The sequence below is a fragment of the Pseudopodoces humilis genome, chromosome 3 (genome assembly GCF_049639895.1).
Source record: "Pseudopodoces humilis isolate 2021_Gansu_Grassland_sample_001 chromosome 3, ASM4963989v1, whole genome shotgun sequence".
Taxonomy (NCBI): Eukaryota; Metazoa; Chordata; class Aves; order Passeriformes; family Paridae; genus Pseudopodoces; species Pseudopodoces humilis.
In genome coordinates this window covers 3484789-3552390 of record NC_142202.1, presented here as the reverse complement: position 1 = coordinate 3552390, position 67602 = coordinate 3484789, and the positions used below count along the sequence as shown (strand labels likewise).

General features: G+C 40.9%; 2 protein-coding genes across 5 annotated transcripts; one reads left to right on the top strand and one right to left on the bottom strand.

The window, feature by feature from the left end:
- Positions 1-18082: 18082 nt before the first annotated feature.
- On the bottom strand, positions 18083-30710 carry LOC148184557 (uncharacterized). 3 transcript variants are annotated; one of them, XR_015772195.1, is made up of 7 exons: positions 30605-30710; positions 29965-30194; positions 28534-28657; positions 27589-27795; positions 25428-25569; positions 21597-21808; positions 18083-20836 (listed from the first exon to the last, which is right to left on the bottom strand). XR_015772195.1 is itself a non-coding variant. In XM_088053292.1 (6 exons), the coding sequence occupies exons 1-4, from the start codon at positions 30213-30215 to the stop codon at positions 25540-25542; spliced, it is 357 nt and encodes a 118-aa protein (XP_087909418.1). In that variant the 5' UTR covers positions 30216-30392; the 3' UTR covers positions 18083-20836; positions 21597-21808; positions 25428-25539. The 3 variants fall into 3 exon arrangements, 1 of the variants encoding a protein (XP_087909418.1); XR_015772196.1 differs by having other exon boundaries at positions 21646-21808; XM_088053292.1 differs by lacking the exons at positions 27589-27795; positions 30605-30710 and having other exon boundaries at positions 29922-30023; positions 30115-30392.
- A 321-nt stretch (positions 30711-31031) lies between these two features.
- XPO1 (exportin 1) lies at positions 31032-66218 on the top strand. Of its 2 annotated transcripts, none has more exons than XM_014254671.2 (26): positions 31032-31165; positions 31710-31765; positions 35403-35534; positions 39152-39253; positions 43099-43171; positions 50507-50568; positions 50645-50689; positions 50773-50954; positions 51434-51482; positions 51576-51695; positions 51796-51924; positions 52512-52670; positions 55038-55235; positions 55798-55936; positions 57274-57455; positions 58267-58423; positions 58530-58693; positions 59296-59430; positions 60315-60498; positions 61539-61645; positions 61997-62191; positions 62648-62816; positions 63892-64026; positions 64144-64303; positions 64382-64478; positions 65164-66218. In XM_014254671.2, exons 3-26 carry the CDS (start codon positions 35409-35411, stop codon positions 65308-65310), a joined length of 3216 nt encoding a protein of 1071 aa, XP_014110146.1. In that variant the 5' UTR covers positions 31032-31165; positions 31710-31765; positions 35403-35408; the 3' UTR covers positions 65311-66218. The 2 variants fall into 2 exon arrangements, with proteins under 2 accessions (XP_014110146.1, XP_014110145.1); XM_014254670.2 differs by having other exon boundaries at positions 31040-31150.
- The last annotated feature ends 1384 nt before the right edge of the window (positions 66219-67602 follow it).

Below are 67602 nucleotides of genomic sequence, written 5' to 3'. Positions count from 1 at the left end.
TCACTGGAATTCAGCTGCTTTTTTCTCTCAACAGGGGTTGTTTTCCATGCAGCAGAAAAGAGACCTGGATGTGGGAAAACATTCCAAATACTAAACACTTCTGAAAACTCTCTGAGGCGTCTTTCTGTGCCTAAATTTCATGCTCAAAATGTGACCACTGAATGCCACTTTTAATTGGGCCTTTGACAAAATCAAACAGGAGGAAGAAAGAGGTTTTTTTTAAGAAGTGATATGAAAAGTTATTTATTGCAAAGTGATAATGAAAGTTGGTTTGTTGGGGTTTTTTTTGTTGGAGAAAATAAGGATGCTCAGCACCTCAATGCCTTACAGCATAAGGACCCAACCTCCAAGTAATCAAAGATGTGCACACACAGAGCACTAGAGGAATTTCTTGTGTGAATATCTACCTTAAACTGACGTTTAAGTGATATTACAAATGATAAATACTAAAAATCTTAAATCCAGTTCTGGCCACATCAAAAGCAGTGAAGTTGAAAATAACAGACTGACTCCAAGTGTATTCTCAAGAGCAGTGCCCTGTATATAATGATCAAAATATGCAACACTGGGTGTGACTGCTCACATTTCTTTTGTTTTAATTTGTCCTTGACTGCTCAGGGAAAAACCCACTCCAATATTCTGTGTCATTACTCATCTCAGAAGGGATTATCTGTTACAACAAGAAAACTCCAGCCATGCAAAAAACAGTACTAGTAAAGCAAGCTGGAGGGAACCTACTGCTCATGCTATAAAATGTGTATATAAAATTATAAACTACACATGCTCCAGTTCTCAGTGTGAAAATTAATCAAGTTTACAGGCTCAGAATCACAGAGAAAGTGAAGCACTAAGCAGGTAACACAGTCATATCTATGGATAATGAACACATCAGGCCATCAGTATTTTCCCCTCCACTGAACTTTATTCTCTTGAATCCTTTTCTCTGTTGTTTGATAAGAGCTAAAATAAAGGATTTAAAATTGATGTGCACAAAAGTTCCCCCATTCTCTCACCACAAACTTGTGTATAAATGAACAACTAACAACACACCCCATTTATTTTGTCAAAAATGACAGCACTTGAGGACTGGGAGTTAAGGTCTGTATGAACCAATGTGGTGATTGGTGACATCTGAAAATAATTTTTCCTTACCCTTGTTGAGATGCAACCAATTGTGTCACAACTATGCAGCAGCCCCAGTCAAGCAGAAGACCAAAATGAAGGAATTGCAGGGTAATGTGAACAAGTAGCAACATTTACAACTGGCTGGCATAACCTTAGAACAGATAATTTCCCAGAGGAGGAAGATCCAAGGGGCTGATTTCAGTTCTGTTCCACAAGAACTACCTGGAATCACACCATTGCCTCAAAACCCACTTTTACCTACTAGGTCACAACATGATTTTGATGTTTCAGCACCAGACAACCCCTTAACCTAGTTTGAAAGTGCCCAGTGGAACACATGTTCCAGCTCTACAGGGAGGAGAAGGGAGAGAGAAATCACAATCCTGTTTACCTGAGAATGGATGTGGGCACAGGAAGAAGGAGGCAAGAGGGAAAAACAAAGCCCAGCATCCCACATGCTCCAAGAGCATTCCTGGGAGCACAGTTCCACCCACGTGCCATCCTTACTGCTGCAGAAAAGGTGCTTCTCTAAATGTCTTGTGAAGCAGGAGAGGAGCCAGAAGATCCCCAGGACTCTGGATTCCTCTCCGCTTCCCAGCCATATCCCAGCGCCAACCCCATGCGCTGCATCTGAGCAGGGAATGCAACATTATCACCCCCATCATTCAGCAAAACCCAAACTTCTCACAGGATTTGGAGCTTCGAGGCCTAAAGAGAAGATGCTCAAAACTTTACTGTGCTCTGCTTCTTTCTGTGCTGAGCAACAGGTCCCAACCTTCCAGTGACTTTCCCTGAAGGGTGAATTCAGCAGCACAAAAACTTTTTTAAGGTTTAACACTTTCAGATCCCACACCAAATGTAAGCGTATTTTAACTCAATTTGTCAGCACTTTCCCCAGCACGTTTGAACAAGAAGATTGCCTCATGCTAAAAACCAAAAAAATCTTTTTTTTCCTAATTATTATTATTCCCAGTAGAATCCATAACGTGCCAAGCACTTTCCAAACACCCTGTTCTTGCCTTAAGAAGTTCACAGTGCCTGCAATAAAGGCCGTGGGATAAGGCACACCCAATATCACTGGCCTCAACCAGAAACACACACAAGAACTCTGGATCTCGTGGAATTCTTTCCTGCTACATGGAGCAGAGGGATTCTCATCTCTCTTAGATACCCAAATTAGATTTGGACAGTTCTGTTGTGACTAACTTCTACAAAGATGATCACTCTTCACAAGTTTCAGTCATGCTGAGTCAGGCCCATCACCTCCAGTAACTCCACTAAAATGTTCTTCACCGTGTTCTGTTGTACAGACAAAGAAATTTAAGGAGACAAAACAGGTTAATTAAAAATGCAACACTGTGCAACAGTGTGCAACACTCACGTAAATAATTTCAAGTTGAAGCTAATATAGTTTTGATCCCCCCTCACTTCAAGTATTGTTTATGTTTGGGTTGCACCTGAGGTCAAATGCCTGTCATTTACCTAAGGTTCAAACCCAAATGCTTTCTTTAAACCAGCTTGAAACTATTACTTGAAATTTGTAAAATAAACCAATCTTCCCTAGAAAGAATAAAAAAAGTTATGATTCAGTCACCACCCTGACCTCTCCAATAGCACAGGTGAGTTTATGCAGTGGATTGACACTGAGCTGCAGAGTCACAACTCCATCATTATTCATGGCAATTCATAAAGAAAAAAAGAAAAAAATTTCATGAGAGAAATGTTCTTGCTGCACTTTGGAAATGATGTGAAATGTTACATGTTTATCCAAACAAAATAAAGCCTCTGAACCTTTAGAAAAAGGTTTCTTTCTAGAGAAATATTAATAATGCTGAAACAGAGGCTCAGAAAGGTCCATGCAAATAATCCTTTTGAGATGTTTTCCCAGTTACCAACAGTTCACAAACATGTGAATCAAACATGAGGCAAGAACCTGGCATAAACCTCTCCTGTGTGGGTAATAAAATATGAAATAGTGCCTCAGTTCTAATCAGATTATCACATGAAAGGGAAAACTTTTAAAGGCAAATTACACTAATGAAATTTGTATTCCTCTTTCAGAATTATATTAGGATTTCATCCCAGGAGATCTGTGACAATCCCAGAAGCTCAAGACTTCTAAATAGCAAACACCAACAGTTTTGTGGTAAAACAGTGACGGTTTCTTCACCTGTTTGGATGAAAGAGCTGAATCACAACATGACATCAGAAATTGTCAGGTGATTTTAGGCTAAAAATAACAATTGTTTCAAGGAAATTCCTTGTTTAAGAGGAAAAATGCATCAGATGACAAGAGCAGGGTAGAGCCAGGACTTTGGTGCCTGCTAGCACAGGGAACACAGCTGTAACTACAGGGAAAGTCACCTTGGAGTGTAATGCAATTCCCAGACCATTCTAGCTCCAGAAGAAATCCATTTACAGCTAAGAACTATATAAATATCACATGCAAGAGAATGCCAGGACAGCAATGTGAGAGGGTGGAGAAGGAAAATGGACTATTAAGAGAAGGGAAATAAGGAAATAAAGCTCAGGGATTCTTTGGTTGGATGAGAAGGAAGTTGTAAATAACGCCTGATGTGGGGCACTGTGCTCCGAGGGCCAGGGAAGAGATTGCAGCATTGCCTGGAATAAAATAATGATAATAATAAAAAAAAAAAATCTTGCTTTTGATACTTCAGGATTCCAAATGGAAACTGGGTCTAATAGAAGGTCTCATAAATTTAGTCTTAAATAAAGGACTCAGCAGCAAAAATGATAAATGGTGGTATAAATGAGAACAGAAGGTTTTCTTCAGTAACTAAATATTTAGCTGGATAATCCCCAAGGATTCCTCCAATCCCTGATAAATTCTTGCCTGGTCCAAGTCAGAGCACCCTTTGAGCCTCATTTGTACCCTTCTGAGAAGAGCTCAAGGTCCCAGGGACCTTCATCTGTGCTCTGTTCCAAAGGAGCCTCACCCAGCCTTCATGAAACGGGAGAAAACAAGCACAGGGAAGAGAAGAGAACACTGGATATTCTGAGAGAACACCACAACAGCTCCTGCACTGCCTCACTCTGTCCTAATTACCGAAAACTTTTGCCTCCTGCCAGAAGTGGCTGCAGATGGAGCTGTCAGCTGGGAGCTGCAGCAAGCCTCAAACCTGCAGGATGCCAAAAACATCTCCAGAGCCAGGGGAGAGCAGGAATTGTCACATGGAGGGGCAGCTCTTAACAGGGCTCATCTCATGAGCCACTTCTCTGTGCAGGCATTTTTGGTTATTTGGTGTAGAGACCTAAAATTAATTCATTTTGGTAGTTTTAAAACTTATCAAGTTGGAGGAAAATTCCTGCAACATCCTTTCATAATGTACCAATTTTCATACAATTCCCAGGCCCTCCAAGCACTTACTGGACTGGAGCTTTTTTAATAAGACTGGAACTTTGTTACAGGAAACTCCTGTAACAAAATTCTGTATGAGAATTGAAAGGAAGATGGTATTTTTTAAAAAATAAATCTGATCACACTGACTTTAGCCAGTGGAACTCCCACAAGCACAAAGTGTTCTCTATCAGAATATTTTATGGCTCTGGTTCAGGTGCCCATCTTCTTGACACTTCTATTTAGGTTAGTTCCTCCTCTTCATTTAAATGAAATCACACATCTGGCACTTTTTAGCCTTTAACAGACCTTCCCTCTTAACCCAGGTTCTTAACCTGGTTCTACAGTTTCCTTTGCAGCCACCACTTCTTTTTTCCCATTATCATTCTAATATAGCTCTACATAATTTTAGTAAGGAAAAAAATTCCCTACATGTCAAGTTTCAGAAATAATTATAGTATTAGAGCTACAAGCAATTGTAGCTGCAAATTATTAGAAATTGGGATCTACAAAAAAAAAAATCAGCAAATTCTCAACATGCTATTTGTGATCACAAAGAGCACCAAACTGTTCTTTGTAAAAAAAAAAAAAAAAATCTTATCTACTGAACACACTTGTGTCAGAACAATTCCAGACATGTGACATTGTGCAAAGAAAAAAACCCACGAATGATATCTACCAAGGCTGAGCTCTGTTTTCTAATTAGGCAAAACAAAAGATCTTAAATTTCTTATTAGGGGGAAAAAGGTCAATTTTACTCAAAGAATGCACTTCTACACACACAATTTTATCAGAGCTATAGATACAGTATCTAGCAGCTACACCACAGAACCTTTAATTCCTTTGCTTGGTCCAGATCTTTTAGTGAAAAGAAATAGAAATTAATTTTCTGTGAGGAATAAATCCTGAACTACTCTTAATTCAGGGTGCACAGCAATGCCAGCACTCCATCCCAGTCAGGACACCTGACATGCAGATTAGTCCCAACAGGAATGTTTTATTGATTATAGCCTGTCATATGACAGTCCTTCTGCTATTTATGTACAACTAGCATCAAGTTTCATCCTGGGCCACTGCCACTTTGGATTTAATTTTACTTGGATCAAACTACATACGCACAAATGGGTCTCCTACAGTTGCACTGCTTGCTGTGGGAGCTGCTTTCCCTTGAAATTGCTGGGATATATTTTCAATAAGGACCTAAAAATGTTGCAATTCATAATTTGGGCCTTCAACCCACTGCTTTCAAAATGCACACATCACTAATCTCAGGCTCAATAACATTTCAGGCCAGGACACAGACATCAACACAGATTAAGGCTTTCTTTAGCTTTTCACCCAAAAATGAAGTTAATAGACGACAATGGTCATTGGTAGCTATGCTACAGACAGCTCAGGAGAAAGGGAAGCTGACTCTGCCAGAACCAAGAGTAATCTCAATAAAAAATGACCTGGGTGGGTCAGGCAGCTCTCAGTTTAAATGCAGGGAACAGCCCCCCTGCCCAGGTCAGCATTTTCTCCCAGGATGTCAAGTCACTCAATGGCCAGAGCTGCAGAATATCAGCCCTGTGATGAAAAGAGTGGCAGCAAAGCCTCACATGCAGCACCTTGGATTTCTTCACAATTTGCAAAAGATTTTATAGTGTTCTTTAACAAAAAAAAAAAAAAAAAAAGCCAAACAACAACAAAATCAAAATTCCCATTAGTCCTGTGTGGCTATACTTTTATTCAGTCATTTCAGAGTTTGCTAGAAGGGACACATGATACAGTTAAACATCAAACTCCACAGTCATGTGGGGATCTAATACTAAAATTAACAGAAAAGTTCCAGCTGGCACCACCAGTTAAAAAGAAGACAGACCCCAGGCTTTGCTCCTTCACAGGCCCACCACAGGGCCATGCAAAGTTAACCAGGATCCTTTTAATCACTGTCTCTTCCATATAGGCTTTGTGTCAGGTTTATCAAAGCAGAACATGCCTGACCTTCCTCTTTTTCCTTCACTGCTCTGCAGCCACCCCAGTGTTAAGTTTGAGGATATTTAGAGCCCTGTGGTACACACTGTGACCCAACAAGCTCAGGGGACAATAAATCCAATTTCAATACAGCCATACACGGCTGTGCTACCAGGGGACTAATATTTTCTGTTCCTACAGGAAGCTCAAACTGTATGAACCAACTTTGAATTTCCTAGAACCATAGAATTGGCTCCAAGTACATATATTCCAGTTGTTTGTTTTAAACCCATCAAAGTCAAGATACTAATTTTGGAGTCAAATGGGAAAAAAAAATAATAGTTACCAGCTCCTAAAACGGTAAAAAGAAAAATTTGCACTTTCTCGGTGTGGGGGTCCAGTTTAAAAGACAAAGTTATCCATCCAAATCCATATAGCTTGTTGGTAGGTTTTTTTTTTTAACTTTGAAACAATCTGTTGCCTTCAGCAAGATTTCTTTTCCCATACCATTGGCTGACTACAGGGATAAATTCAATCCATTTTTTACAGTCTCTAGCTGAGCCTGATGGTAGATCCCTTCTGCTGTCCCAAGTAGGTCACAGAGCACTCCTAATCAGTACCAGTGTGTTATTCCTTTAATCTGTGGGCACTTACTGGCCAGGGATGAATTTTAAGCACAAGCCATAGCCAAAACATAGCGCTGTGAACTGCAGTGGGTTCTGTAAGTGCTGGAGCTGACCTCCTGCAGCCTCAAGGAATGCTGAACAAGCCCTGCAAGTCACTGCCATCCTGCCAGGCTCACACTGAACAGCTCCATGGGCACTGATATTAGCCAAGGCACTCTGGGAGCAGCCTGGGCTAATATTGGCTCTGCAGCCCCATTGAAAGAGTCATCACAAATAATCCCTGGCATCTCAAGGGGAGTCTGAACAGGAAAAGCAACACTCACCTGCTGCTTATTTCTTGTCTTAAAGGCATCTAGAACTGTTTAAGCTTTATGAAAAAGGAAGACTTTGCCTTCTCAGAGCCTACCCAAGGTATTCTAAAGAGCAACAGAAGATCATCCTCCTACGTGCCTTTATTAATGAACTACACATTCATGTCTCAGTGTCACCTCCAAGTGTTGTACGCTGCAAGTCTGACATATCTTCCTTTATTCATTTAATATCACACAAAAGTTGTGGTGGTGCAGGTGCAGCCAGAACTGAGAACTAGGTTTTAAAATGGAAGGATAATTTGGCTGTATAGCCCACAAAAGAGAAGGATGTCGAGAATAAGGAGATTCCTCTCCTTGCGTTTTAGCCATCTGCCTGTTGAGCAAAAGTTCTCTTTCCACATGAGGTAACTGGATAGATAACTCTAATTCCTGTTAGAGAACAGAATTTCCACACAGAAAGAAGCTTCCCAAGTGCAGAATTTGTGTGAGAACTTTTTCTGTCCTGCAAGTTTCTCAGAAAAGACACTTTCCTGAACATACTGAGATGTCACAATGAAGTGACAAATGTCATCGTTACCCCAGTCTTCATGGAAAAGTGCATGATTAGATATTTAACTAAATGAGGACACAGATCCAGCTCAGAACATTGCTTTTCTCTCTTTCACTGATATGGGAAGAGAGCTCCTGAAAAGCTGTTCATGTCCAGTCAAGTGATCAGGAACAAGGCTGGAATGTAGGTCTCAGCCCTTTCTCAATATGGTCACTTGGTGGTTTAACCCACGGACCTTATCACCATGGCATTTTATGGAGCAGATCATGAGGAAGACCTAAAGCTGAGAATTTCATGGATAGCACAGAGTTTTGGATCTGGATTCCTGTCTAGAGGTTCTCTTGCTCCCATTACCACAAAGCGGGGCAGCCACTTAAACCAGCCTGCCTGACTTCCTGTGTGAACAGAACGTTAGAAGCACTAAAAGCATCAAAGCAACATTTGAAATGCTGCAGTTATTGCATAAGATTGTCATTTCTGAGTCATTTGCTAGACTCTGTGTTAACACATGGCCTCTCACAGTGAAGGGATGTGAAAAACAGTAGCAAGCAGGTGCTAAATGCTCAGCAGCTTGCAAGATACTTGTGGGGTATATTACCAAAGCTTATCTATATAGTTTCATTTTCATGGCTGCTATCAGCTTGTTCTGACCAGCATTGTAAATCACATCTCTAGTGATAATTTAAACTCAAATTCTGAATTGTCTCTGTGCAGTGTCAGTTTAGTCATCAGTGAGTAATGCTCTTCCTAGGACTTACAACCATACAGATTGCCCTGTATTTTAAAGTCACCCTGAACTGACAACGTGCCTTGTCTAATAAACTTTGAATTGCTCCAACCCTTATCTTTTCTGATAAAAGTTTCTAGAGACATGCTGGTATTTCAAACACTATAAAATATATCTATATTTTTGTGTGTCTCTGAACAGAATGGCCAAACCACTTTCAGGTCCATGACAGCCCAGAGTACTGCTGCTTTAGGTATCACAGGGTTCCCAGGACCAGCAAGTTCCTGGCCACTTGCTTGTTTTATCAGACTTGAGGCATTACTGAAATATAAGCAGAACAGTCAGTTTACAGTAAGGAAAAACTCATCCTTCCCAAATAACCAGACCCAAAACATGCTGCATGACCCACAGCTCCATCTACAATTGCAACGTGCATTTTGCAAGGTCTTCTTTCTGTACTACATCTTCTTTTGGAGGTTCACATCGGTTAATGAAATCTCCTTGTAACTGCAGCACATTCATTCAGAAGGCATTGGGGAATTCTTACTTCACACTGGTTGAACAATTCACTGATTTGTTTACAGAAAACCTGTGCCAAATAGTTGGACTGTTGTCGTGAACCTTCACCCTGATCTTTTTTTATACCAGTTACTAGAATGTGATGTAAAATTAATTAAACACCATTGAATGAGTTCCTACAAAAAGTAAAAAGACAAATTCTACATTTCATCCAGCATATGAAGTTTAGACAAACAGCTCTTTCTTGTGGATGAAAGACAGTTTTACACTGGGATTTGCCACTGATTTCCACTGCATATCCCTCTGAAACACAAACAGCTACTAGCAAATATTATTGCCCAGCTGCATTTCTGGGCTCTGATGCAATACACACAGAGGGAATAAAGACAGGTCAGTTCTTATCCAGTCCCATTCTATTTTTGTCCATCACTCTTTTCATACTGAGTCATGCTTGCTATCATTTTTATGCAGAATTATCATGCTTGAGATCGTGACAGTTTTCAGTAAAGAAATACTGATAAAGCACAAATATTTGCAGTCCATAAGTAGCAGATTTTGATTAGGGGGATGAAACCAAATTTCCTCTAGTAAAGACACATGACAGATCACCCTAAACTCCCTCCTCCCCTCAAACGAGGGGAGCACTTCGAAGAAGAGCACTCAGCCTTTTCCACACGGACTCTGCCGAGCAGGTATCACATTTCCCAAGGAGCGGGGCAGTTCCTGCAGGAGCTCAGGGCTGTAACTTTCCACTGCCCAGCCGGCTCCTCGCTGTGCCCCAGGCTGCCCTGACCTTTCCCAGCTCAGCCCCTCTCTTTGGGCCGTGCTCGAGCACATTCCAGCAGCCAGGGTGAAGTCGGGAGTGAAGCCGGTGAGACAGAGAAGTGAAAATTCCAACAGGAGAGGAAATCGGGAGTGAGGTGGTTTGTTACACAGTTCCTGCTCCAAATAAATGAGACCCTGATGCAGCTTGGAGTGAAGTTTGTGTTGTGTTTACCATAAAGCAAGGAGAATCAGGCTCTCAGGCTGTTATTTTGTCAAGCACAGACAACACTGAGAACAGGTATCTTTTCATCAGTTCTCTGGCCTAACTGCCACATGTGGACCTGAAACTGATTTTGCAAACTGGAGCCCTAAACACAAAACCTCTGCTGGAAGGAGTAGCAATGTCTTACCTTCACACAGCTTTTTTTAATAATCTGTTATGTTTTTAAAAGACTGCTTCAGGAGGAAGGATACACATACTTCTCCCTTTCCTGCTCTTCCTACCACCCAACTTTCTCTTTTGACCTGTGAGAAATCCAGCTCCTGCTCCCTGTTCTGCCAGACCCCCAGGGACAGCAGCCAGCCTCTGCCTAGCGCTGTCCGTACCATGCAGAGGGTTTTGCTCTCAAGTCTAGAACAAGAGAATCAGATGTCTGCCTTGAAAAAATGTTCACTCCTCTGTGATCCTCCACCTTTCCTTCTCTCACCTCCCAACATAACAAACCTTCCTCAGAAGCACAAAGGGCTGGACCCTGTGCTGAGCTCCTTTAAGGTTATAAACTCCAGGAGCAGAGAGAAGCCTGACTCCCGAGTTTGCTGGGATTTCAAGGCCAGCTGTCTACTCCCTGTTGTCCTGGAACATGGAAAGGGGTGGCAGTGCCATAGGAGGCATGTGAAAGACCTGGCTGGGTAAAGCAGGAACAGAAGCCATATGAGGTCAAAGGAGGAGCCTGGATCACTCCTGTACTGGTGCTAAAAGCAGGACTGTACAGTCAGTACAGAAGGCAGAAAAAAATAAAGTGCAAGTTTCACAGTGGAGGGATGGAGGAGTTTGCTCCTAATGAGCAGAGTGTCAGGGATGACACCAAGACAGAGAGGAGGATTTGATGCAAGGCTTCAGGAGGTTGATCCAAGCTTGTTAGGCCCTAGAGATTTGGCTTTTGCTTAGTTTTATGCAGTAGAAAAGTATCAAGTGCTTTACCATGGGCCAGTGTGTTGCCTTCACTGTGTTCTCAGACACAAAACATAACCCTGAGAGATTCATTCCATTTGATTTTAGTTCCAGCTGTGAATGTTTTACTCAGGGGGAACAGCACGAGACTTCCTGCAATCCAAGGCTCTACCATCCCTTCTCTCCAACAGAGCTCCTTTAGGGTGAACAACACATGCCAAAGCCCAGAGTTTTGTCTGTGGATACAAGGTGGAACTCTTGTATCCAGAAAAACTTTCCTACTTGTTAGTGATCCACAATAATTAATGGACTCTGTATCACCAGATTCAATGATTCCCATAAGGCCCAGAAGTACTGATTCTGTTCTAAGAGCACATTTTCACCACTGATAGTAATTTTTATTTTATACCAGTATAATCAAATCACCTTTCCTCCCAAAGGAAATTTTCCTTATTTTTTAACCTCATGACTAAATGATAGAAGGCATTAAGAGTCATTCCAGTTGGCTCTTCATATCCTTCTGCAGTATCTTATCTTGTCTCCACCATGATGTCCTCTGAAGACTAAAAATCCTGAGTGCTGACTAATCTAGGTCAGCAACTGGTGGCTGTTACTTCTTTTTTAGTCTCAGCAGGATGAAAGCCTGCTAAGAGCCCCAAATCCTTCTGTAGGTGATTTTATGGCAATGGTGGACCTCGGGGCCCTGCTGCTGGAATTAAACAGAACCTGCCAGTTCCTGTCACAAAGAAATATTTACTATCACATTGTCTTGAAATCAACTCACCTGTGTTGGGAACAAAAGCAAGACAACTGTGCTCTGCATGGACACAAGCCCATAAAGTGTGGGATTTGTATGAAAACCTTACAGGTATAGGTACACATGGCATTTGGAAGTTGTGGGACTTGTGCCAGTTCTACCCATGTGTCCTGGAGTGACTTTAGGATCAAAATGCAGAGGAACAGAAAAGATATTTGGAATTTAGGAGAAACAAAGTTATTAGTGAAAAGCACTCCCCATTTGTATAAATTTCTTTTAAAAGACTGCTTTTAATTCATTGGGATACAGTAGGATCTGAACTAAAAATTGTTTGTATAAACCTGCAAATATTAGATCATCCACAGCCATTTTCTCCTGATTCCTAGAGGCTGCAGACGAAGTGTGTTCAGTATATCAAAGAAGGTAAAAGTTTGCTTCAATCCTAAGCATCAGATTCCAGCTTGCCCAGAGTAAAAGTGTGCTCTTTTCTTCCAGCAATACTAAGTAGGTTAGATTTGAATTCCAGTCTACAATACTTCCCACTGGAGTGACTCTAACCCAAATTCACAGCCTTTTACAGATGACAGAGTGTAAGAGTAGTAACAAAAGTCATTAAAAAGGGAATAAGAAGGAATATAAATATCATGTGCTTCTTCTGGTTTAAACAATCAAATTGTGAGATGTGCCAGAGTCTTATGGGAATCATTTTCAGCCTTGCTCCTGATAGGAGCTGGGGACGTGGAGCTGCAGCAGTTTTTCCCCTCTAAGCCTGTCAGACACAACTTGATATCTTTCTATCAACAACATAAAAAAAACCAACCTCGCAGCAAATTCCAGCAGACTTTGAAGGGAAAATAACTAAAGAAAAATTAGCAGCTACACACAGGAACAAGAATGTTGGAACCCAGCTGACTTCAAACAAATTACATGGACAATTATATGCTTCACTTGCATGAGTCACTGCTCTGATCATAGTAGCTCTACTGTTGCAATAATTAACTATTTTTCCCCCCATAAAAATTCATGTTAACTGTGCACTTACTACAGTTCACTTGCCCAAGCGTAGCAATTAGTCACAAAAAAAGCAAAGATGATTGTTTGGGGCATTTACCTGCAAGAGAAGAAAAAATTGAAATATTAAAAAGATGCATATTTTAATACCTTTCTATAGCATTGTATTTAATTCACCTGTTCATACTTGGCTAAAATTCTACTTTTCTGAAAGCAGAACTGTTTGCTTAAATTTATATTTGCACTTTGAAGTGAAATATAAAATCAAACTAATTTCCTGTATAGATTTTTGTACCTGTACTTGTAGCAGATAACATGTTTTAATACATACATATGCATTTAGATAATTCCAAATTAAAGAATTTTAATATCCCACCCATCCAATTTCTTAAAGGATATACAATTAGGTCACTAGCTACATGTATCAAAACCAGCACAAAAATACATTATACAGCTACTTATACAGTGTTTTTAACAAAAAAATCTAAAAGCCCTTTGCAAATGAGGAAAATACCTCCCTTCTGGACAGGGTAAACTGTGTTTCACTTGAAGCAGGCCAAGAGAATCCTCATTTCTAGGCCAGGTATCTCTCCTGCAGGCTACACTTCATCTGGGAATGAGTTCTTCAGTGTGTAAGCAAGTGAAATATCTGGACCCTTGAACATGATACAGAGATACATAATTTTCTATACTGGAAAGGGCTTGGATTTTTTTGGTGGTTTGGTTTTTTTATTTTGTTTTGGGTATTTCTGCTAGTAATTTCTTGGATTTTCTCCCTTTACATAGAAGAAACATAACTAGAGGGTTGCTGGAGCATTTTTGGATCCACTCTTTATGCCCCTGGGAGATATAGAAGTAAAAACCAGCAAAGAAAGAACAAATACTTACAATCACAATGTACACCAAATATATTAAACACACCAGTGATAACACTGATGGTAGTGAAACAACCAAGAATTGAGTGTGACATCTGAGCCTTATAAAAACCCCAGAAAATACAATAGCCTATTATGAGGCTGTAGGATACAAAGAGGTTTCAGCTAAAAGGCCTTATTTAACCCCGCACTGAGTTAGGCTGGAGTCTCCCATCCCAGCAGCTTTGCAACTCCAGGCTTAACAAGGGAACCAACACCAGAGAAAACCCATGAGGGAGAAAGTGTTTGAGGAAGTTACATTTAATTATAAGTGATCATGACATATATTGTAATTAGGAGTTATTATAGAAAGAGTAACAGGTCTCGACAAACCACATTCACAGTGCACCCTACCAGCTTGAACTGCTCCACTCCGTTAAAACATGACTGACTTATCTGTAAAACAAAATGTTTTCAGAGTCTATAAAAACAGGGATAAAGTTCTAGGGCACGGTTGGGAAGGCAGGGGTTAGAAAAGGGTTAATGCCTGAGTTAATTAGCACGTGTTTAACATCAGTTAGCACTTAAAGGGATAAAATAATAAACATCATTCTGGTTATTTACAGCGAGTTTCCTTCTTTTCCCACACTGCCCGCTTGAGTCCGTCACAACTCCGGCTCCGGGCTGATCCGCAGCTCCCAGCGGCACCAGTAGATGGCACAAAGCATTTGTTTCACTGCATCCATCAGCGGAGTCCTTGTCATACCTCAGAGGGACAGAATCACCCGGCAGCTTCAAGAGAGTGCTGTGATACATTCCTCCAATGTAAGAGTTATAAGCTTTTAATCAATAGTCTGTTCTAAAAAATATAAATCTATATTTCTTAATATATAGAGATATCTATTAATATAGAAAAATGCATATTATATAATAATATATATCTTAAAATATATATAGCACTGAACAAAAATTATATTATATCCACATAGGTACATTGCATACCTTCACAGGTAAAAGTGAATATAGATGAGGGGAAACACCAGACATCAATTAACTACAGCAGTTGCTAAAATATCCTGTGCCTTAAAATAAGAAAATAAATTAAAAGTGTAGAACTAATACAAATCAGGTTCAATTCACCAAAAAAAAAAGTAACTATATATTTTAGAACTAGATAAAGATTTAAAATAAACAGTAAATAATAAAACCTGTCAAAAACTTCAAGAAAACTTGACAAGGATAAAAAAGAAGACTAAATATCTGTCTAAAGCAAAAAAAAATAATATTTTATGATCAATCATACACTACCATCTATGAAATCCATATGACTTCTGAAGACTAGGAAAAATAGACACTAAAATGAGATTTATTATTTCAAAAAAGAACATACACACTCCTGGAGCAGTTGCTTTGCTGTTACAAACACGTTGAAAACCCCCAGTTCCTGGAAAGAGGAAAAAGGGAATTACACTGAAATAGAGGGCTGGGGAAGCAGTTCATGTTCTGTAAAGCACACCACTTGCTCTTGTGCGGTTTTGACAAAATTCCTGGAATACTACAGCAAGAGGAATCAGGCTGCCTGACTCCATTTTTGAAGTTGCAAATATAACCTATAGCTACCTAATTATAGGATTTAATGATACTTAATTCTGTATTTTCAGAGAAATATTATGACATCATGTCATTTTACGGGGCAAACCACTTAGCTTAATAGCTGCTATTCACTGCAGAAGCACACATTAAAAGCTATGCAATCATATGGTAAATTATGTTCATATCTCTTGGTCAAATTACAGCTTAATAACATGAGAAAAACTGTAAATAATGTGAAGCTTCATGGTTTAATTATTTTTTACTAGAAAGTCATGTACCAAAAAATTATGAAAAATAAAGAAACAGCCAGGTCTAATAGGGTGGAATATACAAGCAAGAATGTTTTTCTGTGTTAAGCCAGGAGCTCCTGGACCAAAATGTTCCTAGGAAGAACATCTTATTTTTTTTCCTCCAATCCAGGACAACTCCAGGCAGGCAAAGCACCAGGCAGTGCTTGCCTCTCCCTCTCCCACCCCTCAGGAGACCCAGTGATTGTGCAGATCACCTCAACAGATTGATCTGAAAGGCAAATTTGGTTTGGGCAGGTTTATTCTCTGCTGACCCAACCCAGGCTGTGCCACACGCTCAGATGTGATGCAAGGGGAGAGCAGGGAATATTCAGCCAGCAGTGTAAGAACTGTTCCACACCAAACCCTGCTTATCCCAGATTAAGGTGTAAGGCCCAACTGATTAAATTTACAACAATTTAGTCTGGAACATTTGACAAGACAAGGTTTGGATGGCAACAGTTTTACAGATAAACTCAGAAATAACAGACCTGCCCCACCACTGTAAAGAAATCATACTAGCACAGCCACATGACTTCATGAAATTTAGTGCCACATTCCCAAAGCAATGCTGTGACAACCTCATTTTGCAGGGTAAATACCCCAGTTTTATTGCTGCTCTGGACAGCTGGGCTGTTTGCCTCAATTCCTGAGCAGCTCAGATATCCATAAGGGTATCTAGGGGAAGGTGTCCCTGCCCAGGGCAAGGGGTTGGAATGAGATGGGCTTTAAAGCCCCTACCAACCCAACCCATTCTGGGATTCTGTCTGGGAGTAACAAGTTGAAAAACGTCTCTTGTGATTGTTGGCCATGTTTGCTGCTAGAGAAGTGAGATCCTAGAGAATCTGGTGGTGGCAAATACCGGTTACATCCTTTGTACTCAAAGCTTCACCATGTACATCATCTTAAAACTCACCATGGAAGACTCATGGAATGGAATTGCTCCTGCTCTGAAGGGCTGGTTTGCTGAAGAAGGCAATGATAGCAGCCTTCACAGTTCTGATCAACCCACAAAGGGCTGAGGAGGGAATCAGAGATAAAGTGAACAGGAAGGCAAATATCTGTCTGTCTCCAGGACACGTGAATTCCTTCCTGCCTGAAGCTCTGTGCTGCCTCTCCACCTAACTCACAATTTCTCTGTAGCACACTTCTGCTGAAATGAGCCACACTGAGAATACCTAGTAGTAGGGCTGTTTATAGAAACCCACCTCCATTTGATTTATATTAGAGAATGATCATAGAAAAAGCTTAATTGGCAGCCTGGGGGGAAAAAAAATAAAAAGTAGTAAGAGGGATTAGTCATGTCTGTAACCAAGATGGAGCAGCATTGATAGTCCTCCATGGTGGAACCAGGCAACAGTCACTGTGCTTGCCCTGGAGATAAGAGAAATGTGTTTCCAGACTCGACAAACCGCCACTGCTCCTCTCCAAAGCAGCAGGAGGGTCACAGGGCTGAGGTTTTGCTTCTAACCAGGCATCCTGTCAGTGGGGATTTCCTGAGGGGGGCACAAAGCAGAGCACAAACTAAACCAGACAAACTGGGCATCTTCAGGAGTCAAGGGAAGTGGTAGCAGTGGACATTTCTCTGATGGCTACACCAAGAGTATCTTTGTACCTCATGAAGATGTCCATACAAACACAGAAATGGATTGGAGCATGGATAACCTGAAAGCACTTGGAGCATAGGAACACTTTGGCTAGGCCTGCACTGAGACTATAAACCCAAATTTATATGACACACTTGGAAGTTTGTGGACCAGGATCCTAATGCTGCTGACAGAGCAGTGAATTGTAAAACATCAACATCCCTAACACCTTGCTTCAAAGTGCAAGTTCGAATTTTGCATCAGGAGTCAATCTAAGGACAGATTTGCAATAGGTGAATCTCCATAAACCAGATTTTTTTTTTTTTTTTGCTTTTCTAACCCCCCCAAGGAAGCAATTGGGAAAAAACTGAATTTGAACAAAACTCAAATCCTGTTGTCAAAAGAAGAAGGAACATGCTGGATCTGAAATAGGCCAAAAAGACATCCTCAGCAGGAGACAGGAGGAGGATTAACAAGTGAAATTGCTATTTGACAGTGAGTGTTGCTGAGATGGAAAGCACAAAGGACTGGCTGACAAAAATAATTATTAGATTCACAAGTGTTTTAGATGCAAGATGATGGAGCTGATGATTTACTCAGCTCAGCAGTAAAATACTCTTGTTGTTGGCCGTTTAATTGCAAACCTGGCTGAACAGATCCCCCCCCAGATCACAGAAATGTCATACATTAAGATTTAGAGGTAAGTCATTTAGCTACTATCTTCCCAAAACTTCAGTAAAATTCTCTTTATTAGCAAAAGAAAAACTAACTACATCACAAAAGGAAGTCAGTTTAAAAACAAAAGCTATTCCAGGTCTCTGAGAAGATTTAGGGGTTCCTTCTCCCAATGCTGGGAGACAGAAATAGGCATATTGAATTTGCAGATTGGTCAAGTTCCAAAAATTTTCCAAGGTCCTTAAAATTTTATTTTTTGAAGACACAAAAGACACAGCCTTTATTGCTGCTGAAATTAGCTTCCCTGGGTCACAGACTACTATTCAAAGAGTGATTACAAACTAAAGAGCTTTTCTACAGTCAAAGAAGGGAAATAAATGCCATACTTAGAGTATTTTAGCAGCTCTTGCAACTGAGAATTTATTGTCTCAGAACAATGAAAATAAATGCAAAATAACTTAATTGATAAATGCTGGCTACAATCTGCAGAGGAAAAACAAGCACCCCAAAAGCAGAATAAAACCTATTTCTTTGGAGCCTTGCCAGCTTCTCCCTGAAACACACTGATCTTGGATGCCTTCCAAGGCCACCATCTCACCTGTTGTTGCAGTGGTCCTGTAGCAAACATGTTTGACTTCACAGTTTCGGGTCAAAAATACTTCTGCATTGAGCATAAGCAAGTCAGAGTTCAGGGACTTCTCAGCACTCACTTTGTGGGGATGTTGTGAGACTTTTTTCCTACGTTATTTTCTGACTTGGTAAATTTTCTGGGGAGGGGTGTCATCAGTCTTTGATTCTGAGTGTGCACTGTGCCTTCAACTACCTAAAACTTGTACCTTCAATCACAGTAAAAAAAATATAAATACAAATTATAGCTCAGAGGTAGAAACTCTCTTCTTTTCCTCTTGTGGGTAGCAATTGCAAGGCTACAATTAACCTCAATTAATAGGAAGGGTAAACTTTCTACAAAGAATGTGCTGTTCAGGTGTTCTCAGCGAGAGCACTTGGCACTGCTTCATCTGTCTGTAACAGGGAGATCTGCTGGGGTGAAAATTAAAGTGGCTAAAGTTTAATCCAAGTGCAAAGCATGTTTTTTTTCCCCCTATAGAAAAAGCAATCCTGCTAATAAAAGCTATCTGGAGAAGTTCAGAGTCTGTTTGGATCCTGAGTGCATCACTTCCCTGAAGAGCCTCCCCTGAGACCCCCATCCCATGCTCTGGCCACTGACACATTTCAGGTCAGGCTGAATTCCTTGGTTCTTCCCTGAGGTCTGTGCTCAGTCCTGTCCCTGCTGTGCCTGACTAGAGTGGACTCCCTGGATTCCTGACCTCCAGCCTGCCTCATCACCACACATTTGTGTCATTTCTGACACAGTCATCACATTTCTGCTGATCACTGGGCTGCACCCAGAACTTGTGAGTGCCACCAACCCTGCCCAGCTACTGAAAAAGTAATTTTCTGCAACCCTTACCTTCAGCAGCAGTGTAGCAATTAGGCTCTTTTGCCTTGCTCTCACCATACCTTCCTCCTATTAGAGAAAGAAATATTCAAAAGTGCCAACTCCCACTCCATCTACAGGATTGGTGGAACTGACAGAAAAAGATTGAGGTCACTAGAAATAAAAAGTTGGGGAAAATGACTAAATCCTGTACAGAACTGTCTCCTTCATGGTTTCTACTGTATTAAGATTACCATTTTCATTGTTTCCCTCACATGCCTTGAGATACATTTTATATTCTATATCCAAAAGCTATTTCCTATTGGCTTTCTCAGTGTTACAGTTGTAGCAATTATGGAAAAAAACAGCAATCCATGCATGCTGTTTATATGGGTTATATATCTATCCCACAGATCAACAATACATACCTTTAGTTTAATCTTTAAGCCATCAAGCCAGCCTGCTAATTACTTACATATACTAATGAACTTTTAAACAGTGCTGCCCAAATTAGAATATGCTAGACCATGCATTGTAGAAAAAAACAAATTACACCCCTTGAACTCAAAGGTTTTGAGTCCATAATTTTAGATTTTTATAATTTGAAATCTCCCTGTGCATCTGAAGTGACTTTATGCGTATTTGAATGTAATTTGGCTTTTTAGCTGTATACTTTTGAGGGGGGTTCATACTGCCTTGTACTTCAATTGGCTCAGTGTGAAGGAAGGAGAGCAAACACCACATCACTACCTGAGATCAGGTGGCCTTTGGCTTGGGAATGACCTCACCTAATCTAAAATGGAAGGTACAGCAGAAGGTCTGAGTAAGAGGGACTGAAAAGATAAAAAACTTTAAAAGCAGGAGGACACGTTTCATTGTCTTATTTTCCCCTCAATTTTTTTTGTATTCTCAAAATCCAGAAACATACATGTCCTGCACCTTCCGTCCCACTTAATCCTAGCTCCATACCCATCCCTACTGGAAACAATGTTTTCTACATGCACAGTGCTCCATATCCAGATTAAAACTAATCACATTTGTCAGGTGAGATTTCAGTGCTGGCTTAAAGCATATGTGAAACTACGGCCTCGTTAATCAGCAAATTTTATCTAATTACCAGAAGCCACAAGGGATGACCCCACTGCTGTAACATTTCACAGCTCCCATTCCCAAACTTGATGGGTTGTGTTGTCCCCTTCCATCAGGCTTGTGACCCAAATACCAGTGCACATGAACAAATTCCCATCCCCCTGGAGACCCAGTTTGTATCTGCAATGGGCTCCAGCTCACAAATTACTGCTGTTCTGCAGAGTGAGCTTTAAACAGAAACTTCTGGTTTGGCAGTCCTGGCCTTACGTGCACCTCATTCCACCGGGGTCAGGAGGCAGAGGGAAGTGTAGGATCAGGATGGGAAGATGCAAAAAAATCCAGGCCCATCTTGCAGTGCTGTTCCTTGGTCCCCACTATAGGCAGCACAGCTGAGGAGATGCCTTTGTTTCCCATTTAGAAAATCTGTTCCATTGAGGATTTCTGAAAACAGAACCATTTCATTCCAGCTAAACTCCATAGCTTGGTTTGTGCTCCTCTGACAAGCCATTAATCTATCTCACACACACAAGGAACCATATAGGAGAGGAAAAGCCTTGCTTCTGGACTACTTGGGAGAAAACACAGGCCCTTATCACCCACCCAGCAGAGGAGGGCTGACAATGGCACATTTTCTTCTAGAACAATCTACTGCGGCCATTTCTCCCCGCCAAGAAAACAACTGAACTATTCTGAAAGGTTAGAGATTGGACTACTTTTTTAAAGGAAGAATAGAATTTAGTCTTCCTGCTATTTTCCGTGAGAAAATCTCCATGTTTGCCCCAGAGTTCCCCTTTTGTGTCTAGTCTAGACTACCATAATAGATCTGACAATTGCTTTTATTGCATAACTTTGGGACACAGACTCAGAATTTGGTTATTAGAAAAATTCTGCTTTGAATAAGATAGGACAATGTGTGGCTTTTAAAAAACAAACCATGAATGCCTCTTTTGTTGGTTTGCTTTCAAACTTGATTCCTCCGTCCAGAAAAAAAAGCAAAAGCCATTAGATATATTTTAGATTGTGCCAAACAGTAACACCCATAGGAAGATTTATTTTTCCTACACTTCTTCCTGTGCATAAGGACATAGTGGGATTCTTGATGCAGAGAAAAATAGGATTTGACCTTAAATTGCTGTCCCAAATGATAGTAAAGTGATAATCCCATACCAACACTAGATAAAACTCATGATCACCAACTCACCAAGTTAATCTATTAAATCATCAGGGCTGGACATTCTGCAGTCACTCACAGCTAAAAACTCTGAAGTACTTGTATTATCCTTTGTCATTACTTGTTCCTCCAGGCTGGATACAATCCATACTTCTCCAAGGAGTGTGGTGCAGTAAATCTCTGTAAAGCAGTTTTGTTGCACTCATGGCTACGATACTCCACTATTTACTGAAGAAATTCCCCTGCACAGAAGACACAGACAGCCTTACAAGACATTAAAAATGCAGCTGATTTAGATGTGGTTTCTGCTAAGTACCTTTAGATTAAGCTATTTTTGGTGCTATTCTGACTTCCTCCATAGTTTAACCTTCCAGATTACTTCTCTGTTCTGCTTTACACTTGGAAGGGATGGAAAAACTTGTTAGTGGTGTTAAATGGAACAGAGATTCCTGCTAATGGATTATTGATCATACTTGAGTGATCTTTAGAGTAGCACAAGCAGAATGCCTTTCTTCCCTCTGTATAAGGATCTAATATTAAAAATATTAGTGTTACATGCTGATTATTTTCATGAGGGAAAGCATTAAGCACAAAGCATATCTCTGTTGTAAGAGGAGGTGGCATCTCTATTTAACCAAAGATTTTACAAGGTATTTCAAACTCAGAGAACCCCTTCACCAAAACAAAACAAACAAACAAAAAATCAGTATAAAAGTTACCCATTCCTCAGCCATAACCATTAGCACGTTTGGCTGAAACACATCACAAAGTCATTTGCTACCTCCCCACAATACCAATTTTAAACAGAGCAAGAATGAAAGACTTGGCAGATGAAAAGTGCAATTTTATTTCAGGTACACTGTCCTAGAAACTTTTTTCTGCTTTATGGATTGTATCTAACAGGCATCTTGAAACCAACCCATAGTCCTTTTCCATCTACAATCCAGGACATACTAGATAGATTTGGGTTTAAGGCTAATTTGCTATTAGGTGACACCTAACTAAATCATAACTTTTCTTTCCTACAGCTGGAGTCAAATGCCAATATTTTAGTTTTACTTTTTATAAAGTCAGTTTTCAGAAATAACTGATAGTAACTTATAATAACTGGACAACAGGCTGGTCAAAAAGTTATATATAAATATAGATCTTCATCTAAGATCCTGCCAGGGTTAAAATCACCAAACTGGAGACCCTATGAATAAATATCCCCTGTTTTCAACTAAGTTTGCAATGAGGTTAGAATGGTTAAAGGCACCCCAGGTTTGCATCTGCACAGTGCTGTCACACTGTGCTAATCCAGCCTTTCACTCTGGCCCAGACAGCTCCCTGGAACACTCACAGCACAACACATGCTTCTAATTACCCATTTTCTCTGTGCAGGCAGCTCTCAAGACCTGCATTTCCCAAATCACTGAAGTCTAATTCCCCAGGAAGAAAACACATGCAGCATCTTTGCTGCAGTCCTGGAAGGAAAGAGGGAATGACAAAAGGCCTCTCTACCCCCACAGACAAACTGGTTACCTACACCAGCATCTTTCACATTTTGGGAAGTAACTTGGAGGTATTTGGACCCAATCCTACCTTGCAGGAAGAAGTGAAGTTGGCTTTTGCCATGGGAGGTGTTGCTGACCTGCCCCTCAGGACTCTGGTGACCTCTGTGACACAAGGAATGCGTGGCAGCTTCTGGGGCAGGCCTGTTGTTTTCAGCCTGTGATGCCAAGTTTCTCGTTCTACCCCACCTACAGAATTGCTTATTGCTACCTGAACACAGAGCTTGCAGGGATGCTCCCTTAAATTCTCCAAAGGATGTTCACTGGGGAAAAAAGATTCTAAGGATAGAAATACTTTTTTTTTTAAGTTCTATTTTTTTAGTTCTAATTTTCCCTTCACAGTGGAAAAGACCAGCCACAAAGGAACGTGATCAAAGACTAAGTTTAGTCACAGGTATGACAGAAGAGAGCAGCAGTTTAAAAATACAGCTTGCCAAAGGCTGAACAATAACTTATGGACTGAAATAGAGAAATGAGTGAAAAAACAGGTAAAGCTTAAACAGAAAAAACCCAATATGTAAAATCAAGTTCACTGTGAAAACATGAAAAGATAATAACCAAGAATCCTAAGGAATTGGAAGATGATTGTGTACATATTACATACATTCAAAAAACTACAAGCTCATCTTCAAAAAGCTTGGAAAGCGTGTGAGAGCTTTTCCTTCAGCACAGTGTTATTTGCCCAAAACTGAAAGCTACATTTTCCTCCAAATTGTTTCTTAGTATCACCTCTCCAAGAAAAACCTAGTGATTTGGTTTCTACTCCTTCCATCCTTCTACCTTTCTTTTCCCAACATAAAGAGATGTTTCTGATTTCCAAAAGAAGCGAACTAAAGGAGCTTGTTTCTGATTTATAGCCCTATGTTCATCACTTGCGGAATACACTTTCATTTCAAGGCTGTTCACTGTAGAACTGGGAAGGGATAGCCAAGTTGTACATATGACAGCATGGAAGGTAAAGGCAATGCATTAAAAACACCTGGAACTGCTGAGGCACACTTTGGAATTTAGGCTCAGTTATAAAGCTCAGATAAATCAATTATAAAACAGTCTCACTTGGAGCCATAACCTTTATTTTATCCTGATGCATTTATGAATTTGGCAGCCACTAACGCCACCGATTACCATGGAAGTGACACCTACCACCCTCACATTAATACCCTGGCATTCATCTCCTGTGATCCACAGTCCCAGCTACAGAAGGGTGCAAGAGGCTGACTGTTATTCCAGAAAGGGCAATACTGTGGATACAAAGTGGGTTTTTTTCCAGTGTAAATCAATGGCTGAAAGTTATCACATGCCTAACTAAAATGTAAAGAGGACAGGGCTTCACCAATCTTGTAAATATCAAGAATTTACTAAAGACAAAACAAATCATCTTTAGCAGAGCTATTCCTCAATTGCCATCTGGAGCTATTTTACTTGTTAGAGAGAGAAGATTATTGCCTCAAAAGCTGAAAGATCAAGTATTGCCCCAAATCAAGTCGTTATCACAATGAAGTTAGCAGTTCCATTTTAAGTACAAAGTGGACCAAAGTACCAGACAATTGACCAGAGACAATTGTTAGATTTAACACTGTGTAAAGTTTATTGGGGAGAATCAATAGTCTCTGCCAATGGCATTTGGAGCACTGACACTATGGAATATTTTAGCTCAGATTCCTGAATTTTACAGTTTGATTGATATTTTGGAACACAAATCCTACTAGCTTTCCTTAAAAAAGCCAAACCCTTAAGGTCCTTTAAAAGTTGCAATGGGTTAGACCAAAAAATAAAGCTAAGAAATGGTATGAAAAGCAGGTATTTAAAAAAACCAAAACAACACAAAAAAGAAAAAAAACCCCAACACTTCCAGAACTAATGAATGTTTCAGAGGTGACCAGATCTGGTTTAACAAAAGGGTGACAGCTTGGGGTTTGCCTCCTTGCAAGATTTTATTAACATAACTTTATGGCAGTCCCTGTGTCAGCAGAACAGCTCTGCTGGGACACACAGCAGACTTCACACCATCTTCCTGACTGAGTCACAGCATCACAGAAAATGGTTCACAGCTGCAGATTCTAGAATTGTTCCTAGAGCTGAGCCTAACAGAATTTGTGCCAAGTTTATTACAGTTAAACATTTCTTGAAGAACACCTGATTTCTCTTAAGTTATGAGCATTACTTTAACTATACAGTGCAAAAGGAATATTCATATCTCACTGTGCTCACTTGTTTACATAGAGACCCACATTAAAGACGTTTTTCAGTAAGGATTTTGTAAACTCACTTATTTGAACTTTATTAGAGGGAGGGGGAAATTTCTTACCTTTGCCTTCTGACCTCATTTCAGCATCTACACAATTCACATGAATATGGCAAGAAAGGTTTGGCCAACAGAAGAATCCAGTTATCAATGAGACACCAAAAAAATGAGTTCTTTAAAAGACTGCAGATGGAGAATTTGTTCCCTGTAATACAAAAGGTTTTTTCAAACTGTTTTTTTCCAGTTCCTTCTTAGAATCTGTTTTTCATTGATTTGTACATACAATGAAAAGTTATTTTACAGTTTGAAGCTTAATGCCTAAACCTTTCTGAGAGCTATTTTAATTATCTCAAAACATTCATCAACTGATTAACAGATCATCACTTCAGGAAGTTTATTGATGAATATATCCCTACCTGGCTTTTCCTCAGTCATGTTTTACACATTTCATACCTTTATTCTCTCAAATGATAATCACCAGTTGTCTCTGAAATTGTGCCCATCTGTTTAAAACACATTGATAATGAGATACCTAGGTTCAGTTAAAATATTCTGGGTGCTCTTGAAATTACTTTAGGCCACTACCCTGCTGCTGTTCCAAGCAATGCCCACAGCTACTCCCTGATTATGTTGTCCTTTCCTTTGCCCTGTCACCAAGCAAAGGAATATTTAATTAGCTCTCCACTTTCTCCCTCAGCTCTATTTTCCAAGTTTTCCCTTGGACTGAACTTTACACACCACCCCCCCAGCCCCCTCCAAGGACACATCAGTTTTTATTTCTTCTCTCCACTCAGTTACATTCAATTTCCCGTTTCCAAGATTTTTAGATTATGTTGTATTATTTCTTCCTATTTGTGTTTGTAACACCTGGCTTATGATAGTCTGCAAATGCTGTTAATATTCTTCTTACATCCAGCCTCTCAGAAATCATTGATCTGTGTCATTCATCAAAACAGGCAGTTGCTTTCTTCCACGTAAGAATAAATGAAATTAAATGCAAAACTTGTTTGGCCAAAGACACGGTAAAGGTGGAGTCAAACAAAAGTAATTAAAGGATAAAAAAAGTACATTAGAAGCTCTTCCAAAGAAAAAATAAAACAATTAAGAATGGCAGCAGATGCTCAGTGAGAAGAGGGATGCTCAGGCAGGATTAGTTCTGCCATTTCTAGAATGACATGAAGCAAGAGTGGAAGGACAGAACAAATTCTCTACATTCCTTTCATTAGCCAAATATATTTCCTGGTCCTATCACATCAATAATCCCAGAACGAAGTGGGACAGCTGCAGGAGAAAGTGGAAACTACAAGGAATCATTCCCTGCTTTGAGAAGAAAGCTCTGGCCCTGGACACAGTGTGGTAAAATGAAAACTCTGCAGTCAGGACACGCCCCCCCATAAAGACATGGATGGGGAAAGGACCTTTCCTGAAGGATGAGGTAGAGGCTGGAGCTGTTTACAATGACACTCGACATTAGCAGATTGTTTCAGTTGTGTGTTGCCCAGACATCCTTGAAAATTTACAGCTGGCAATTTCCTGTGAATGCCTCATTCCTTTCACTTCAGCCTCACTCAACACCTGCCTTCTCTTTGCCTTATTTTCCCAGCTCTATTTTATTCTCTTCCCTGGTCTTTCCATTTACAAGTCCTACTTCATCAGTCAAGAAATTATGACACCAACTTGATATTTTTCTCTTATTGGTATGCCTCGTCCCTCTATCAGAACCTCAGCTTTCCCAGATGCACAAGCCCTAATGCTGGCAACACCACCCAAGAAAATCATTCTGGTTCTGAAAAACCAAATTGACTGAGCTATAGGAGATGATCTGCTAAGGAAAATTTTACAGGAAGAATATCCAAAAGCAAACAAAAATCCTTTAAAGAGTAAAAAAAACTGCATAAAAGGTAAAAGGAAGATCTCTCTAATTTTGGGATGAAAGTTAATAAGTACTGCTTGCCTATCCACATAGCTTTTATTTTGTGACGCTCTCAGACCTTGCTGGCACAGCCCATCACCCCCAAATAGTGTGTGCAGGGATTAAAAAAGCATTCAAAATGCATTAACTCCCGCAAATTGTGGGGCCCTTGTGACGAACAAATAGACCAGAAAAACTTAGTTACTTAATTCTGCCCATACCCACTCCCTGCTTTGGTTTGTGCTGCTGGGTCTACCCTCACCCATTATTTTTTGCCAGGCTGAAGAAGCCCAGCTCCCTCAGTCCCTTCACCTTAAAGACAGGCTCTGTTGGACTTGCACAGGGTTCTCCACATCTTTCTTGTGGTGGTGGACCAAAAGCCAGGCACGGTGTGCCAGGTGCAGCTGCTGAGTGACCAGCAGAGAAAAATAATCACTTCACTTGATGTCCTGGTTATGCTCCTTTTGATCCAGCCTAGTGTGCAGTTAGCTTTTATCACTACCAGGCCACACTGCTGACCTGAAACCCAAGCAAATTTTTCTATTGATTCCAGCAAGGCCGAAATACCAGACTGAACATCTAATAAAGGAGCCATCAGACAGGGAACAGTGGCAACAAAACAGCAAGCACAAGCTTACTACAACTCCTGACAGCATGTGTGGGAGAAAAGCTGTAATCAGATACACCCACCCTGCTAAAACAGCTGCATTTTACTGACTGAGTTGCCAGTTTCTCAATTTCTGAACCAGCCTCCACCTGGCTCCTAACAGAAGGGAGATGGGAAGAGTTTGGTTTTCCCAGCTTGCAGAAAGATAGGAAGGCTATTTCTAGAAAAAAATTAATGTGTTGTTTGAGATAACAGCGATGAGGCAGGAACTCTCCCCTACCCAAGCACAGGATTTAGCAAACAAACTGGCAGAGCCAACCCCTGCTGTGTTTGTTACTCCTGCAATTTATTAAAACCACATTGCAATCTGGGGCATTACCAACACCTGATGAAATTGTGAAGCTGCATCGACTCCCAGAATAATTAACATCAATTTAACAAACTAATTTAAAGGTTTAAACATTTGCCTCTTACATACATACACAAAGAAAATAGAAGTGAACCCTCTGCACAAGCAGGAGTTAAAAGAATCTGACTTTTTGGTCTCTTACATCAGTTTGTTTTGAACACCAGAGCTAGCTAGAACATCAAAACACACATAGGAACTGTTTATTCTAAGTGCTGGAATTACAGCCCTGCTTTTAACTCACCAACAGCTTGCTGTGCCCGTGCATTCTACTGGAATCACTTTCAAATTCAATCCCAGCAGCTCCAGTGCTATCTTCAATTACAGTCACTTCGCAAAGGCCAACCCACCAGAGCAAGACAAACAAGCTGAATTAAACAAAGCACTGTTACCACCCTGACACAGATGTTAACAGGATGCAGTTCCTTTTAGGCGTGATAAAATATAAAAGAGACCATTCACATTCCAGCTCTTCAAGCCTTAAATGCTGCAGAAATTTTTCCAAGAAACTTGACTGAGGAATTAAGCGCAGTAATACATCACATTAAGCCAGTATTACATCACACAGGATCTGATCTGGCACCACACCTGCCTGCATCCTCTGAGATTCTGCCCAAAACACAAATGTGTCATTGAATACAAGATTTCTCCAGTTGTCCCAGAAAGAAAATAAAGAAACTACATAACACACACCCACAAAATGAAGATTGAGGGACTGCAATCCCCACTGCACACCTAGAATTGGTCAGGCAATTAGAACAGTGTAAGTATGCGTAATTGTATTTATTTATTCAAGCATATTGTGGTTTTCATTGCACTGGCAATTTTTTGGGGGTGACTACAGATGCCCAACTTTAAACTGTTGTGCCCTACAGAAAGTATGGATTTAAAAAAACCCATGGAGGAAATACAGGTTTTGAGCCCCATCCAGCAGCTATATGGCTGAACACACACTATCTGTGAAGTTAGAAAGCCAACAAAGGCTTCAAAAAGCTAGTTAAGTGTCCTTCTTATGACTTACTATAGTAACAGCACAGCACCTGCCTGCTAGATACAAACTTCACACCAGTGGTAATTTAGCCACTACTCCAGAGCAGTCTACACACCACAAAACACTACTTTTTTTCCTTTTAAAACTCTACAAAAGTGCTTAAGCGTCCCTCCCATACCCCCAGCAGCAGCACAGGTGAACACCACCTCAATAAAGCTATAGTTTCCTTGGAAGCCACCCAGAGGGCGTTCCACAAATTGAAAGTATCACTTCCATAACAAGTTTCACTGACCATTGCAATGCCATCCCAAAAACAAAGTAACTGCTTCAACTGAAGTGATGAAAATGAAAGTTTGTTCCTAGAAGGTACTTAAATACTTCCTAATAGTAGCCTCCTCATACAAGCGAGTCCCGAGTTTCTATAACCAGGGCTTTTCCAAGTACGGAGGTAAGACTGAAAAATATGCATATGTAGGTAGAGAGAACATTCACTGGTAGGAGCTTTTCCACGTGAAAGTTGGCAAGCACGTTCTCTGCTCCTCCAGGCAGCGATGAGATGAACAACCATAGCCTGCTGAGTTTGTGCCACCACAGAAAAACCCCAAGAATCATCCCTGTTCCCATCCAATTACCTAACACACCTCACGCAGCTCGACATTCGGATAAATCTAAAGCCAGCCTTGCCTGAAGCACACTTTGGAGGGCGGCTGCAGGAAGCTGGACACCCCATGGACAGAGGCATCCTACAGGAGGGGACGCACACCTCACTCGCAATCTGCACAGGCTCCGGTGGAGAGCACGGGACTGCTGGGGTAAGGGACGGCAAGCACCCACCGGGGGCTGGTGCTCCTGCTGCTCACAGGGCCCACTGTACACCGGAGATATTCTACTCCACTTCTCCCAGAGACAGAGACCTGTGGGGCAGCGCCCGCCATTGCCACACAGTCCCCACACAGAGGGGGCCCCCATCTCGTCGCTGCACGCCCTCAGAAACAGCGCCTCAGCACGAACGGGATGGTGCTCGAACCCCTTCCCCTCACGGACCAGCGACCCGAATCGTTTTCCCCAAACTCCATCCCCTCACGGGCCAATTCCACGAACCTACTCCCCTCCTGGGCCAGCACCGCTGAGTCCCTCCACCTCAGTGAGGGGAGCCCCACGAACCCCTTCACTCAAACCCCTTTAGCTCACTAAGGAAAGACCCCCGAGTCCCTTCACCTCATTGAACAGAGCCCTCCCCCAAACCCTTCTCCTCACACGGATCAAGCTCTCTCCCGAGCCCCTTCCCCTCACGGGGCCGCCCGCCCCGCTCCCGCCATTGCACCTCAGGCACGCGCCCGGGGGCGCCCAACGGCCGCGCCTTTCCCGCCCCCTCCCGCCGCAGCCCCGAAAGCCGCGCTCAGGCGCGCGCGTCACGCCGCCACGGCAGCCGGCCAATGAGAGCGCGGCCAGGCCCGCGCCCGCGCTTTGCGAACATGGAGGCGGGGCCTCTCTGAGTGACAGCGCGGCTCGGCCTATCGAAGAGCAGCAGCCCCCCCCTTAGAGCGCTAAGCGCTGCTGGAGAGGGGGCGGGTCCCTTTGCTCACCCCCCCCGCAGCCGCTCCCTCCCCCCGCCCATCCGAGGCGCGCATCGGATTGACAGGTCCTCCGACCAACCAGCGTGGCGGCCGCCGTCGCGGCGGCACATCCCGGGGCCAATGGGAGCGGCGGATGGGCGGAGCCTCCGAGGTTTCCAAACGCTCCGCGGCGCCATGGGCTGAAAACTAAACCGAGATGGAATCTCCCAGTCTGAACCGGTTTGAGCCGGTTCCGAGCCTGTGGCATTAGGAGGGGGAGACGCGCCGCGCTCAGTCCCCGTCGCCGCCGCCGCGTGTGTGACCTGCTCGTAGGGGACCCGCAGCTGAGGGGGCGAAGTTTAGTGCGAGCCGCGGGGGGGGGCGGCGGGAATGGGGGCGAACTGAGCGCCGGGCGGGGAGGGCGGCAGCCGCAGGGGCAGCGAGAGCCGGCGGGGCCGGGCCTGGGCGGCGCGGGAGGCGCAGCCGGGTAGACCCCCCTCACCAGCGAGGCCGGAGCGCCGCGCCGGCCGCTTTCCCGGGGCGGAGGGGAAGGCGCGGAGCCGAGCGCGGAGCCCCGGGGGCCGCTGCGGGCGCCTGGTGCAGCCAGGCCGGGCACGCTGCGCGGGGAGGAGTGGCGCCACTAACCCCGACCCACCACCGAGGAGGGAGCGCTCGCCTTCCCCCCACCTCCTGCCGTGGTGGTTTTTTTTCCCTCCTTCCGTGCTGTGGTTTCTTTTTTTCCCTCCTTCCGTGTTTTTTGGTTTTTTTTTTTTTTTTTTTTGCTTTTTTTTCCTTTTTGGGAGTGGGTTATTTTTGGTGGTCTTTTTTTATTTTCTTTTTTTTTTTTTTTTTCTTGTGGCGTGTGGTGGTTAGAAACTTGGCTCTCCCGCCCCTACTTTCTGAAGGAAGAGGCTGTGAGAAACCCCTAGGTAAGCGAGGGTTGTGGGGGGGTCGCGATGGGCAACGCGGAGGGGGCAGAGGGGGGGTATTTTGGGGGGCAGAACGGGGGGATGTGCCCGTGCAGGGGGGCACAGAGCCTGGCCTGTGCTAGGAGAGATGTGATGAACCCCGTGGAGAAGGCCTGAGGGGCGGGGGTGCGCTTGGATGGGGTTTGGGGTACGAGCATCCCCGGCCTGGCCGAGCGCAGCCACGGATGCTGCGGGGGATGCTCCTCGTTAGGAAGGGACCGGGCAGGCTGGGATCGGCTACGGGCAAACCCGGCGACATAATCTGTAAATTATTAGGAGTGGAAGTTTCCAGAAATATTTTTTTGTGTGTGTGTGTGTGTCTGTGCAGCAGTATTGAAACGTCCGCCTGGATCACGTGGGGAGCCCTGTATAGAGCGCAGGGCTGGAGCCCAGGGGAGGAGGAGGAGGAGGAGGGAGGGGCTGCGGGGCCACCGCGCTCCGCAGGGCCCCGGCCCGCCCGACCCACCGCCCGGGCCCGTTCCCTGCCGGGAACCCGGGCCCTGCCGGCCCGAGCCGGGAGCCGGAGGCGCTGCCCGAGAGCCGGGGCGCTGCCCGCCCGCCGGGGCGCTGCGGCAGGAGCCGGGGAAGGGCCGCCGCGCTGGGTGGGTGTGAGTTATTTCCAGCCGAAAATGAACGCTCCGAGGTGTCGGGCAGATGTTACTTAATCCGTCTCGTCCTTCTCCTTCACGTGTGTGTGAAGGAGCGAAGGGAAGGGGCGGTTTCTTTGCCATTGCTGGTGTGTGGAGCGTGATGCGAACGCGTTTGTCGTGCGCTGCGTTTCAGAGGCGCTCACCCCTCCTGGGTGGGATTTACAAGCGATGCAGCTAATTCCTTGGAAGAGGGAGGAAACTCATTTGCATTGCGTGCTAAGAAATGGGGCACAGTGACTCTCCCAGGGTGGGTTTTTTTGGTTGGTTTTTGGGTTTTTTTTGTTTTTTTTTTTTAGTCGCTGCCCCCATTGAGCTTTAAATATCTGGGTTCAAGGTGCTTTAGGATTCATGGTGAATGCTCAACATTTCTTACTATTAAGTGCCTGCTGTTATTCCTGTGCGCTACATGCCAAAATGAATCGGGTCTACCACAATAAGTTAACTGTTGTGTTAAAGGTCCAGGGTCATCGAGAGTTGGGATAACTGTGTAAACAGTGCTGTAAATGCAGTTCTTTTGACCTTCGGTAGATGTCACATTCTTGCTGTGTTGTAGTTCATATTTTTTTCTGCCTTTTTTTTTTATTATTTTTTAAAAAACTTTTTATATTGTTTCTGTTTGCCCATTTATTGAAGGGCTGATCAGTGGTGGTTCTTGGAGCTGAGGCTTAAACGTGTTCTGGAGATCAGGCATGATGGGGGAGGGAAAAGTGTAGGAGTACAGTAAATCAGAGATTATGAGCCTCATGTGGGTACAGTGTTAGGAGTGGGAGATGGAGTTGGTTGCAGGTGGTGGTGGCCACAAAGCCGCCATTTCTGTGTTTCGGCTGCCGAAGTAGGTAGGTCGTTTTGAAGATAATGCTGGGAGTGGCGAAGGGCCCTATTCAAAACATTTCCTTTTTGCTTCCATGTGTTGAATAACTTCTCTCGGTCACGCTGCTCCTCCCTGGCGCTCTCGGGGCCGCCTGAAAACCACTGAAAGAGGCTCAGGTCTGAAATGAATGGCCCTACCTGAAGAGCGACTGGTTCACGACATTTACTGTAGTTTGGAAAGCGCTTTCCCGGCTCACGGCTCAGCCATGGAGGCCAGATGTGGACAAAAAGGGGCGTGCCTGGGAGCACGAGTGGCTGGGGGAGCATTAACTGCTCTGAGCCTCTTCATGGGTGCAGTTTCCTTCTAGTGGTGCTGCTCACTACTCCTCATTTGCCCGGTGACATTTTCAGCCTCCTCCTGGGCCAAAAGAATGAAATGAAGAACAAAGTCAGCCTTTTCTGCTGCTGTGTTTCTCGCTTTCAAAGTTAACATTGCAATTTTGAAAACATTAGGAGTTGAAGGAGGGAAGAATAGACGTGGAGTGTTAATTTATTTTGTTCTGTACTTGATGTTTATTTTCTCCTGGTTTTGCAGGTACATGTTGTAAAAAGACTTGACTGGATGTTGAGATCAAGCCCTTAAAATGGTTGTGTTAGTGTAGTAACACCGAGTTTTCTGATTGAAAATTCAGTTAGAATATTTGGGTTGGAAGCTACTTTTTTATATATAAGTAAAAGAAATTACTTGATGCTACTTGCAAAGACACATTTCTAAACAAAATATTTTCCTTGTCTGGATGCTACTGTAAAACTTTCACTTAATTAGCAATTACTAGGGTTGAGGCACAGGTTTGTCTTGCTCCTTTTGAGCATGTCTTAAATACATAAAGCATAAAACATATTCTTCCTTACACCTGGAGTTACTTAGTAAGAGCAAATCTGACTTTATGGGGTGTGTTCCTGGAAGAGTTTCAGGTTGTATCCTTCTGGGTATGCAGATGGTTCTGGTGGAACTTTTTGATTGATCTTTCACTTGCCCAGACTTCTGGCTGTTTGTTGAGTGAGCAGTTTTGTGTGAGATTTGTAGGTTTACAGGGTTTGAAAAGTAGGGTGAGTGGCACAGAGGTGCTGTAGATGGCAGAGTGGGAATATGTGTTAGAGTTGCCATTTTCTGTGAGAACAGGGCAATAAACTTCATTAGGTGGGGGATAGAGGGTGATGTGAAAAAGGTAGAGTATAACTTACCATCAAAAATTCTGTGGCTTCTGGCATGTTTTCCTGCTTTTCATGAATGTCTTTATCTTGCACCAGTCTCTGGCTGGTAAAGAATATTATGTGCACACCCCACCTGACTCCCTTTGCATAATATCAAGGCTGCTCTATCTAGGACAAAGAGTTAATGCATGTGTCCCTGGGTTTAGGGGACCTGAAACCTCCAGTAGAATTCCATTTCAGTTGGAAGTGATCTCACATGGCACACAGAGTAACCTGCTGATTGAACAGTCCCTTTGCTTCATGTTCTCAAAGTGCCTTCAGTCAACTTAGTTTCAGTGGTAATTTTTTACTTGGATGTGGTTAACTTGGAAGGTGGTTTTCTTTTTTTCCCCAACTATTTGAAAAATGCCCTGTGGCTAATTTCTTGCTCTGTGTGTAGATCACGTTTCACCTCCATACCCAAGTGTTTAAATGCTTTTGGAACTGAATCTTCTGAATGTGCATGTTGGCCTTGGGAACTCGATACTCGGCTGAGATTGCCAGTGTGGGTTTTGGTTGTAGTGACACAAGACTTTGCGACCAGCAAACATGTAGGGGTTGATACCTGCTTTGAAATAAGCCCCAGGGTGTTGGTAACGCAGCCCATTCTCTAGTCCAACTGTTATTATGTGTTCTACCTGTTGAAGACCCCAAGAGTTGAGCTGGGGTAGTGATGGGTGAGTTTTTCAGGGAGGAAAAAGAAAAGTTTGTCCTGGTATGTGCCCTACAATCAAAGCAGTGTTGTACTCAGTGTTATCTACTACTGCTAACATAAGCATCTTGTTTCAATGAGACAAATGAGCTAAGTTGAAGCACTTGCTTTGCAGCTGCATCTGATAATAATTTCTTACTAATTGATCAGTTTTTTAAAATTTATTTTGCAGTAATCTATGCCAGCAATTATGACAATGTTAGCAGACCATGCAGCTCGTCAGCTGCTGGATTTTAACCAGAAATTGGATATCAATCTCTTGGACAATGTGGTGAACTGCTTGTACCATGGAGAAGGTGCACAGGTAAGGTGGACTTGGAACATACATTTATTGACCATGTTTAACAACACTTACAACAAATCAGCTGAGCAAAATCAATTCACTCCAGTTACAATTAGTAACATTAGTGAATTTACTGAGCTAGTGACTGGAGTATCACTGGCAGTCACATGAAATGTGAATTCATGTTGCAATGACACTTGGAGAAATATTTATTTGGTGTGTGTTCATTTCTAGCTTGCCTTCTGATGTTGAGAATTATTAGCAAAAACGATTTGGTATGGACAGTTGGTGCAGCTCACCTTTTCTGACTTAGTTCTTCAGGAGGGTCTGAACTACCTGTTACTTGTTATTATGGACAGAATTGTGAAGCCATAAATGTAATGTTCACTTCAGTGAAGAATTGTTTTTAAAAGAAAAAGTGATGCTATTACTGTGTTTGTATTTATAAAGAAACATGTCATGCCTATTTAATAGAAGAGTTTGATCCTTTCTTGTTTCTGGTCTTTTTTATTTCCCATTACAGTTTGCAGAGGTTCTTCTTGCATTCTTTCCTTTGGGCTTAATACTTCACAATCTGCACTAGGTTGAAATGGAAAGACTGTGCATTTGTGTGTTTGCATATATTGCCTTGAAAGTGAATCTTGTATTGCTTTTATCTATTTCTTGAACTTTGGAAACAAGACTTTAATGTTGAGAGAGTATTGCTACAAAGGGTGTTGGCATAGTTCCTCTTCTGGCAGATTTTAATTGTTCAGGCTCAACAAATTGGGAGTTTCAGTGTCAGGCATCTCTTACTAAGATAGTCTTGCACAACAATAAGTGAATTAAATGGGACAAAGTAGCTGATGCTTTTCTATTCTTTCCAGCTGTTAGAATAAACAATGATATACTTGCATATACTTGCTTTGTGTATCTCTTTAGGGGAAAAAAAAAGCTTTTGTAAAGCTTACTAATGTGAATTCTAGTAGGTTTTGAAATACCTTGTTGTTTGAAATATTTGCATTTTGAGTGTCCTAAATTGAAATAGTTGCTTGCTGTAGTTTTTTAAGTGTTTGAATGATAGAAAACTCCTTGTAGCTTTTGCCTTAAAAGTATGGACATCTGTAGCAGTTTTGTGATCTTTTGCTGCCCTGCAAAACAGGTGATGCTTATAATGTTGTTTGGTTTGAAAAGAGTTGAAAAAGTTCTGAAGGTTTATAAGGAAAATAAAGGATTAACTCTGAATACAGTGATCAAATTTCTATTGTTCTGGCATTGTGAGAAGTTGCTTCACTTAAAACAGCTGGGAAAAGTCTCCAGTATTTAGAAAATCAGTACAATAAGATGCAAAAATTCAAGAGGTGGTGTTTAATGAGCAAAAGTGAATTATGATTTACTTGTTTAAATACATGTACTTCTACATGTCGCCTCAATGAAAGTTTCGTCAGCTGTTTTAGTACCTTTCCAAACTGGAGACATTTCAGGGAGTCTGAGCTTTTCCCTTGTCCAGGGGATTAAAAAAAATGCAAGAAAAAATGGGTCTCAGTGGAGTCTGGCAGCTCAAGTCCTTTCCTAAAGGGTGACAGGAATAATAGGAGTTGAGGAAACTAAATATTAAAATTGGGAGATTACAAGTGGTTTTCCTGGAATAGGTCAGGGTAATGTCAGGGTAAAACAGGTTTAGAATGCAACCTGAATGGCCTGTGCTGAACTTGCTTTCAGATTCACCTGCCTCCTCCTTCTGCTTAGTTCTTATCTCTGCTTGCAAAACTGTTATCTGCTGATCTATATTAGGCAAGAAAGAAGCTATTTTCTGTCCTGGAGATTTACATTTTTTTTCTCTTAGCTTTTTTGGGTATACTTCTCTGAAAAGAATGTCCCCACCCCAGTGCAACACATGACTAAGGAGATTTCATGCAACTCATAAATGTTTACCTGGACTCATCCCAGCCTTTTAATTCCATTGGTCTGTTAGATCTTCACACGTCCAGAAAGATTATTTGCAAATTTTTTTTTAGTACCAGCAACATTGTGAGGCTTTGTTCCTGATTAATCACTATTATTATATTTACATTGTTTATGAAAATACAGGATTTGATGTCCAGAGAAGGGGTTAGTGGGTATGAGAGCAAACCTCTCAGCACTGGGAGGAGGATGTGGACTGTCTGTATTTTGTTGGTGTTGAAATTTGATCTTGGGATACATCACCAGTATTTGAAGCAAACAGGAGACCAATATAAAAGCACACTTTATGTTTGTACCTGGAAGTAATACAGCTATTCCTTCTCTTTTAAAACTAAAATGTATTAAAAGTGCTGGTTTTTCTGTTTGTTGTTTTTAACTCTGATGTCACATTGGAACAATAGGGCTGTACCGGTTGTAGTCTTAAACAGAATATTTATATGGTACTTGTCCATATCAAATCTGCAGGGACTTGCTGCTCCAGTTGCTCCACTGTGCTCAATTATATCAAGTATTTTATATCCCAAGTATTTATATTCCTTCTCTATTGGAACCTCCGATTTAATTTTGTAAATCACATGCCAAATCTGTCAGTTTCTTGTATTATATATATGTATAGGTTTGGGGTCCTGATTGGGTTTCCAAGTTGCTGAAAGTACATGTTTTCTTACACCAGTTGCTGATTAGCTCAAGTATGTACTTGGATGAGACTAGAAAGCTGCATGGCTGTAGTAAGTTCAAACTGTTGAAATTAATCCTAAAGCAAAGCTTTAACTGCTTTGTAACTGTCAAATTGGCTCTGCAGTGCAGTGAAAGAATGAACTAAGTTCTGTTAATTGTGTTGTAAAATCCCCACCTTGTTGGTAAGGCAGTGCCTGATGCTTGTAGGGGGTACAATTTGCAGCAGGATTTGTCAGTGCACGACACTTTTGGAAATGGCTGACATCACTTTGTCTCCCTAAAAATTCTTGAGGACATCCAGGCTTTTGAAAAGGATGGCTAAAATGAATTCAGCTATTTCAATGTGTACTTGCTTCAGATGAGGTTTTCAAGAAACCACAGCATCTAGGAGAGTAATTGATAATGTCAATCCTAAGGAAGAGCAAACCATTAGCATGACCATCTCCCTTCCTTCTGCTGGCAGGTTTTTATTATGGTTTTGTAGGTTGTTAGGTACACCAAGGATCCCTCTGAAGTAGGGATTGGAGACCTCTAATGCTCTGCTTTGTGGTTCTCCAAAATAAATTCAACAGTTTGCAGCACAAAACAGTGTTCCTTAAAGCTGGCACTTTGTACAGAAGTGTTTCCACTGGAACTAGAAAGTTTGGGTGCCCTAGGATGAAGTTTTATCTAGATGACTTTGTGGAAGAGGAGAGAACTTCATTCCCTAGTAGGTTTTCCCCCTCATGTGTGCTATTCTTGCATGTTTGCTGCTGGTCTGGATGAATCATTCAGGATGGAAGAGTGGAAATGAGAAATTACTGTCTTACATCGATGGGCTTTTGGATTTTGGTTGTTACTAAACTTCAGCTGTCACAGAAGGAGGCTTAAGGAACTTGTTGCTGCTGGTTGAGTTCTGTCTAACTCTTAGATCAGTAATTTAAATGGAGTGTTACATATTGATGTCTTCAGTGATAGTATATAACTTCTTAAATAAGCTAATGTTAACACTTTTTTCATATCAAATTTTCTTTCAGCAAAGAATGGCACAAGAAGTGTTGACTCACTTAAAAGAACATCCTGATGCGTGGACAAGAGTTGATACTATTTTGGAGTTCTCTCAGAACATGAATACCAAAGTAAGCAAATTAACTTTTATTTATTTGGTTTTCCTCTTTCTTCCATTCGTAAACTTTGAGGAAGGTATCTCATTTTTAGCCATAGACTTTATTGATTCAAACCATATTTTTTTGATTGTCTTGTTTGAAAAGTTGGCTTTAAGCAAGAACTGTAAATGAAAAAAGTATTCAGACCTCCTCTTACATTGCCAAGAGATTCTCCCTCCCCCCCTTTTTTTTTTTGAGGATGAGCTGAATTGGATACACAGAACTTTTTTCAAGGCACATAGAAGCATTATGCCCGTTCCCAAGATTGGTATTGTCTATATAAATTTGAGTCATGAAAAGTCTCCTAGAGCCACATTTTGTCCTTGGGTAAGTGCTTGGCTGTGCGTGATCATAATGAAAGCCATGTGCACATAACTGAGGAGAAAATTAGTCCCTAGGTGTGTTAAAGACAAAACAAACCCTTATTAGGCCAAGGTTTTGAGCAATCAATAAAGGGTAAGCACCCCAAAGTTTGTAGTACATCAGTTCTTTGCTACTATGCAGAACACATTTGCTTTGTACTGCTGTTGGAAATCCATCCATTATGGTAGAGGCTAAAATGGGCAGCACTCAGGGCTTTTTCTGCAATTTGAAATGCTTTACCTAAGACTTGTGAAGTTTGAGCCAAAAAAGATGATCAAAATGTGTTTTCACTGTCTTAAGTTTGATGATTATTATCTCAGATAACTGACATGCATGTTTTTCTGCTGGATACACACTGTGCTCAAACAGAAAAAAAAATTGTGTTTGGATGGTTTCTGAAATCATGTGGTATTCATGAAGCAGTTCATATTTTTTTTTTTTTCTCTCGAAGTTGAGGGGAAAACAGTTTAAAGAACTTCCTCAAAGTAACACCTTTAAGCACCTTTAAGTAACAGTGTTTGCCTGTTTGCTTGCCTGGTAAACTTTGCTTTTTATACTGACAGACATTACTAATGTTTAAGTTGATTTATCAACAGTATTTTTAAAAACTCAAATTTGTCTTGTGAAAAATGAGATGATTAGAGGAACAGAAAGAAAGCAACAGGTAAAGAATTCTTCAATTTACATAAATTGCAAATGATTTGGTGCTAAATTTATGCACTATGACATTTGGCTTTTATGCAATCATATTTTTTCTTTAATTAAAGCTGTTAACACTACCTGATATTAATCATAATGTTCCATTATGTTGATTGCTTGTAATAGGAAGAAAAGGGGTGTCTTCCTGTGCAACTGACACAGCTAGGCTTTGACGGCAGGCCTCCACAAGGTCTACCCTTTTGATTCCCTTTAACTGAATTCTGTTCATCAATTGTTTTTTGTTTCTTGGGAGGTGGGAGGGAAAGGGATTCGGTGCATAAAATAAGTAATAAGGGTGCCATAGAAATTTCTACCAGAGGGATCATCCCATGCTTTTTTTTTTTTTTTTTTTTTTTTTTAAATGAGTCTTTTGCTGTTGCCTGTCCCTCATCTTCATAACTGGGCAGTGAATTAGTGGTAGACAATTAGCAATGAGTAAACCAGGAGCAAATTAGTTTTTGAAAGGCTTCTGTTTTACACAGAGTTAAAATGCATTTGCATATGCTGTTGCAAGTAGTTGATTAAAAGGCAGAACTTGGTAATTGGTATCAGTGACTTTTTTGGGAGTGGTGGTTCTCATTATCAGAGAAATTAGGGTGATTAGAACCATCAAACCAAATGAAACAAAGTAAAAATCCCCTAAGGCTCCTTGCAGGATGTTGGGGCTGATAGAGCATTTCCAGTGTGGTGTGGCAAAAGGATGTGCAGGTGAGGGTTGTACACAGTGATTTTCCTGCTGCTGCTGTTCAGTGTCACATGTGAGTGCTGGGGAAAAGGAGTATTTTTAGGATTGAGGAAGAAGTGAACAAGACACTGCAGAGGACAGAAATCCCAAAAGAATGAGTAGAAACCTTTGCAGCATGAACAGCTTAAGGTCCATGAACCCAAATGAGATGTTTGAGCACGTAATGAGGGATAGGTGTGATTGCTAGAGCGGCTGTCCTTTTCTTTGACTCCAGGAAATTCTCAGTGAGGGAAAAACCCACTGAAGATGAGGTCTGTTCTTTAGGTTTTTCATCTAAATTTCATTTGGTCATCTAGTGTTTATTTAAAATGAAACTAGGCTTGCCATTCTGGTATAAAAGCTAAATAAGTGGAAAAAAGTTTGGGAGAAAATGAACATTTCTAGTTAGTTGATATCTGAAAAATTAATGCATGTGCCTGTAGAACATAGAAATTTCATTTGAGTTTAGATGTGCTTCAGGAAAGTTAGCCCAGTCTGATATAAATATTCCTACTATCAACATTATTAGGAGCTTTTGTAAGTATGTTTTGTAGCATGAGTCTGGATCAGTTGCAGATGGTGTCTGTAAATTTACAACAATGGCTGAAATCAGTTTCTGTGAAGCATTTTGCTTAAGAATGTTTTTGCATGTTTTCCTTCAAATTCCCTTGATTTCATTTAGCTTTTATGTCACATAATTAAATCAATTTACAGGTTAAAATCTAGTGCATAAGCTTTTGCTGCTGACCATGGAGGAAATAAAAATACCCTGCCAACTTGCTGTAATTCATATTTTTTCTTGGTGGCCAAGGTTTTGGAAGGGGACAGAATATTTTGCAAATCCGGGATGTACACCTGAAATTGCCTGGGAACTGGGATCAGATAGAGAAGGAAAGGGATGTAGGTTATGTTAAGATGAGAACAGCAAAAATGCTCTTTTAATACAATGTAGCTTGGGACAGTCTACATTGTGTTCCTTTAATTAAACTGAAATCTGTATGATCCCTTTGGTTGAAATGCTAATGATCCTACTTTGTGTAACAACTAACCATTTTAAAGAGGAACTCTTATTCTCAGCCAAACTTGGAACTGTGAAAACTTGAGTTTACCTTTCAGGCATTGATTTTTTTTATTTTTATTTTTATTTTTTCTTCCTAATCCACTGTAGATAAAGTAAATGCAAAACTCCTCATCCCCTTTTCTCTCCTGTCTATTCATGTTAATGGGGTTTTACGTATTAAAGTTCTTTGGTTGTACCATGACAAACTTCTTTCCCTGTTACTGTGAGTTGGCAGTAGGGACAAATGGGCAGAGGGAATGGCCATTTTGCAACGTTGATGGTTTTGGGTAGGAACGTAGGAAGGAATTCCTGAAAGGTAAAATTATTTCCAAGAGCTTATTCACATTTTTGTTGTTCTTTGACTGAGCACAAAAGTTCATCTTTAAATAGTAGAAATAGCTGCCATATTGGGGTGGGGATTGAAATTAAATAAACCTGTGGGTTGTCTTGCTGTTCCTAAAGTAGCACACCAGTGAAGTTTGGGAAATACTTTCTCTTGAAAGTGCCAGTGTGAGGACATGTGATGCTAAGACAAGATTCTTTTTTTTCCAGCTTTTAGAGGAACAATAGGAAGCTTGAGACACCATCCAAGCTGCTAAATATTTTAGGAGCCTGGTTGTGTTAATACTCAAACTTAGGAGCAGTCATTTGTGATATGAATTCATATCTGGCTGCTACTTTTCCAGATATCCAAAATTGTCTGCCAGAGGGCTTTTCATTATTGTTTTTTTTCCCCCCCTCCTGGTGTGAGCATGATCAAACAGCAGGACTTAGTATAGCCAAGAATAAAACAAGAAAATACGATGCATGAAACCTCAGTAAATGGGTGAATAGACATATATTTAATAAAATTGTTAGTTTAATAATCTTGAAGTCTTAGATGTTAAGTGTGAATGTCTGATTGAATGAGAGTCCTGCAAGTTAGTTAGTCCTACAGTAATGTACTCACATTTTGTTCTTCTCCAATTTCAGTATTATGGACTGCAAATCTTGGAAAATGTGATAAAAACAAGATGGAAGATTCTTCCAAGGAACCAGTGCGAAGGTAGGGAGGGATTTGTCTTTTCCTCATAACTTTGTGTATTAACTGAGATTTAGGCTGTCAATCTCTAAGTAACATTCTGTCATATGTTACGATATCTTGAGTGATGAAAACCACATCTTTCACTTCTGTGACAGTGGTCTCAGCGGGTTGGTGAGCAGCTGAAACTCTGTAAATTTGTGGAGAAGGTGTGACTGATAGTTTTGAAACATCTGAGGTGTGCTCCTGACATTGAGGTAGATGTTTTCATTCGCTGTACTTGGCACAGGAGGTTTGGCTTTCTTCACCTTCTCGGAGCAGCCTCAAGTGGACTCTGTGGCCCACTTGTTACCTTGTGTAGGTTTGTGTAATTATTTTGGAGTTGTAAGCAGTTAGCAACGATTTTAAAATAGAAACACTAAGTGCACTTTCTTACCTGTTGATGGTCACTCATTCTGTTAGGCAGGGAGGGTTTGATTCATGAAGTGTATAAACAGGCAGATTGCTCTAATTGGTGCAGTATAGGGTAAGACTCAGTCTTCCATCAATGCAAGGAAATTGGAAGTCTTCAAATAAATTCTGTGTTTCCCCTGCCTTGTAGCTGGCAGTGTTGCTGATTTTTAGACATTGGCTACAGTAAATGGAGGTACCCCAGTGGTTACAGGGTTAGTGCTTTTCACTTGGCTGGCTGTCAAGTCATCACAACTTGGACTTCAGAACATTAAGTGCAGACACCTTAAATTCTTGCCATTACATGGTGTCACTGTTCTGTACTTGGCTTTTTACTAAAAGCTGGTCTTGGAAATAATTAAAATTAGTTTTAAGTAAGGTTTTTTAGTAAAAATCCAAATTTTTGCTGTGAGCTTTTATTAACCATGCTGAGACATGCTTTAAATTTTTACTGCCAGCAGTGCTTAGGTTCTGAAAGCATATTAAATAAAACGGAATTTTAAGTATTGATGAAAACAAGTGCATAGAAAGAGACTTTTACAGTTTTGTGCTTATTCCTCTTCCCCCCTTCCCCCATCCCTTCCAACTATAGGTTGGCACTGGGCAGCTGTCTTTGAAAGTAAACCTGAAAGTGAAGTTTCCATTCATTCTGCTGTTGGAGGTTTCTAGGGAGCAGCTTCAGCTAAGGCTCGAACACAACTTTGCCCTTTTGAGAAATTAAAAGTTCTTAGTTAAAGTTAACTGTTCTTTGTGCTCTTAATTATTGGAGTATCTCACCTCAGTCATATTTTATGTCCTCAACTATGAGCACTTAGTTTCAGCATTTTGAAGTTATTGTCATCAAGTTTTTGGCTGTGGGAGCAGGCAGAGCAGGGGAAAAAGGAGTTAGGAATATTGCCCATTGGTGAAGGCAGATGTAGAACAGATGTCACAGGGATGGACCTAACTTGATACTTTGGAACTGATCAAGTGCCAAATACAGGATATAATTCAGGAATTCCAGGTCTTACAATTCATGCTACTAATGCATGGGAGAGCTGAGAAACAGTAGTGTTAGGATGAGGTTTCTGCTGGCTGTGCTTTGGGTCATTTTATCTTTAGCAGTGACAGTGCTGTTGGAGTGGTTCCTGCCATCTAACAAGATGCAATAACTCCATATGTTACAAGGCAAAATAAAGTTACTGTAGTTGTGTAATCATCTTGAGGTATCCTATTATTACTTTTTCTTACTTGCATATCTATGAAAATTCCAGAAGAAACAACAAAAGCCTTTATACTAACGGAAGTATGTTGTTTGTTCAGCTTTTAAAACATTTTCCCTTTGACAGAGGCAAACTAAAATTGTGAAATTGACTTTTATCCTGTTCTAGGGAAACTGGGTTAGCTGGCTTTTACTTGTGTGGTAGAAGAGGAACCAAATGTATTTTCTTGTACCATGGCATTTTATCCAGCTTGGCCTCAGTGGTATAGGAGGGAGAATCTGTTTCATCTCTAATCCAGTTTGATCTGGTCTGTGGTAGTTCCTTTTTTGATTTTTTTTTTTTATTTGGCTGATGATACTGGCTGGTACAAAAGAGCTGCTCCAGAGCTCATTCAGGTGGCTTGATTACCTGGGAGATAGTAAGGCTGGTTAAATTGAGGTTTCCTTGACTCCAGCCATTCTTTGGTTGACAGGATTTTCCTGTTTGAAGTGGAATGTGTGTGCAGCAAACTGAAACTCGCTGTACAATGGAATGCTTAGTGACAAAGCAAATCATGAAGGTTTCAAATCAGTTTTATCTTATATCATAATTTATAAGATGCGTCTTCTGTATGTCTGGTTGTTTTGTGTAGTAAATACAGCTGATGAATCTTACTGTTGGTTAAGAGGAAATCAAATGCATTTATGAGAAAAACACAGTTCCCCCTTTGTAGCAACCGCAGTGCTTAAGAGTTAAAAGTCAAGAGCAGATCTGAATTAAATGGTCAGTGAATAAAAAAAGTTTTTGAAACGACTTCCCTGAAACTTGTCAGGAGAAGTAAAGCAATGTTGTTAATTACAGAGCATGAACTGTAACTTTTTTTTGCAGATTTTTTTTTTTGTTGTTGTTTGTTTTTAACAAGTTGTGCATCAGAATGACTTGTTGGGCTGTGAGGTTAGCCAGAGGTTTGTTACTGCTTCTGTCCATGTGCTGGAGGGTTTCAGCTTCCAGCCTTGAATTTCAAATGCAAGGAGGAAAATGTTTTCTTCAGACGTCTTCTTTAGACTTGAAGCTTTGTTCTGAATTTTTTATTTTGTTTTTTAAAATAGCTTTTGAATTTGAGCTTTTCTGGCCATGCTGTCTTTTAACTTTTGTCAAACAACTTTCTGTTTCTCAGGTGGAGTTGTTTGCGAGCACTTTTCAAAAGTTCATTTTTATCTTGCCATAATTCTGAAAGAAGAACTGGGCAAAACAATCGATTTACAATTCTAAAATACTGACATGGTGGCGTTTTGTTTTTCTTGATTTTTGGTTCACTTTTGGAGTTAGCAGTGGAAACCAGTTGGTTGGTTCTGTAGACAAAGTGGCATTTATGAGGCACAGAAGGGGTAAAATTCATTTGAATCAGAAGCTGGACCTGCATGTTCAGCCTGGAGATGTGTTCAGTCATAGCCCCCAGCAATGGTTAGCCTTGCTCTGGGTGATTTATAATGGCTCTTCCACGTACACAAATGATGTCATGTGGTTCTCATTGAAGCCTGGCTGGGGTGGGTGATGTATTCCAGAACATCCCAGGCAGTGCTGAACCTGGCTGATCGCCAGGGTGTTGTGCCATCATTCTCAAGCTGGAGTTCTGACTTTATTGAGGTGTGATACTAAATTGCCTTAACTCCGATACCCTTTAGAGCTGATTGTTTAATAACACTCAGAATGGATGGCATTTGATTAAAGTGCTGTGGTCTCAAAAGGATTTTCTCTGGCTGTGTAAAAACCTGCCTGGAAAGAAAGGCTTTTTGGTCTTCAGTGCAGTGATATGTTTCATTAATCCTGCATTGTGAAATGAAATACTGTTCCCCTGAACAGAGCGAGCTTGTCTAGAGTGTTTGGAGCTGGAATGGATAAAGCACTTCTTCATTATGAAACACAAATTGCTTGTACAACTTTTCTCCTTCTGAAATGAAAAAGTGAAGTGTTCAGAAATGCAGTTCAGTGTTTTCCAGGAAAGTCCTGGAGTTGAGTGTAAAGCTTTTGATGCAGTTGAGGAAGTTTTTCTGTGCAGAGATGAGATATTTTAGTGGAAATTCCTGGCCTGCTTCATGAGGAGGATGGTTCTTTGGTGCTCTGTAATGAAGAGGGGATGAACTACATGGCACATCTGTGTGTGTGTGAAGACAAACTCTGTGCGTTTTTTCAGAGTTTTCAGGAGTTTTCTGTTGAAAAGCAAATAGAACATGGATTGATTCAGTTCACCACTAAGGGGTAAAGTTGATTGTGGGACTGTATGGGAAAGCAGTGTTTCCTAACACTAAAAATAAGATGGTATTTTGACTACATTTTGGGACTAAACAGTTCTATGTGTGTATGCATACAAACATCCCCAGAGGGGGCAGCTCAGCTTTAGCATTTGAAATTCTAATTTTGATTGCAAAATAATGTTAATTTGCTGAGTTACATTGCCCACCTGATTCATTTGTGCCTATTATTCTTTAACACAAGCAGAAGCTTTATTAATCTTAGTAAATTAGAGTGAGCTTGCATCTGCAGCAGCAGCTAGAATAATTTTTGACACTTGTTAAATGCTTGTGCTCTGTGATTGCACAGAAAGCTGTGCTTGTGTGCCTTGAGGACAAGAAGTGGGTTTGTTGCAGGTGTGTGTTTGCTGATTGTGTCCATGGTTATTTACCTGCTGTACTGGGCTGTGGCAGAAGCTTGGTGCTCTGGGTGCAGAGTGTGCAGGAGAGGTAATGGCTTCCTAGAACACATCCAAAGGTTAAACTGTAGGATATTTCCTCAAGTTCAGGCTGCAGAAATTAGTCATGTTGGATAATGTAACATTCCTCACTGTCCCAGTTTCACTCTAAGCATTGCATATCTTGGGTCACTTGGGAAAACAACTTTCCCTCCAGGAAGTGTTTCACTGGATGTTTGCCTCTCTGTCGAGGAGCAACTTTCACAGAAGGATGACAGTATCTGATGGACATTCAGGAATGTTCTAAAAGGCCTCAAGTTCGTGCCCTTGCTCTATCATCCCTTTTATGGTACTTTGTATGAAGTACTTCTTGGGCTTAGCTTTCCAGAAAATTCCATCAGTGGGGCTGGTCCGGGCCTGGAGCAAGGTCTGCTCTCTTTGGTTGTCCTGAGATCAGTGCAGTTGCAAGGTCAGATAATCTCAGAGGAACATTTTGTGTGTCCTGGGTGTTGTGGTCAGTGTGGCTTTTGTTTTGTTTTATTGGAAGGTCTGTTTTCCTGCACTGTCTGTCTCTTCCTGCTTGGCTCGCTAAAGGGCCTGAACTTGGCACTTGTGGTGTTGGCCTCTTCAAGACATGTTCAGCTGCTTCTGTGATGGAATGAGACCTTCTAGGCAGTGCCTGTGGGGCTTGTGCATGTTCTGTGCTTTCCTTTTTAACATAACACTTCCTTTTAAGTTCCCCAAACACTGTGCTTTTAGCTTATCCCATGGATTACTACCCCTGAATAGTTTCTTGGACATGTTCTGTTGAAAGATGGTAATGAGCCTCTGGGCTGATTTTTGTCAGAATATGAATTTGACATACATTTGTTCTGCTGAAAATTATCTTTCCTATGATAAATAAATGGTAAATAAATGAGCTATTAAATATGGAGCAGAGAGCGTAACACTTGAAGTTAAAGAGGAAAAAGTAGAAAATGGCATCTGAGCCAAAAAGGGCATTAGAGAATTGGATAGCTGCTGCTTTTAGGGACTTTGTTCCCTGGATGGACAACCTCAGGAGCCTGCAGTGTGATGTGTGAAAAGGAGTAAGCTTTTTAGGTTGTCTTTTGAGCTGTGGTCACCATTTTTACTTTTATTTTAATTTTTTAAATGGAGAAACTGTGGAGCAGAGCAGCTGTTCTCCTCTGTGGGTTGCAGGGCCGGATCGATGGCAGCACAATATTCAAGTTGTTACTGAATGCCATTGATGCAGCAAGATGGAAAATATCATGGATCTGCAGTTGGAACTCTTAAGAGCAGTATTAACTTTTTAATTCCTTTTTGAAATGCAAAGAATTGCAACAGTAGGCTTCCCTTAGTGGTTTGGCAGATGGTTATAATAGTTTGGTTTCTGACACTGCAAACCTATTTCCATGCTATTTGGGGAGCTTTCATATCTCATTTGTAAATTACTTTAGTGCTTCACCAAACAGTGTGTTTTAGGTTTAAAACATTAGACCGGGCCTATGATGTCAGACCAGTGCTTGGTAATAACTCTTACCCAGTGCCTGACAGCGATACTTTAATAATGACCTTCTCCTGGAGTGATGGGGATTGATCCCAGTTGACAATGATGAATAGTTCCACTTGCAATTGGAACTACCTGTAGAACAGCTCCTGTCTAGTATGTATCTAATGGCTCAAGGTCTGGATCTAGTTTTTCCAGATTTCATGAGGATGCAATTAATAAATTGTCCCTTTTAATCCTCTTGCTTAAGCCTGAAATGAGGAAAAAAAACCAAACCAGATGTGAATTTGGTCAATCCTTAGACAAGTTTTAAAACTTGGAACAGAGGCTGTGGATTATGTCTTCAACAGAAGACATTCTTCTACTTAAAGTAACAAGTCCTGAAGTCTTCAACATATGCATGTTGTCTGCGTGAGTCAGCTGACTTGTCTTGTTGAAGAAATGATTGAAACAAGATTTTTGGGTTTGTGAATTTGAATAGCAAAGCATCCACCAATTCTCAAACTTCCTTACGACAAGAAAACACTTGCCTGGTTTGGAGTGCAGTGTCAGAGCTGAGCTCCTGGAATGTTCACTTGGGTCGTGACTCCAGGCCCTCTGTGTGTGCCTTTTCCTGGGACTCGGGTGTTCTTATGCAGAATAGATATTGTTACTGGGAAAGTCATGGCTTCCATGGATTTAGTTGTTAGGAGTGAGCTGAGGGTTAGGTGGCAAAATGAAACTTTGGGCATTGTAGCTTCCAACAGTGGTTGGGGTTTTTCTGGTTTTATGGTGGAGCTGAAAACTCTAAAATAATTTAAAAACATTTGGAGGAAAAACACAACAAAATGAACGGTTTTAACACACTGTGTGTCCCTGGTTGGCCAGTTGCCAATGTAAGGAAAAAGAAAATGCAATAAAGCAGAATTTACTGACTTTGTGGACTCGGAGCATCCATATGTGCTATAAAAGCCCAGTGGTTCGCACTCGAATTGTGCTGTATTAGTGAATGAAGTTTTGAGTTCTGTTCTTGTGAGATGTCACAGGGGAAGCTTTGCTAAGCTCTTGCATAGTGTTTGACTTTGAAATGCTGTATATAAGAATTCCTGTGTTGAAAATGGATCACCCAAGTAGACTGGAGTATCTGTGAACTTCTGCATGCAGTGCTGGTCGTGTGTCAGAACTTTCCATGCACTTCAGCAAACCTGGCATTAAAACTGCAGTCACACTTAGGAAGTTCTCTTTATTCTTGGAGTTCACTTTCATCTGGTACAAATTACTTCAAGAACATTCTAATCCTTAGTCTGTTGCTTTATTGAAATAGTTTATGTGTAAAGCCATTTTGTCCCTCTGAAATATCCCCTGTCAGGATTGATAAAGGTGTATTTTTCCCATGTAGCACACAAGAAGGATGCTCAGTGACGCATGCTTATCTGGCCCGTTAGAGGCGTTTCTGGTTTAAAAACATGAAGAATCTGAATTCAGAAATACTTGTTGCTACATCTGTGGTATCTGGCATAGCTGAAAATAAATCCCTACCTCTTCTGCAGGTATTAAAAAATACGTTGTTGGCCTAATTATCAAGACCTCATCTGACCCAACGTGTGTAGAAGTAAGTGAAGCATTCTCAGGGGGGATGAGGGAGGAGAGTGTCGTGCAAAACCTGACTCTTCTCTTCTCCTTTCCAGAAGGAGAAAGTGTATATTGGGAAACTGAATATGATTCTTGTTCAGGTAAGCTGGAGTTGATAACATTTTAAACCTTATACATCTCTGCCTTTGCTGCGTGTCTCACGTATGGCTGCTTCCCTTTGCAGATCCTGAAACAGGAGTGGCCGAAGCACTGGCCGACGTTTATCAGCGATATTGTGGGGGCGAGCAGGACCAGTGAGAGCCTCTGCCAGAACAACATGGTGATCCTGAAACTGCTGAGTGAAGAAGTCTTTGATTTTTCCAGTGGCCAGATTACTCAAGTAAAAGCTAAGCATTTGAAAGACAGGCAAGTATATCTGTTTAAATCTTAATGAGCAGAGTAAGACTTTGTGCTTGCTACTAAATAGTTGGTCTCACTTGGAGCTTTTGTGTGAACACCTACAGCTGTGTAATTCCATTTTTGAGCCCAGGAGGGTTACTGATTTTTCTTTGAAGCAGTACTCCTAGGGGATCCCTAACTTCATTTTGTACACACAGGGATTTGTACCTTGCTGCAAGTAGTATCTGTTGACTGATGGTTCCTGTGCTTTTAACACAGCATTCAGCGCTGATTGATTGTATTTCCTTCTTTCCTTAGAATTTGCAGGCACAGGCTTCAAGCTACTTCAAATATGCATTATTATCATGAAAATGGGGATAAGCCAGGTGGTTTTTGAATGCCTCCACGGGCATAGGTCTTACGGACCTGTCCTGTGTGCACAGATATTTTGATTTATGGAATGTGGAAATGCTTAGTTTTCAAATATTTTTTTTTTTTTTTTACAGCATGTGCAATGAATTCTCTCAGATATTTCAGCTGTGTCAGTTTGTGATGGTAAGTCACATTTCTTTAATGATGTTTTCAAAATTCCCCCACTTTGTGCCTAACAGTGTCACAATGACATAAACTCTAAATGGTCATTTACAGGAAAACTCCCAAAATGCTCCCTTAGTCCATGCAACTTTGGAAACTTTGCTACGATTTCTGAACTGGATTCCTCTGGGATATATATTTGAGACCAAGTTAATCAGCACACTAATATACAAGGTATTATTGCAAAAAAAAATTATAGTTCTTAAATTTAAATACCAGTTGCAGAAAAGCTGTATAACTGTAATGCTCTTTATTTTTTTCCTTCCATCAACAGTTCTTAAATGTTCCCATGTTTCGAAATGTCTCTTTGAAGTGCCTCACAGAGATTGCAGGTGTCAGTGTAAGCCAGTATGAAGAACAGTTTGTAACACTTTTTACACTGACCATGATGCAGTTAAAACAGGTAAATGTTTTTCAGAAATCTCCCTTTGAATTTCATATCACAAAATCCATTTCTGTAGAAAGTTGACAGTTTGATGTTCATTATAGAGCTTTTGATAGGAAAAGCATTGTTCTTTGGTGGTATTTGTGGCTTGATCAGAAGATGCCAAGTGTGTTTTTCTGAACTTGATTGCAGCTGTATTTCTGCTCTATCGATTTGATTAATTTAAGAGATATTTTGAGTACTTGGGCTGTCTCACAGGGAAATGAGAACTAAGTGTCTCAAGACCTATATTGACTTAACTTCTGCAAGTTTCTCTTTAATTTTTGGAAGAGATAGAAATATTTCTCATTAAAAGCCATGCATCAAATTTATATAATTTGATGATTCCCATCTGAGCAGTTCAGATTCAGCTACATGAGTCCTTTCCTCAGTGTATTTATATCATAACTGGATGGGCGAAGGGGTTTTTTTAAGTCTTTTCCTCTCTTGGCAATGTTGGTCCATCTCGAAGGTTCCTCTTAAAAAACAAACAGCAACATGCTTGTTAATAATAATGTAGTTGTTCTGTATAGAAAGGGAAATTCTTGATGATTTCTTTTTGTTAGATGCTTCCTTTAAATACCAATATCCGACTGGCGTACTCAAATGGAAAAGATGATGAACAGAACTTCATTCAGAATCTCAGTTTGTTCCTCTGCACGTTCCTCAAGGAGCATGGTCTACTTATAGAAAAAAGGTTAAATCTGAGGGAAACACTAATGGAGGTAAGTAGCTTGGTTTCTCTGGTTTGGAAATGTAGCAGGTGTGTTCTCGTGCTCAATGGATGTGATATTAATGGAATTTCTAGAGCATTGTACTTAAAGTGGGTAAGAGAAAAAGAAGAATACAACACCCCCTCAAAAGGTTTGTTTCCTAGTATGCTTCAATGGCATTCTGTTTTCAATGATCCCTTACCAGTACAATGTCTGAAAACTGTGTCTCACCCTCTTCTTACATGTTCCTCCATAGAAGTTTCAAATAGTGCTTCAAAGTAAATGAATATATTCTTCTTCCACAGTTTATGTGTTTCTGCTTAACTGAAGCATGGAGAAGGGGTGTTGTTACAACTTCCTTGGTCTGTGTTTTCACTGAGCATCCAGAGCTGCTCTCTAGGGTCCAGCTCATGCTGTAGGCCAGTTCCTCCCTCTCGATGTAGCTTCTTGCCTAATTTGCCATTTCCCAACTGAAAAGCTTTAATTAATCCTCAAGGATGAGACTTCCTAGATAATAAAGATCAGGTGTGCCAGTGGCAGAGCTCTACCAAGTGACTGTGACAGTGAAACCACTGGGATTGTGGCAAATAGTGGAGATTCAGATAAGAGTGAAGGGTTGGGAAGGCTGGAGCACTGAGGGTACTGCTTCGTGCTGTAGTGGGGGTAGATCACAAGATTAGGGTTTTCAGTTGTGTTGTTTCAATTGTGAATAACCCTTTTGTGGGGATTGAACTGTTCTGTGGTAACTTTTTGCTACTGCTCCACTCCAAGGGAATGGAAGTTGCTCCATATCCCCTTGAAGCACCATTTTCTGTTTGCCAGAATCAAGCCCTGTGTGGGTTTGGGGGGTTGTAGGCTGAGGAACTGCCCTGAGACAGGGGGAGAAAAACACCACCCCAATTTTTAAACCTGGAGATCAGGTATACTGGGAGGGGAAAGTACATTTTGCAGGTTGATTAGCTGTAATTCAGTGTGCCCATCTGAATTCCAGTATGTTCCAGCCAGTGTTCTCAATATCTTCGTTATGGAGGCAGCCCTCTACAAAAAAAACACCCATAAAGCATATTAATAAAATTGGTTGCAAATATCAAATTGTAGCTCGTTTAGAAGGTGGACTCAAAGGAGTGTCACTTTTTTATTTTACATTGAGCAGCTGGTAACAGTTCTAGATAATTTCCTGAATTTGCAAGTAGTAACCCTTTAAAATAACTGGGAATCAGGGGCACACAGCTCAAGGCTCAAGTTTCTACTCAAACTGAAAAGCTGTACTAGGAAGACCTGTGTAAAACAGTTTTTTTACAAAACTGGATTCTGAAGACTTTCAGTCTTGTCCAGAATGGTGAAATGTTTAACTAAGTTCTTATGCCTGCCTAAAATGGTTGCAAATTCAACTTCGGTAAGCTCTGGTGTAAGAGAACCTAAGTATGGGTTTACTTTAGAAAGATGTGTGTCATTCTAACCTGTTAGTTCCTGCACATGGCATGTGGCAGGTCTCCTGAAATTGTTCCGTGGATTCACTGGATCTCTGTAAAGTAGCAGAGGACTCCACATGAGTTATTTTAAGTGAAATAACCAAGATAAATTGGTGTGTAAATATTAATGTATGGCTGTCCTGAGTCCTTTTGACACTGTAGGTGGAGATCCCGAATCAGGTCTTTACCTTTCGGAATCCTCTAAGTTGTTGGAGTGCTTAAGCTATGAAAATATCCCCAGATTTTATCATTTCATTCTGTTTGTTCACTAATGGGCAATTGCTTTGATATCTTTTACCAGAGGCTGCATAATAAGCTTAGGCAAAAAAGGTTTGTCTGTGAATTTCTCTGGTTGGTATCTGAGCTTGTCAGAATTGCATCAGTGGCTTTCCCTGCTCAGCCTGCTCTGGCTGTTCTGTCAGGAAAAAAGTTGAAAATGTTCTGGTAGATGACTTCTCTGAAAGCAAAGGAGCAGCATTCCAGGGTCAAAGGATCCAGAACAAAGTAGCAACAATAGCCTTGAGAATAGCAATCACTGACACCAGCTGGTGAGGCTTTTTTGAGGTTCTGAAAATGCCTTGCAGAGGCTCCAGAGGCTGTGGGTTTGATAATTTACAAACAGGCTGGTTTGGTGATGGCATTTCTAAGATGTCTGTAGGCTATTTCAGATTGAAGAATACAAACACACTTTGAAAACAACAATAAGTGACAGGAATCCTTGGTTTTGAGTTGCTCTGCCAGTCACAACTCTGACCTGCAAGTAATGTCATTGCAATGTTAATGCCTCTTGTTCCAAACTCTTACATTAATTTGGCATTTTGTCAGGATTTGGATGACTGAACTTGAAGCTATGTGGCTTGATGTGAGATATACTCAGTAACTGGGTGTTGAAACCACTGTTTTCCAGGCTCTTCATTACATGTTGCTGGTATCAGAAGTTGAAGAAACTGAAATTTTCAAGATTTGTCTGGAGTATTGGAACCATTTAGCTGCTGAGCTTTATAGGGAAAGTCCGTTCTCAACGTCGGCTTCTCCACTGCTTTCGGGGAGTCAACACTTCGATGTTCCTCCAAGGAGACAGCTTTATTTGCCTGTTTTGTCCAAGGTAATCCATGTTCAAGTCAAGGCACTGGTAAAGATTCAGATTCTGTTTGTGAATTTGAGCTTTTGCTTCATGTAAGGAGTGACATAAGAAAACTTACCTTAGAGTAATAGATAGTTGATAAAACTCTAGTTATATAATCATGGTGAAAATACTTTAGGATGATACCAATATGTAATAGCATTAATGTGCTCTTTCAGCTTTAAATTACTTAATTTTAAAATAAATCTGTATTAAGCAGTTTCTGTAAACTGGAAGGCTGGAGTGTTAGAGTTGGTGGAAGCCCCATGTGTTTGGGAAAAGTGGTCCTTAAAAAGACCCCTAATATGACAGAAGCATTTTGAAGCTCTGGAAAGTATAAATACTACATAGGTTTGGGGTTTTTGTTTATTGGAGGGAGAGAAGTCAGCAGGCTCTATCCTTAATGGCTTGTTAGTTGACATTTCTGTATAGTTGGATTTAACCTTTCTGTGGTTGAGGCTGCCTGAGCTGAATGCTCTGGAGACACTTGTGCAGCTGGGAGAGCGTTGGTGGTGCAGCCTGATGGAGTTTTAACTTCCCCCAGGTTCGATTGCTCATGGTCAGCCGCATGGCCAAGCCTGAAGAAGTCCTGGTTGTGGAAAATGATCAAGGGGAGGTAGTTCGGGAATTCATGAAGGATACGGATTCCATAAACTTGTATAAAAATATGAGAGAAACGTTGGGTAAGTGAACTGGCTGCAGTTTGTGTGCTGTGGGTCTGTGCAGCTGCATCAGAGTGTTACAGTATGCTATCTTAGGATCTGAATTATTGTGTGGGTGAAATGGTTATCAGCAAGTACTACACAGACTGGAAAGGGAGGAGGCAGTGGCTGCTCTGAAGTTTCCTGTTTGAGGCATGCAGTGTTTTACTACCTGATGGAGTGGTAATATACTATTTTACTTTTGTCCTTAGTTATTGCAGTGATAATGAGGTTTTTGAGGCAGGAAAAAAAATCGAGAGTCCTAATTGTAACTTGAGGGAGGAAAAGGAGTAGAGTTGTCAGATATTCAGGATATTAGACCTTCAGTATTAAATTTATTTTCTCAAATGCAGATGGGAACACTGAGTGTTCAGCAAGATGTTGATGCACTAGGAATGTGTGTGTTGGAAAGCTTGTGAGGTGCAGTGTATGTGTGTGTAGTGGGTATTTTTATTCTCACCTTTCTGCTTGGGATGTAGGTTTAGTCAGGGTTAAATTAATTGTTTTAATACATTTGCATGTGGAATGTGAAAACCATTTTTGCTTCATGAAACAATTACTGTATGTCCTCAGCCTAAGTTGTATTGCCAGATGCAAGGTTATTTATATGAAAATGCAGGTCAGGTTCTTATTGCTTATGTTGTATTACCTATAGGATTCACTTGGAGAGGAAAAAAAAGGGGGAGGGGAGAATGTGGTGGAAGCTGTATTTTGTGGTACAGTAAAAATCTATTTCTGAACCTGGCTGTAAATTGCTCTTGACTTGCTGGGATTTAGAGTTTTATATTGGAGACACTAATCCTATTTGGGGCTGATGCAAGTGACTGAGTTGTGATACCTGAATCTTCCACCTAGACCTGTTCAGGAGCACCAGCTCCACTTTAGTAGTGCCTTATTGCAAGCAGCAAATGTGGTGACACTGAAAGACAGAGCTGAAGAAAATGCATGGCCTTACACACTGTACAATGTCCCCCATAGGCAGCCAATGCTATATTCCCCATAGGCCATCAGTACAGATGCCTTTTGATAAAAATTTGCCTTGGTGTCACATGTGACATGCATTGACGTAGACTTTTCACATCACCTACATGGGATGTTTTGCTGAGGTCCCATAGAACTTAAATTCTCAATAAAATTTATTGTCCATCTTTAAAATAATTTGAACAAATTTCTGGCTCAATTATTACCTCATGCTGTCATGACTTCAGGAAGGAAACATTACACTTTTACCTGAGAGCTTCAGTGGGTTTTCATGAAACTGCGTACACATTTGAGATGCAGGCTGCTGCTTTAAAACATTCCACGTTGTTGTCTTTCAGTTTATCTCACACATCTGGATTATGCAGACACGGAACGAATTATGACTGAAAAGCTTCACAATCAAGTGAATGGAACGGAGTGGTCGTGGAAGAATCTGAACACCCTGTGCTGGGCTATTGGCTCCATCAGCGGTGCCATGCATGAGGAAGATGAAAAGAGGTTCCTGGTTACAGTAATTAAGGTATGGTGGGGCAGAACTAACATCTTGGTCACACTTCAGTTTGTGCTGAAGAAACCAAGCTTGCAGAAATACTGCTCTGTGATCTTAGAAAGCTGCCTTAGTGGATAAGAATAAACAAATTGGGAAATCTTATATCCTGAATTTGGGGGTGATGACTAAGTTAGCCATGAACAGTGCATTGATCCAAGTAGCCTTTTTATCAGATAAAATTCAATTTATGATGAAATGTATTCTTTGGGGATGCAGAAGAGACAGAAAGGGATTGCTTACAAAATACAGCAGAGTGGCAGAGTAACCCATGACTAACTAGACAAACACTTTGCTCTTTTGCTATATCAGTATATTCATTGATCAAACTCAAAGTTTGGTTAATATGTGGGTAATATTTTTACAAGAGTAACAGACTTTAAAAAGTTATACAGAGATTCTTACAGAATATTTAGCTTTAAATCATACAGAAAATGTAGTTTAATTCTATTTGATGTGGAGTCTGTATTTTTATCTATCAGCTACTCAGCCAGTTTTGAGTACTGTAAGTCTTGTTGAACTCCCCCTACAGGAATCCTTAGTTATAATTTAAAATAGAGATTCCTTAGTGTAAAACACAGTGATGACGGTTTGGATGAAACTTAAATTACTGCATTGCTCCAATCTTAACACACTTGTTTGGGTTTTTATTTCTTTATTTGGATTTTGGGCTTGATTGTGGCAACCATCTTTAATATAACTGCTTATAGGTTGTTTTGCTTGAAATGCTTTTGATGGAACTAGACAAACTTTAAGAGGAAACTGAGAATCTGTTGTGTTGTAGGATCTCCTGGGACTCTGTGAACAAAAGCGAGGAAAGGACAATAAAGCCATTATTGCATCAAATATAATGTACATAGTAGGTCAATACCCACGGTTTTTGAGAGCTCACTGGAAATTTTTGAAGACAGTAGTCAACAAGCTCTTTGAATTTATGCATGGTAATTATCTGCTTTTTAAAATTTGCTGTTTTAATTATTAAAAAAAGATGCCTAAACATGGAGGGGGGAAAAATTACAAAGCAGTAACTGCCTTGATTTTGTTTAGAAACCCACGACGGCGTCCAGGACATGGCTTGTGATACCTTCATAAAAATAGCACAAAAATGCCGCCGACACTTTGTCCAGGTTCAGGTGGGAGAGGTCATGCCATTTATTGATGAAATCCTGAACAATATTAACACAATCATCTGTGACCTTCAGCCACAACAGGTAGGTTTGATTTGGGGTTGTGGATAATACCTGAAGATTAATGCACAGTTCCTTCCTGTTGAAATGTAGGGGTGTTTTGCAAGGGTTGAATTAGATGTTTTAGTTTTTTGTTAGGGGCAGTGTCAGGGTATGAATACCATGATCAAGTTGCATTGCTGAGATGTCAGCTGGAATGTTTGGAAGGAGAATTAAAGTGCATTTAGTTGGAATTTTCATGTCTGGAATGTCTTCAAGAAGACATTGCATATAACTAGGTGATTCTGCTTTGGGAAAAAGCAATATCCTAATGTAACAATATATACCTACAGCTCTTGTATTTAGGAAGGAGGGAATGAGGAACAGTTCAAAAAGGGAAAGTCCAAAATCCAGTCCAAAAAAGGAAGGGGGAATCTGTCTGGGAAGGACATGGCTCATGAGAATGAAATGAGAGTAGTGTGCATGTGCACCAATGTAATGAAACTTCAAGCAGAGTGGATCTGGCACCTGGAAAAAATACTTCCAGGATTGATGAGAGCCAGTGCAAAGTTTAAACATGTCTGGTAAAACAGAGTTTTTGCTTAGTCCTTTTTAACCTGGGTTTGTGGTGTTGCTGTTCCCATCAGGTGCACACATTTTACGAAGCAGTTGGATACATGATTGGGGCACAGACAGACCAGACTGTGCAGGAGCATCTGATAGAAAAGTACATGTTGCTGCCCAACCAGGTGTGGGACAGCATCATTCAGCAGGCAACAAAGGTGAGTTCTTCCATTTTAATTGTCCTGTGTTCAAGTCAAAAGCCCTGCTAAATGTTTGTCCTCCCCTGGATGTATTTTTTCACTCTTAGTGCACGGAATTGGGCTGGACTTCTTCATTATAACATGGCTAAGACAGAGATTGACATGACAATAAAGGTGTTGTTTTGAGAGAGGGGACCTAAATGACAAAAAGAAAAACTTGTTTAAATCTGATTTACAGTTCAGTCTGTTACTGTACAGAATTCATCTCAGTAGGTTTTTCTGATGCCTCCCTCCCTTTTACTTGGATTTTGGGTAACAGAAAAGTTAAAATGCTAAAATTACTGTTCACTGTTATTCCTTTTTTCTCCCACCATTCTCCTAAAGTACATATTTTCTTATTTTATCTTCTGTTTCTTTCAGTCTTTTGAAAATACTTTTATTTCTAGACATTAAAGAACAACAGTCTTACACTTCACAAGAGACAATCCATTTGCAGTTAATCTAATTGAGGGCCTGAAACTTAAGCAAGTTTGAGTTACTTTTCCTACCCTGACTTCTCCTAAGAACATACTGCATTTCGTTTGGACCCCTTCTATCTGTTTTCAGCTTCTTAATCTCCTTAGTTTTTCTTCTTTCTCTAACTAGAGTAAAGCTTATAGCACTGCAACAAAAATAATTCCTGCAGAAAGCAGAAGGAAATGAAGTTTTATCCTGACTCGGTCGGAGGTAGTGGCAAATACTATGAAATAAACTGCAGGATCTCTATAAAAAGTCCATAAATTTGAGTCATCTGTTCTTTAAAGGCAGTGTATAAAATAAATTGTTTAAACTTAGCCTTTAAATTTAAAGCCAAAGGGTGGTTGTATTCACTAATGAAGATGAACTCTTAATTTTTTTCACAGAATGTTGATATTCTAAAGGATCCTGAAACAGTTAAGCAGCTTGGTAGCATTCTGAAAACCAATGTACGAGCGTGTAAAGCAGTTGGCCACCCCTTTGTGATTCAGCTTGGAAGAATTTATTTAGATATGCTGAATGTGTACAAGTGCCTAAGTGAAAATATTTCTGCAGCTATTCAGGCTAATGGTAAGAAATTCCATCTTCTTCCTGAAAATGGGGTTTAGCAGTGTCTGCCATTAGGTTTCAGAGTACATCCCAGTTAGGTTATTCTTATTTTACTGTTTGGGAGAGTGGAGAAGGACTGAAAGTGCTCACTTAAATCTTCTGCTTTTAACAGATGTTGTAGTCAAATGAAGAACTCCCAGCCTTGGAGGGAGAAAGAAACATCTATAAATGAGAAAGTTTAGGAGAATGCAGAACGCCAGGGATGCTTATTTAGAATTGATAAGCATCTTGCTGAGATGCAGCGTAGCCTGTGTTCTTTTAGCTCACTCTGGTTTTGAGTATTAAAGGACTGTCTGTAAATAGGATCTCATTCATTCCTTCAGAAGATGTCAGCAGGGTTTTGGGATGAGACTGTGCTGCTACAAGGCTGTCTTACAGAAATGTAATGAGTTGAGATGCCTGAAAGTCATGCTAAACCAGGCTTGCAATCACAGAAGGAATTCTCAATTACCTCCCTTATTTTTACCAGCTAACTTAGGGCCTGTGGCATCTCAGTAGAATGTGCTCCTGTAGTAGTTCATTACAAGATGAAATGAGTCAGTGCTGAACTCTGTGCTGTGCCCAGTTTTCTGGCCAGTGCACAAGATGTACCTGGAAATTGTGAGTGTTAAATGCATCTTGGTAACTGTGCAGCTGGTTTACCTTGAAGTAGCTTCTCGGAATTCAGAATAAAACTGGCAGAGAAATCAATAACTTTTCAGTCAGCTGATCTAATGGCCAGAATTCATCCTTGCCAGACACAGTGAAGTTTAGGAAGCAGTTGCTGGGGCTTGTGGGCCTGGTGAACTCCTAAAGCAGCAACTGCTGTGATTGCAGTTGTTTCAGAGAATGTTTTTACAACTGTCAAAGATGAAAGACAAAGGAAGTCTCTAATAGTCTTCGCCATTCAGATATAAAAATTAAGTATTCTCTGTTTCGTTAATATCAAGTTAATTGGGGTGGGTTCGTTGTTGTTGTTTTTGACACCTCACAAAATTAACTGAAGCTTTAAAATTTTCCAGGTGAAATGGTGACAAAGCAGCCCTTGATTAGAAGTATGAGGACTGTAAAAAGGGAAACTTTAAAATTAATTTCTGGCTGGGTGAGCAGATCCAATGATCCACAGATGGTAAGTGGATGCATTTTATACAAATAACTCCTAAGGCACAACTGGGGAGAACTCTGCTTTGTGTTCAGTTGTTGGTCACAGGAACTTGCTTCAGGAGATAGGTAAAATATAATGGAGGAAGTGGAATTGTAAGAGGTAAGCCTGAGCAATGTTTGAGATACCTCAGTTAATTTTAGCTGAGAGTAATCTTAAAGGGAGTCAAGGAGATTTAAGATGGAGACAGAGGATGGGAACTTTAACTTCTTTTGGAAAAGTGTCACCTGTAACTGAAGGAGGAGCTTGGTACAAACTGTGCTGGAGACATTGCTCAGTAGCTGCACTGCTATAACCTGGCTTAACTCTTCCAACCAGGTAGCTGAAAACTTTGTTCCTCCGTTGTTGGATGCAGTTCTCATCGACTACCAGCGGAACGTCCCGGCCGCTCGGGAGCCCGAGGTGCTCAGTACCATGGCTATCATTGTCAACAAGCTGGGGGGACACATCACTGCTGAAATACCTCAGATCTTCGATGCTGTTTTTGAGTGCACATTAAACATGATCAACAAGGTATTTATACTTAAAACCTGAGAGAAGACATCTCCCTCTGAACATCATTGCAACATTTGGGATCTTGTGATTCATGTTTTTTTCCCAGTCACAGAGTGCATTTGTGGCACTTGATTGCAATTTCTGCTCAAACTTGTTGTATAGTTGAGCTGTCTGGTTGTCTTAAATTACTTTCTCTGGTTAGCTCTTGATTTAAACCATTAGTAATTTTTCTGGGGCCTTGGAGTGTTGCACTTCTGCAAGCAGAAGCCAAATGTCAGTGTAGGACTAACTGCTAAAATTGATAAATATTTTAAATGTAAGAGCACATTTACTGCTCAGTCAAGTATTTCCTCACTAAGTGTGCAGTACACACTGACTTGCTCTGTTTAATGATGCTATGTTTAATTATGCTCTGTTTAAAGATGTTATGATGGAACTTCAGGAGACTTGGATTTTTTCCCCTTTCTCTTGCAGGACTTTGAAGAATATCCTGAACATAGAACAAACTTTTTCTTGCTACTCCAGGCTGTAAATTCTCATTGCTTCCCAGCTTTCCTGGCCATTCCACCTGCACAGTTCAAACTTGTCCTGGATTCTATTATTTGGGCTTTCAAACACACAATGAGAAATGTTGCAGATACAGGTAAATGGAAGTGTTTAATACAGATCAGAGATTTTCTGGTAGAGTGCTGTTCTTTTTCTTCCTCTTCCTTAGTCAAACTTACCGTATTGTTCACACGATTCTGCTTTTGCACAAGGGTAGAATTCCTCTGTCTCAGCTTCAAGGTGTCAGCCAGAGATCCATGCATGGGCTGAGATGTTTGGTTGTTTCATTCCTGTAGCTGGAAGAGAGCAGTATTACAGTTTCTACTTGCTTGTTTTGCCGCGTGACCATTGGTGCTCTTCTGAAACGGCTGAACAGATGCAGCAGCTTAAAATGGTGCCACAAAAAATTGTGACACCAGGGATTCTTTTAGCCATTTAGGCATGGGGAGAAAGAATGTTTTGCAGTTGCGTTTCACCAAGTAAAGTAATTAGTTAATGTTTAAGTCTAAACATTAAAACAGCTTTCCATGTTTAAATAGGCAACACTTGTCTGGGTTTTGATCATCCAATGCTGTGATTGGCTCTTTATGCTAATGATATGCTAATGATAGTATAATGAAGCTGAAGGGGCATGCTATGTCTGGGATGCAGTGCCTCACAAAGCCCTCACATGTGCCATGCTGGGAATCCTGCTGCCCATCAGGATTTCTTGGGATATTCCTGCTGTTTTGGAAAAGGCCAAAATCTCCCAGCCGTCGTATGGATGCTAAATCTGAACCAGAGTGCCTGTGATTATTGCAGGCCGCGTGGCTCGGTCCTGCCTGAGAGCTAGCCTGGAAAATTCATGGGAGGATTTGAAAACAATCCTCAGAGACAGAAAACAGCCGTGCCAGGTGCTGTTTGTCCCTTGTTTTCTTTGCAAGAGAAGGTCAGGAGGTGGTGTGCACCACTGACCAATGATGGTGATGTAGCAGTTTACTAACCAATAAGAGTTTCCTTTCTGTACTTTCCACGAATCTGTCTATAAAACAAGCCTGAGGTAATAAACTATGAGATATTCTCCTGTTCTGACTCCCTTGAGAGTCTGTGTCATCTCTACCCAGCTGGTCCTAATAGAGCAACACCGTTGGAGTATTGTTCTCTTGGTCACTATTTTAATGCTTGTTTTGCAGGACTTCAGATCCTTTACACCCTACTCCAGAATGTTGCACAGGAAGAGACGGCTGCCCAGAGTTTCTATCAGACGTATTTCTGTGATATCCTCCAGCACATCTTCTCCGTGGTCACAGACACCTCGCACACTGCAGGTGAGAATGTGCCTGCACGTGAGGCAGGTGGTGCAAACCATCCCTCTGAACATCAAAATAATGCAACACGTCCTGTTCTGAATAACAACTGCGTGTGTCTGGCTTTGATCTGTGCAGGTTTGACAATGCATGCGTCAATCCTTGCGTACATGTTCAACCTGGTAGAAGAAGGAAAAATAAGTACTCCTTTAAACCCTGGAAATCCAGTGAACAACCAAATGTTTATTCAGGAGTATGTGGCTAATCTCCTCAAATCTGCATTTCCTCACCTGCAAGAGTAAGTCTGCCATGATTTGTTAATGCTTTCCAGTGGGTTTTTACTTCTTGGAATTCTAACCGATGTGTTTGCTATTAGTGCCCAGGTTAAGCTGTTCGTAACGGGACTCTTCAGTTTAAACCAGGATATTCCTGCCTTCAAGGAACACCTAAGGGATTTCCTGGTCCAAATCAAGGTATGTTGGGCATGCTTTTCTCAAGAAATTAAGAATAATTTTCAACAGGATATTGTTGGAAAGCTTTTGGACAGTGTGGAGTCAGTGTTTGTTTGAGAAATAGAAGTTATTTTGCATCTTTTTAAAATGCAGTGAAAACTCTGTCCGATGGCTTATGTGACTGAGTGGTGTTCATGGAACCTGTTTCACTGGGATTTAATTTCATAAATTGGGTTTGAACATCATTGCTGGTGTTTTACATTGTGCACACAATCCTTACGTCTTAGGACAACTGCAAAACTAAATCTAATGGGAAATAAGTTTTTTCATTCTGCTTGGAATTGGGACCAGCAAATTTGAAATTCACACTAATGCTGTGCCTTTATTTTTTCTAAGGATGCTGGAATTACAAGATTTTAGGAAATAGTTAATTTGTTTTGAGACTGCAATTGTCAGGTATTTCAGAATTGTAATGATTCTGCTTTAATGGTGATACACTCCAGTTTATGGGTTTGGCATCCCATTCTATAATACACGAAGAACATCTTGAAATACTGCTTTATATTGTGACCTGAGGAGCAGAAAACCATGCAAGTAGCCTTGTCAGGGAACAGGAAGGCAATATGTTTCCTGTATAATTTTGGAAGCTATTACTCTGCCATAAGCACTTGACAATAAACTGATGTTTTTGTGTGAATTATCCCAGGAATTTGCAGGTGAAGACACATCAGACTTATTCTTGGAAGAGAGAGAAACAGCCCTTCGGCAGGCTCAAGAGGAGAAGCATAAACTTCAGATGTCTGTACCTGGCATCCTTAATCCACATGAAATTCCTGAGGAGATGTGCGATTAAAAACAAAAATAAAACAAGTTTTGCAGTTTTCTTTCTGTACAGCTACTTTGTTGTGATAGAAGAAAACAGCACTTGGATATTTGTTGACCAAAATGATGCCAATTTGTAAATTAAAATGTCACCTAGTGGCCCTTTTTCTTATGTGTTTTTTGTATAAGAAATTTTCTGTGAAATATCCTTCCATTGTTTAAGCTTTTGTTTGGTCATCTTTATTTAGATTTGCATGAAGTTGAAAATTAAGGCATTTTCAAAGTAATTACTTCATGCCCATTTTGTGGCTAAGGGGAAAATAGGCAAAACGTAACTTGTAAAAGACTATATTGCAAAATAATACAATTTCCTGTAAGAGTATCGATTTTTAATTCGGAGTCATTTTCTTTCTAGTCTGTCCTGCAGTCTAGGAGAAAAGGTAAAGAGTAAAGCAGATTGAATTAATTGTTAAGCAGAGGATTCTAGTGCTGCGTTTGTTCTGAGCAGTTAGCAGCTTTCTGGACTGAGTGGTAAGGCTATAGGCTACGTGTATTTGCAAGTTGTATGGCAAGTTTGCAGCAAGATCATGTGCATATCATCCCATTGTAAAGCAACTTCTAAAGAGTATGGGAACACAGTACAGTTAGTTATTTTTACACAGTTCTTTTGTTTTTGTGTGTGTGCTGTCGCTTTGTCGACAACAGCTTTTTGTTTTCCTCAATGAGGAGTGTTGCTCATTTGTGAGCCTTCATTAACTCGAAGTGAAATGGTTAAAATATTTATCCTGTTAGAATAGGCTGCATCTTTTTAACAACTCATAAAATAAAAAAAAAAAAACAACTGGCTTTTGAGATGACTTATACTAATTTACATTGTTTACCATGCTGTAGTGCTTAAAGAACACTACTTAAGAGCAAAATAAACTTGGTTTACATTTATTTTTCTTTCTTTGGCTTATTCTTTTATTGGATGAAAATGCTGTGATCATATTTAAGATTTGTATTTGAAGGCATAGGAAAAGGTCCTTGAGGTCTAGATAACTGTTGCTTCTGGCTTGCCTCATCTCAAGGACTTTGGTTGTGCTTGAAGTTACCACAAACTAAGTTGGGTTCCATTTGGAAGTACAGTAGCTGTTGACTTACCTCCATGGATAACTATTCCATACCACATTACTATATGAAATGCCAGGAATGAGGTACTCTTGCTCTTTCTTTCTCTCTCTGGACTCTTTGCAATTTATTTCAAAGAGGTATTGCACTGTATCTTGACTAAACAGTTAATAATAGTCCATGTTAATAACGTGTAGACAAGATCTATGGTTATTTTTCTACCTAAAGTTTTGTAGTTAAATGATTTTCACAGATTTATGAAGCAGTATGAACACTAAGGGTGTGTACAGTCTTGGCTTCCCCATCTCTGTCGTGTCTTGTCTCTGTCCTCTAACAGTCGGTGTCGAGCTCTCCCCAGGTTTCTCCATGGATTTGGTGTCCAGTCTCCAGTTGTTACTGGGATGAAGTGTAGCCATGGTCAGAGAGCTGTCACAGGAGCCGGGCAGGCGTGGGGCTATTGTGTATCCGTTTGGGTGCTGTAGTAATTACCTTAGTGCTGTGTATCCCTTTGGAGTAGAAGTGCATGAGATAGCGGTGTTCCTGTAGGATGTAGCTGTGCCCAGAATGTTTCCAGGCTGGAGTCTCAGCCCCTCTGTGTCTGTGAGCATTTCCTGGCCCTGGCAAAGCTCAGCCGCATCCGCGGGAAGGGCCTTGGGCAGTGGCACCGGGCTGGCACTGCTTGGAGCCCTCCTCAAACCCTCATGGCTGGCACTGCCTACAGCTTCCCAAAACTCTCAGTTACTGCCAGAGTTACAAAACACATTTCTTACTCTCCTTAAAGCTCGCAGTTCCAGCTTTTTCATGTCTTCCCATCAACATGGAGCTTTCTGCTCCACCCTCAAGGCAATATTGTCTTTACTGGGCAGTTCAAAGTGCAGCAGTTGAAGTCCTGTTGAAGAACACATGTGGAAAGGACATGAAATGGCTTGTGAGCAGGTTGAGGCGTAGCATTAGAGCTACACATTACCAAAAGCTGTGCAGAGAAGTAAGAAAAGGTTATTAAAATGGAAATAAGCCCCATGGATAGCGTGATGGCAGATCACATCCCGTGAGTCAGAGCTGAATGCTGAATTGGTTCTGACGTATGGTGGCATTAACTGCATTCAGAACAGTTCTGGACAAAAATACACATATGTATTCCTGCACCTTCCTTCCTTCGAGGTTGAAGCTAGGCTGAGGCTCATGGTCTGGTTGTTCAGTGAAGATTTAAATG

Excerpts from the sequence above, each read along its gene's own strand:
- LOC148184557 (XM_088053292.1), bottom strand. The coding sequence starts at position 30,215 with ATGGCGGGCGCTGCCCCACAGGTCTCTGTCTCTGGGAGAAGTGGAGTA. Across the intron at positions 28,658-29,921 it reads CGAATGTCGAGCTGCGTGAG|CTTGTTTGTCTTGCTCTGGT; the intron begins GTGTGTTAGGTA and ends TGTTTAATTCAG. Across the intron at positions 25,570-28,533 it reads ACGGGCACAGCAAGCTGTTG|GGAACAAATTCTCCATCTGC; the intron begins GTGAGTTAAAAG and ends TTTGTATTACAG.
- XPO1 (XM_014254671.2), top strand. The coding sequence starts at position 35,409 with ATGCCAGCAATTATGACAATGTTAGCAGACCATGCAGCTCGTCAGCTG. Across the intron at positions 55,937-57,273 it reads AAATATGAGAGAAACGTTGG|TTTATCTCACACATCTGGAT; the intron begins GTAAGTGAACTG and ends GTTGTCTTTCAG. Across the intron at positions 64,027-64,143 it reads AGACACCTCGCACACTGCAG|GTTTGACAATGCATGCGTCA; the intron begins GTGAGAATGTGC and ends TGATCTGTGCAG.